At 38.9% G+C, this 72,089-nt stretch overlaps 2 protein-coding genes and 1 long non-coding RNA gene across 3 annotated transcripts; 2 read left to right on the forward strand and 1 right to left on the reverse strand.

Annotated features, from left to right (window-relative positions):
* Positions 1-464: 464 nt before the first annotated feature.
* On the forward strand, positions 465-920 carry LOC138896162 (uncharacterized). Its single transcript, XM_070180947.1, has one exon. It carries the CDS (start codon positions 465-467, stop codon positions 918-920), a length of 456 nt encoding a protein of 151 aa, XP_070037048.1.
* A 23,914-nt stretch (positions 921-24,834) lies between these two features.
* On the reverse strand, positions 24,835-26,783 carry LOC104106204 (uncharacterized). The gene is made up of 4 exons (XM_033658676.2): positions 25,730-26,783; positions 25,346-25,648; positions 25,162-25,246; positions 24,835-25,071 (listed from the first exon to the last, which is right to left on the reverse strand). Exons 1-2 carry the CDS (start codon positions 26,326-26,328, stop codon positions 25,546-25,548), a joined length of 702 nt encoding a protein of 233 aa, XP_033514567.1. The 5' UTR covers positions 26,329-26,783; the 3' UTR covers positions 24,835-25,071; positions 25,162-25,246; positions 25,346-25,545.
* A 4,214-nt stretch (positions 26,784-30,997) lies between these two features.
* LOC108946853 (uncharacterized) lies at positions 30,998-33,572 on the forward strand. Its single transcript, XR_001971234.3, has 4 exons — positions 30,998-31,265; positions 32,841-32,904; positions 33,003-33,119; positions 33,190-33,572. It is a non-coding gene; the product is annotated as an uncharacterized lncRNA (long non-coding RNA).
* Positions 33,573-72,089: the final 38,517 nt, after the last annotated feature.

A 72,089-nucleotide genomic window follows, 5' to 3' on the forward strand; every position in this document is an offset into this window, starting at 1 on the left:
CGCTAATTTGCATGTGGCTATCGATGCAAACTTACCCACTGACCCCGAAAATAGCAATCGCGGTGGAGCCCAATCGGCAACTCAAAATACGCAAAATGTTAAAGGAGACGAGATCAGTCTACGAGTGATCTTCGAAATGTTGCAGGCTCAACAGGTGGCGATAGCTCAGTTACAGAGCCAAAGCCGTCCATCGAGCAGGGTTGAGCCCGACCTCCCCGTGAAGTCACCCACAAGGATGAACCGGTCATAGAAAGGTTGAAAGAACACGAATCGGGGGCTAACCTCGAGATCATAAAAATGCTCGAGGAGCTAACAAAACGGATAGAATCAGGGGAGAAGAAGATCGAGGCTAATGACAAAAAGGTGGAAACCTACAATTCCAGGGTAGACCAAATCCCAGGAGCACCTCCGGTATTGAAGGGCCTGGATTCCGGAAGTTCGTGCAAAAACCTTTTCCACCAAGCATGGCTCCGAAGCCAATCCCCAAGAATTTCCGTATGCCTGAAATACCCAAGTATAACGGAACGACCGACCCAAACGAGCATGCAACGTCTTATACATGTGCTATCAAAGGGAACGACATGGAGGACGATAAGATCGAGTCTGTTCTGGTGAAAGTATTTGGAGAGACCTTGTTGAAAGGAGCTATGATATGGTATCACAGTTTACCTCCTAAATCTATTGACTCATTTGCTATGCTTGCAGATTCTTTTGTAAAAGCACACGTAGGTTCCATCAAGGTCGATACTAGGAAATCGAACCTTTACAAAATCAAACAGAAGGATAACGATATGCTCAGAGAGTTCGTGTCCCGGTTTCAAATGGAACGAATGGATCTGCCGCCGGTCGTTGATGATTGGGTTGTTCAAGCTTTCACTCAGGGACTTAATAATCGAAGCTCGGTGGCTATCACAAGTTGAAATCCCACGCATACGCGTACCCATAGCACGTAGCTATCACAAATAATTCAGGCAACTAGTGTCTCAACCAAGTTTAACTAAGATACTTACCTCAAACAAACCAAGACAAATGCGAAGCAAGCCAAACGACACTCTAGATATTCTATCCCGCGCATACCAACCTCGGAACGACTCGAAAATAGCCAAAAGCAACTCAAGAACATCAAACAATACCAAAGAAAACAAATCCAATCGATAAAGGTCGAATCTTTAATCAAAAGCCCCAAGTCAACCAAAAAGTTAAACTCGAGCCCGCACCTCGGAACCTCACAAAACTTATAAAATCTGACAACCCATTCAATTACGAGTCCAACTATACTTGTTTCACTAAAATCCAACTCCGAGTCGATGTTCAAAACTCAAAAATTCACTTTATGAAATTTTAGACAAAAACCACAAATTGCCAAAAATAAAGATAGATTCATAAAATATAATCAAGACCGAGTAGAGAACACTTACCCCAATCCATGTGGTAAAAATTGCCTAAAACATCGATTCAATCCGAGCTCCATAGCTCCAAATATGTAAAAATGACTGAAACCCCCGAAAATGGAGTACTTATAATCACTGGACGAAACAATGAATCATGATCGCGAAAATGCCATTGCAATCGCAAAGAAGAAAAAGCAATGCCCCTGAAATACTCTACGCGATCGCGGAAAAAGCCTCGCGATCGCGAAACACAAAATGCTCGGCCTCGAAGAATCTCTACGCGAACGTGGCCCCAGACACGCGAACGCGATGAAGAAGTCATGAAGACCTGCCCAGCCTAGCTCTACACTGCGCGAACATGTACACACTTGCGCGAACGCGATGCTCAAGCTCCAGTAACCTACGCGAACGCGGATAAATATTTGCGAACGCAAAGAAGAAGATACCCAGCTCCAATTTTCCTTTACCCGCTCGCACCTCCATCTTCGCGATCGCTAAGAACAGTTGGGGCACCAGACACCAGCTGGACGCCCGAACCCCTCGAAACCCCGCCTGAACATGCCAACAAGAACCATAACATAACACGGACCTACTCAAGACCTCAAATCACCCGTAACAATGTCAAAACCACGAATCGTGCCTCAAACCAAACTTAATGAATTTTTGAACTTTCAACTTCCAAGCCTCGTGCCGAACCATATCAAATCAACTCGGAATGAACTCAAATTTTGCGCACAAGTCCCAAATGACATAAAGAAACTGTTTCAATTCTTGGAACCACAATCTGAACCCGATATCATCAAAGTCAACTCCCGGTCAAACGTATGAACATTCCAAACCTCCAAATTTTTAACTTTTGCCAATTAGTGCAAAAACCTTCTAGAAATATCCAAATGTAAATCCGTGCATACGCTCAAGTCCAAAATCACCATCCGGACCTAACAGAATCATCAAAACTCAGATCTGAGGTCAAATACTCAAAAGTCAAACTTGATCAGCTCTTCCAACTTAAAGCTTCAAACATGAAATTCATTCTTCCAAACCAATTCTGAATCACCTGAGAACAAAAATCGACGATTCACACAGGTCATAATACATCATACGGAGCTACTCATTCCCTCAAACCACCGAGTGAAATGCAAATGATCAAAACGACCGGTCGGCTTGTTGCACATACATGAAGTGTCTCGAGTTACCGTTTTAATTTGTTTGTTGGTCAGTTATTATATAATAATTAATCATATATAATTATTGATGAAATAGTGGGTGATATAAGCACATAAGTCACTCATGTGTACAAGTAAGCATCGATCTAAAATGATACTATCACTTATATGTAGTACAAGTAAGCTTGCATAAAAAATGGAGTTTATATACTTTTCTTGCTTGACTATATATATGGACAGCATTAAATTTCGATTAATCTCGGAAAGCCAAGACCAATATTTATTCAAAATCCCATATAAGGCTTGCGAGATTCCAATGGATTTCGGAAGGTTTAATAGCTTGTTTGGCCAAGTTTCTCAGCATGTAAAAGTGCTTTTTTTTTTTCTTCAAAAAAGTACTTTTTTTCTCAATTTGAGGTGTTTGACCAAGCTCTTTTTTTTTAAAAAAAAAAGTGCTTTTGGCTAGAAGCAGAAGCAGTTTTGAAGAAGTAGAAAAAGTAGCTTCTCCCCAGAAGCAGAAGCAGTTTTGACTTTTCTTCCTATCAAAAATACCCTTTGCAAAATATTATATATACCAAAATAACCTTACTTAGTTTAAACTATTAAATAATATAAAATGACTTTTGGGATGAACTTTCATATTTATTGGATGATTTTTGATATATTTAAATTATCTTGAAAGAATAAAGTACTTTTCAATTTTATTTTTATATTTTACTTAAATAAAATAAAAAACTTAATTATTATTTTTAATAATAAAAATTTATAATTATTTATCTACTTATATAATATTAATTATTAAGCAAATCTTTTTTATGTCCTTATTTGTAATTTGACACATAAAAGTACTTTTTAAAAAGCTTGGCCAAACACAAATTATTGTTTAAAAGTGCTTTTCAAATTGATTAGTCAAATACAAACTGTTTTTCTCTAAAAGTACTTTTTTAAAAATTATTTTTTAAAAAAATACTTCTCAAAATAAGCTAATTTTTTCAGTTTGGCCAAACATGCTAAAGGACTCCCATAGAGGCATAGACAAAGTCCAGGAAACTTCTAGTTAAGTGGATGATTTTCACGCTTTTTCAAGTTACGAAGGATGAATTTGCAGCTTTATATTCTTGTACTACAAGATGCACTGCAATATGTGAAATCAGAAGAACTATGGTCAGGGGAAGATAAGCTTCGGTCAATATATATATATATATATATATATATATATATATATATATATATATATATATACGCCACCCATAATAACAAATTATATAAATGTGTCAATGGCAAAATGCAAGAAATTTCATCTTGGTTGTGAAGGATTGAACCCCACTAGCAACAACTTTTGAACCTTTTGGGCTATATCACATTAAGCTTTCTATCATTTTATGTAGGCAAAATACATAAGTTACCCCTGAACTATGAATCAAATTCCTGTTACATATTTTTTGCGGACGATAATCATCTTACACACTCAACCTTTCTAAAGTGTAACTAAGACACACCATTTTTTTGTTGATAAGTTTTTTAAAATATGTGTAATGTCACGCACCAATAAGGTCATGACACGTGTCCTAACTCAAGGGAAAAAAAAAGCAAAATACTAAATTTACACTCAATTGATAATATTTAAAAGAAAAAAATTGAAAACAACCCCCCTTCCCCACGTTCTCATCTTCTTCGAACCCCCACACCCGTCGACTTCCTCCTCTAAACTCCAATAGCCATGGCAAATACCCACCAGAAAATAATATTCACATGAATCAACCACTTTCATATCCATACAATTGAAGCACCCAAACTTATAAACTTTTGAAATTTCTATTTATCAAAATTGAAATCAAAATCTGCAACTTTAGAATATATTTCAAGTTGAAAATGCAAAAATATAAACACCCTTTTTGTTCGGCCTGGCATTTCGCTGGCGGAAAAGGAAAAAAGGGAAAAGTAAAGGATGATGGTGCTTTAAATGTTTGCCATGGCAGGAGGAATTGCCTCTGTATTTACCGCTTTCAATTTCCAGGCTTGTAACGCTGCGTACACTTCCATTTCGGTTAATGACAAAATTGAGTTAGCTCTGCAACTTTTCTGGTTTAACCATGGTGGAAGGTGGAGAGCTTTAGATGGGTCTGGTAGTGGGCGGGTGGGTGGGCTACTTTAGAAAAATGAAAAAAGAAAGAAACTCAAAAGAAAAAAAATCAATTTTAACCGTTGGATAAAATTTATAGATATGGACCGTTCAAATAAAGCACCAAATATACAGGTTTTTATTGTTCAAACGCCACATTTTGTTTGTAAATCACGCACTGGCCACGTAGACTAAGAGGTGAGTCTTAGTTACACTTTAGAAAGGTTGAGTGTGTAAGATGATTATCGTCCGCAAAAAGTATGTTGTAGGCATATAAATTTTATTAGAATTAAATTTATTAAATAATTTGAACTATATTTAAATGCAAGATATATTAGACTAAATAAATATTATGGGCTAATATAATTGAATTAATTTTATATGTCCAACACATATGGATTAAATAAATAAGTCTTAATCCATTGGGCTAGCCCATTTAATTGGACTAAAGTGATGAGCCCACTTCATTAAGCCCAAGATGTCATCATCCTAGAGGCCCAATTTGGTACCACGTGTCAAATGATATGGCGCACCAAGTCAAACGGAAGAGCCAATAGGATCATGCCACGTGTTAAAATGACAAGGCATGCCAAATCACATTAAAAGGCCAATGAAATCGTGCCACATATGCAAGTGACATATTCTGGCCAATCAAATGCGGTCTTATCACTCTTCAATCTGATTGGTCGGAAAAAGTTTGTTCTTATCATAATACTTCCCTCCCACAACTATAAATAGGGGTCTTCATAACCCAGAAAAGATACCAGAAGTTATAACAAGAAGCAAGAAAGAGCTCGTGGATCAAACGCTGCAAATTCCCCCACAAGTTTCAAGCTTCAAGCAATCAAGTTCAAGTTCAACAAATCAAGTTCAAGTTCAACAAATCAAGTTCAAGCTCAAGAACGAAGAACAAATCAAGATTCGAGGAGTACGAGTTCAAATCAAAGTTCGTGCTAGTTGAATTCAAGATCATCGTTCGTGACAATAAATATAGGTTCAAGATCAAGCTCAAAGGCCCTTGAATTTATTTACTATTGGAAAGAAGAATCAGAGGAATCATAAAGATTGTAACACTCAAATATTTGAAATCAAATACTACGATTGTTGCGATATTTTTCGGTCTCGATTATTTTCTCAACGCAATTTATTGTCTCCAAATTCTGGCACGCCCGGTAAGACAATCTCTACCTCTCATCTCAACTTTTCAATCACCAAAGTTTAAGAATATCGAAATGGCTTCGGAGAAAATTAACTCCAGATCAACTTCCACTAAGGCTACTAATTCCAAGTTCTACGCTGATGTGGAAAGCATCCTCGATGTTACCTTTGGAAGCTTTGGCCCGATTACAAGGAGGAAAGCAAGCTCTTTAGGACAACAAGCACTCCAAGTGCCATCTATATCAACCCCTATATTTGGATCTTCATCCTTAAAAGGAGCAAGATCTTTTACAAGCACGACCCAAAAAGGGAACGACGTCGCCAAAGGGATCGAAAAGGTTCTTGCCCAACTTAGTTCATCTAAGTCCAAGAAACCTTTCATGCAAGCCGATGATGATGACTTGAGCGTTGGATCTACTCTAGTCAACATTAACGCGACATCTAAGCTTTATCCCAATAATGATCCATATCATTATTCATCCTCTACGGCGATCATGCAAGCAATAGTTATTGAAGCTTCTACCATAGACGAAGAACTTGAAAATTTGACTAAAGTTGTTAAAGCCTTGTCAAAGCGCGTGCAAGATCAAGATGCTAAACTTTCCAAGTTAACATATAAGTTGGATAGTATAGTAGAATGAGAATCCACACAAGAACCTTTAAATCTTCAAAGGTCACAAAAGAAAGGAGACCCATCCGAAAAGTAAGCAACAACAACTAAGGAGATCCAAGTCTCCGTTGAAGGTCTAATTCCCATTGAAAAATTGAAGAACTACATCGTGAAGGCTATCAAAGATAATACTGAGTCGACATCCAAAATATCTCACATATGCAAAGCCGTATACGCAAAGAATTGATAACTTGAAGATGCATGTTGGTTATCAATCTCCTAAGTGGCAACAATTCGACCGCCAGGGAAATTCGAAACAACAAGTAGCGCCCTTTGTTGAAACTTGCAACAATGGTGGAACGTACGGTTATTATCTTGTCAAACAGTTTGTTCGATCTCTTAAAGTTACTGCATTCGATTGGTACACAGATCTCGAATCTTGTTCCATCGATAGTTGGGAGCAGTTAGAGCATGAGTTTCTCAATCGTTTCTATAGCACAAGATGCATCGTAAGTATGATCGTACTTACAAACGCTTGTCAACGAAAGGATGAGCCAGTTATTGACTTCATCAACCGTTGGAGGAGCTTAAGCCTCAACTACAAAGATTGCCTTAGCGAAACTTCTGGCATCAAAATATGCATTCAAGGCATGCATTGGTGTCTTCGCCATATCTTACAAGGCATAAAGCCGAAAATATTTGAAGAACTAGAAACTCGTGTGCATGCTATGGAACTAAGTATGGCCCCATGTGGAGACCAAGAGCTACTTGTCTTTGGGCCTTACGATGAAGATGAAGAAGAAGAAGAAGAAGGCGAGGATGGGGGCAAGTTTTCATTCGAAAATGAAATCGAAGAGTCTATGCATGTCACTGTACTCCTTAACGCATGAGCCTAAACTGCAACTTATAATTCTCCTTAACACATGAGCCTAAACTGAAAGTTATAATGCTCCTCAACGCACGAGCGTAAACTACAAGTTGTAATGCTCATCAACGCACGAGCCTAAACTGCAAATTATAATACTTCTTGGCACATGAGCATATATTGTATATCACGAAACTCCCCAATTTTGAACTAAATCTATTAGGCGTAAAGCTCTTCAAATTTGAGCAAAGTATTCAAGTCGCAAAGCTCCTCAAATATGAGCAAAAACTCAAGTCGAAAGCTCTTCAAAGTCGAGCAAGAACTTCAAATCGCAAAGTTTTTCAAATTCGAGCAAAACTTCAAGACGTAAAGCTCTTCAAATTTGAGAAAAATCTTCAAGTTGTAAAGCTCTTCAAATTCGAGAAAAGTCTTCAAGTCGAAATCTCTTCAAAGTCGAGCAAAGACTTCAAGTCACAAATCTTTTCAAATTCGAGCCAAACTTCAAGTTGCAAAGCTCTTTCAAATTTGAGCTAAATCTTCAAGTCACGAAGCTCTTAAAATTTGAGCTAAATCTTCAAATTACTATGCTCCTTAACGCAAGAGCATAAACTGTATGGTACTCATAGCCTGCAAGAGTATAAACTGTGTACGTCCCCAAAAAAAGAGTCTGCTAGATTGAAAACCTTGAAAGATGCGGCCTAGGCAAAAGTTTAGGACATATAAAAAAATCACCTATTCTGAACTACAGTATGACTTGATCCTCTTCACCGAGGTATGTAGGTAGCTTAGAGTTTCATTCTAAGTTCAGTCACATAAGTTCAAAAGATACATATTACCCCAATTATTATCCGAGTGAAGTATGAAGGAATGTAAAATCAAGATGAAACACCATTCTTCTGTTGAACTTTGGATATCATTTGATTTAAGGGGGGAAACCCTCAATGGTAAATTGGTATCTTCAATCGGATGACTTTAGGAGGATGCCAAGTATTTACATTGAAGTTCGGGGATTCGCTATGTCTTCATGTTCGACAAACTTTCAAGTTTGTTGGTCTTCAAGTCCACCGTCCTTCAAGTTGAAGTCTGCAAGTCTTCCAGTATTTAAGTTGAAGTATTCAAGCCCTCCAAGTCTTCAAGTCCATCGGTCTTCAAGTTGAGTTGTTTAAGACCTCCAATTCTTTAAGTTGAAGTCTTCAAGTCTGCTAATTTTTCAAGTTGAAGTTTAAAGTCCATCGCTCTTCAAGTTGACATGTCAAAGTCCGCCAAATGTTCAAGTCTGTCAAATCATCAAGTTTGTCGATCTTCAAGTTGAGGTCTACAAATCTACCAAGTCTTTAAATTGACGCTTTCTAATTCTCCAATCTTAAGGTGTGCGTTTAAATCCCTTTGCACCTTAATTTGGCTTCTTTACGGTTTGTCCTTAAAAGGAACTATAATTTTTCAATCTTAAGGTAGATGTTTAAATCCCTTTGCGCCTTAAGTTGGCCTCTTCACGGGTTTGTCCTTAAAAGGAACTATAATTTTCCAATCTTAAGGTGGATGTTTAGTCCCTTTGCACCTTAAGTTGGCCTTTTCGTGGGTTTGCCCTTAAAAGGATTTGTAATTTTCCAAGCTTAAGATGGACATTTAAGTTCTTTTGTACCTTAAGCCAGTCTTGTTGCGAGTTGATCCTTCTATATGCTGTTGAGAATTTGTCCTTCTATATGGTGATGTGGATTTGTCTGTCTATATGGTGATATAGATTTGTCATATATGTATTGTGATGTATATAGAAGGACCAACTCGTAACGACTTGAAGATGTAGTCCCAAGTCAGAGCCTTAAGGTTAGGAAACTCCATGACTTCTTCACCAAGTTCCAAAAGAAGTTACTCCTCGCCACTGCCGCAAGGATGGAATATGGTTGGTCCAAGCCTCTTTTTCACCAAGCCGCAAGAAGGAGACACGCATGTACTGCTTTCTCAAGCTGAAAAAAGGAGATGAATCACATGCTTCTTCAAGACAGGTGGATATACCAACTAGTCCCTCACCTAGGTCACAAACTGTAAAAGGAAGGCACCTCTCACCAGAGGATGAATTTTCAAAGCAAGAACTTCGGCGCGCGAAATTTGCTTGCCGCCAACAATCTCAAGGAAAGGGTATGGCGTATCATGACTGAAGTGCATCTTTGCTTACGGGGTTCAAGGTTCTCCACACGTTGTCAATCTGCCAAAAAAAAAAAAAAAAAGATTAGTAAATATTAAGTCAACGACAATTGACAAAATGAGGAGAAGATCCTAGTCCTTTGTGCTTTGGGTAAATTTCTATAAGCGATTAAGAATTTTTCCTTCTATATGTTATCATGGGTTTAATCTTCTTTATGTTGATATGGATTTATCCGTTTATATGGTGATATGGATTTGTTCATATATATGGTGATATGGATTTATTCGTCTATATGGTGATATGGTTCTTCACTTTAGGACCGCTAGGCCCGGGACCGTTTGGGACCGGGACCGGACCGGTCCTTGGCGGGCCCAAACGGTCAAAATTCATTAAAAAAACTTGCCCGTTGGGCTTTGAAAAATCTGATCGTTGGCCTTTAAAAAATAGCCGTTGGCTATTTATAAAATAGCCATTTAACCTCCCAATTTTGTTTTAACCCCAAACTTTTTATAATTCTATTTTTTCCCTATTTTCAACTATAAATACCCCCTCATTCTTTTATTTTTCTCAGATAATCATCAATCTCTCTCTAATTTTCTTCTATAATTGCTACTATTGCTTACTTTATTGTTACAATTTGTGAAAAAATTGTGAAGTTGGTGAATTGAAGTCTTCAAGTCTTCAATGATAATCAATTTTTAACGAGTTGTTCGTCAATTTGTTAAGCTCGTTCCAGCTCATAATTTTTAATATTATAGTTTTGTTTGTTTTATTTATTTTCTATTATTTGATTAATTAAGATGGCTTTCTTAAAAAAATATTTTGGTAAAAATAAGGGAAAATCCAAGAGTGGCAAATCTAGTGGCCAATCTGTTCCTCCTCCACTGCCTCCGGCTCCCTGACCCAAGCCCCATATCCGTCCTACACCTACTATTCTTGATAGCGATAATAGTTTATTACAATTTACTGAGAGTCAATTTTGCCATAATGTTGGAGCTGGTGAATAATTAGACCATGAATTAATGAATGCTCTTTATTCTAATCTAACTATTGATGAAAATAATGAGGAGGAAATATATTTTGATGAAACTCAACTGCATGACGATACACCCACTAGTCCTGCTCCTGAAGTTAACCCAACTAGATAGAATTACATGTATGAAAGTTTGGTTGTCGCATATGAATATAGAAACCCCATAAACTCAACGTTTAATGCATATGTAAGTGATGATGATGAGAACCTTACGAATGGGGATTGGGCTAATGTTAAAATACTTGTTAATTTTTTAGAAAATTTTTTTATTGCTACAAATGAATTTTCTAGGCAATATTATCCTACTATTTCTAACTGTTTAGTTTATATTGCAGAACTTGCAAATTTGTTTGCTAATTTTTCAGAGGGTGAGAAAATTTATCAACTTGCTATTAATTCTATGAGAAAAAAGTTTAAAAAATATTTTTTCCCAATTCCCCCTATTTATGGGATTGCTGCTTTGTTAAATCCTTGTATAAAATTAGGAGGTCCTCAATTTTGGTACGAAACTATTTATAATGGTTTAGAACTTGAAGATGATGAGTTGTCTCAACTTACGGAACCAATAGCCTCAACTAGAATAAATGCTCAAACTATTTATAATACTTATCAAGTTGCATTAAATCATGCTAGACCAAATGTTCCAACTCCTTCTTTTTCTGATTCTCAATCATCTAAAAGAACTGCGGGAGTAAGAGCACTTAGTGCTTGGGCGGGGTTTAGGGGTTCTCAAGGTTCTAGTAGTAGTATTTTTTCACAACTAAATGAGCTTGATGTTTATTTGTCGCAGGGAATTGAGAAAGTGAATCCCGACGGCTCCTTTAATTTTTTGCAATGGTGGAAGGACAAAGAAAAATACTTTCCGGTTCTTTCAAGGATGGCCCGAGATATTTTAACTATTCAAGCTTCAACAGTGACATCAGAGAGCGCTTTCAGTCAAGCAAGAAATTTTGGACTTGCTGAATCAAAACCAGAGGTAGACAAAGCTTACGAAGAAATGCTAGCTGAACTTGCGGAGGATGCTGCTTTGCCCGAAAGCGGTGATGACCAAGCTTCTTTTCCGCCACCACCAACGAAAATTCCTCCGGACCTTGATGGATTTATGAAGTTTATAAGAGATACCATGTAACTTGTACGAACAAAAATTAGTATGTATTATGTAACTTTTATTTTGGTACATCTTGATTAGTTTATTTTTCTTCTCAATGGCGGTATTAACACCTTATTGTGCTCATTCCATAGGGGGAGGAAGACTAAGAAAGATATTGCCATATTTTTTTTAATGCTATAATAAAATTATAACGCATTGCTTTGAATATTTCTTTACAATAGTTTTGTCTTTAAATTTGAATTAAAAAATTTAGGTCACAATTATATAATAAAATTTACAAGGAATTGCCTTAGATATTTTTATTAACATCTTTTTTTCTCTAATTTCTATTTTTTTTAAAAATTAAAAAGTATCTGTTGGGCCCACTTAGGCCCACTTAGCCCAGGGACCGGGACCGTTTTGCCCGGGACCATTAGTTCGTGGGCCCAGTCCCGGGCTGATTTCTACAAAAAGACCACCAGGACCGGGACCGTTTGGCCCGTTTAAATTGGGATCGGCCCGGGACCGGGATCGTTTGGCCGGCCCACTTAGCCCACTTAGGTCCGAGACCGACCCACTTGCCACCCTTACACTAATTCAATTAAAAGAAAAATAGGAAAGGCGGTAGAGTTTGTCTCTACTTACATACAAATTGGGAAAGGGACGATGGCATTCCTTTTCTAGTGGACTAAGGAAAGAATGTCCAAGCAAAGGGAAACAAAGATGACATTTTGTTCAAATTTTTGGATCCATGTCGCTTTATCCTAAATACCTCAATGAAAGAAAACTTCAAATTCCAATCTGTTGAAGATGCAAAAAATTTTAATGTACATTTTTCTCAAAGTTCATTAACTGAATAGTGATCAAATTTGAGCGCTTAGTTGCACTACAACGTTTCATGGAGCGTCTTTGAGGGACATTACGTAAAGAATTTCCTACTTCAAGACTAGTCTTTGAAATTCACACAACAAGTCTTGAAGTAGGGGCATTTGTAGACATATAAATTTTATTAGATTTAAATTTATTAAATAATTTAAACTATATTTAAATGCAAGATATATTAGGCCAAATAAATATTATGGGCTAATATAATTGAATTAATTTTATAAATCCAATACATATGGATTAAATAAATAAGTCTTAATCCATTAGGCTAGCCCATTTAATTGAACTAAAGTGATGAGCCTACTTCATTAAGCCCAAGATGTCATCTTTTTAGAGGCCCAGTTTGGTGCCACGTGTCAAATGACGTGACGCGCCAAGTCAAATGGAAGAGCCAATATGATCATGCCACGTGCCAAAATGACAAGGCATGCCAAATCACATTAAAAGACCAATGAAATCGCGCCACATGTGCAAGTGACATGTTCTGGCCAATCAAATGCGGCCTTATCACTATTCAATCTAATTGGTCGAAAAGAGTTTGTTCTTATCATAACTCTTCCCTCCCACAACTATAAATAGGGGTCTTCATAACCCAGAAAAAATACCAGAAGTTATAACAAGAAGCAAGAAAGAGCTCGTGGATCAAACGCTGCAAATTCCTCCACAAGTTTCAAGCTTCAAGCAATCAAGTTCAAGTTCAACAAATCAAGTTCAAGTTCAAGAACGAAGAACAAATCAAGTTCAAGCTCAAGAATGAAGAACAAATCAAGATTCAAGGAGTATAAGTTCAAATCAAAGTTCGTGCTAGTTGAATTCAAGATCATCGTTCGTGATAACAAATATAGGCTCAAGATCAAGCTCAAAGGCCCTTGAATTTATTTACTATTGGAAAGATGAATCAGAGGATTCATAGAGATTGTAACACTCAAATATTTGAAATCAAATACTACGATTATTGCGATATTTTTCGGTCTCGATTATTTTCTCGACGCAATTTATTATCTATATGTGTAACATGGGATTTGGTCCATAGTTGAGGGGTTAACTTATGTATTTTGTATTTTATGTATTCCATTTTCTTTTTTCTTCTTCTGTAATTAGTGTTAACTATCTTATTTATTTGTTAATTTTTTACTTTCTTTTTGTTACATAGTTGATTTTTTCACACAAAGTTAAAATAACACTTTCTTTTTGCAAATCTTTGTTCTATCATAACTATAGCATTATAGTTTTCCTTTCAATTGATTTATATTATATACCAAAACAATAAGTAATCAGAACCAAAGTTCAAAGTTTCTTGAATGGACAAAATATTTACTCTATCTCAATGTATAAATAGCGTCACATGGACGTACAAAGTTAGGTGGTCCCCGAAAACTCCAAATTTTGGATCCGGTAGTTTTTTCTTACATTACAATTTCTAATGTAGCATCAGCTTAAGAGAATCTTTAGATTATTGAATCAAAAGTAAAGTTAGCTAAGTGCTTACGTATTCCTTTCTTTCCATATCAGTGATATGGTTGGCAATAAATAAGATTGTACCTTATGAATTCCAATAATAAGTGATATGGTTGGCAATAAATAAGAATGTACCTTATGATCGCACGAATTAGTAGTTTGACTATAACTTTGGGGTCGTATTGTAGCTAATATCATATTTGGTAGTCTTTAATTATTTTATACAAAAATCAGCATAATTAATGTTATGTTTGGTTGTGTTTTTCATTAGGGTATAAGTAAAACATGGATAAGTTATACAACAATTCTATATATTATTTATGCAAGGTAGAATATAGAATAATTAATATATGTATTAGTAATACATGGATTAAACAATCAAATAATCAAAAAATCCTCATATTTATTTTAAATTATGCATTGTATAATTAAAATAAAGTAAATATTTAACAAAAAATAATCTCTACATTACAATTCATAAATTACTAATTCATGCATTACTAATCCTTACATAATTAATTTCTTCATAATTAAACCATACATAAGTAAATCATATATAGCTAAACCCTGCATAACTAATCCCTACGTAACTAAACCATACATAACAAATCTCTGCATAATTAATTTGTACATTATTAGTACCTACATAACTCTAACCAGCAACCAAACTACCCCTTTTTGTCTAGTTAATGCATTCCGAGGTCTTCATGTACTTTTGAAAAATTGTGGTCAACCTATATAAAGTTTTGTAACGACCCGACCGGTCATTTTGAGAATTAGCATCCCGTTCGGTAGCTTAAGGTCTCGAGTAGTTTCGTGTTATGTATTATTACTTGCGTGTGTGGTCGAGTTCGATTTTTCGGATGATTCGGGATTGATTTGGAAGAACAATTCTTGTTTTAGAAGTTTAAGCGAAAAGAGTTGACCGAAGTTTGACTTTTGTTAAGACGACTCCGGAATAGTATTTTGATGATCTCAATAGTTTCGTATGGTGATTTTGGACTTAGGCGTGTGTCCGAATTTGGATTCAAAAGTTCGTAGGTTAATTTGATACATTTTGGCGAAAATTGGGAAGTTGAAGGTTTTGAAGGATGAGAGATTTGACCAGGAGTTAACTTTTTCGATATCGGGTCCGGATTTTGATTTCAGGAGTTGGTATAGCTCCGTTGTATCATTTAGAACTTGCATGCAAAATTTGACATCATTTCGGGTGATTTGATATGATTCGGTGTGGGTTGTAGAAGTTGAAAGTTCATAAGTTCATTAAGTTCGATTTGATATGTTATTCGTGGTTTTGATATTGTTTGATGTAATTTGAGGCCTCGAGCAGGTCCGCGTTATATTTTTGGAATTATTGATACGTTCGGACGGGGTCCCGAGGGGTTCGGGTGAGTTTCTGATAGGTTTGGGTTATGTTGCGCTCGTTTTTGATGTTTCGACTTCGTTTCTTCAAGCATAAATATATCATATTAAGAAAATGAGCTCTAATTTATATTTTTATTGAAGAATTAGATATGTATCGTAATTACAGAACCATAGAAAAAATAATCGTCGAATTTGGACATCGTATGAGGGAGTTATGCTTATTTTAGTGTCGGACAAGAGAGCTGGTGCTGGTGCTTCGCATATGCGGATCCGCATCTGCGACCCCGCAGGTGCGAGAAATGGTCTGCAAAAGCGAAAATGACAGCTGGAAACGCGCAGATGCATATTTTTTATCGCAAAAGCAAAACTCCCTGTGTATAAAAAATCAGACCACTTTCTTTTGGTATTTTGAGCATATCTTGAGTTCTAGAGCTCCGATTGAGATGATTTTTGTTGCGCTCCTCTCGTATTTTCATGGGGGTCAGTATATAACTATAAATTTTGTATTTTAATATAATTACAGACGTTCATTTTTGAATTAATTCATATTTTGATTGGAGAATTGGGGGGTTTTATCAAAATATTTTCTAAAGAAAATAATTGAATTTTGAACATCTATTCGGAGTCGGAATTGGATGAAATTGGATGGTTGGACTCGTAATTGAATAGGTTGTCGAAATGTATGGGTTTTATCGGGTTTCGAGGTGCGGGCCCGGGGTTGACTTTTTAGTTTTCATTAAAGATCAAAGATTTATTATCCGAAGTTATTTCCTATGGTAATATTTATAATATTAAGTTTTTTTTGGCTAGATTTGAGCCGTCCGGAGGTTTTTTCATATGAGAAAGTCATTTTAGAGTATTAGTTTAGCTTCTTTGAGGTAAATATCTTGTCCAACTTTGTGGGGAGAAACTACCCCTTAGGATTTGAGTTGTTTGTGCTAACTGTGTGATGTGAAAGCCGTGTATGCGAGGTGACGCGTACGTACTCGGGCTTATTTGTAAAAATTAACCAATTTAGACTCTTAAGCTTCTTTTCATGTATTTATTTGGAATTGTTAGCACATGTTATAACTTTTATTCTCTATGTCTACTATCACATGCTTTATTTGAAGTTGTCGTTACATGTCGCATCCTTTACTTGTTGAGTTAACTCTTATATGCTTTATTTGAAATTGTTATCACTTTTATCATTATGTGATCTCTTTTATTGTTGAGTTACGCTTAGTTGAAATTGTTGTACATGATATCCTTTTGTTGCCGGATTATTATCATACATTTAGATGTAGTATTAGTTCGTGGCATCTCTCTTTTATTGTTAGTGTGATGACCCAAAATGTCATCTTTAAATTTAATAAGTAATTCTGTGTTTTAAGACCTCGAAAATCACTATTTATCATTCTTCGACTTGCGTGCGCAGTCCGTAAAATTTTTCGGAAAGTTTTCGTGTGAAAACAATGGATTAAAATGTGGAATAGAGTTTTAAAACTCAACAGAGATGACTTTGGTCAACATTTTTAGCAAACGGACCCGGATCAGTATTTTGACAGTTTTGTTAGCTCCGTATTGTAATTTGGGACTTGGGCATATGCTTGGAATTTAATTTGGAGGTCCCTAGCTCAAGATATGACCATTTAACGGAAACTAGTAATTTAAAGGCTAAAGATTTCCAAGTTTGACCACGGGGTTGACCTTTTGATATCGGAGCCAGAATCCGATTCTGGAAATTTGAATAGCTCCGTTATGTCATTTATGACTTGTGTGCCAAATTTAAAGTCATTCCAGATTCATTTAATATGTTTTGGCACAAATTTTACAAATTGAAAAGTTTAAAACTCAAAGTCCGAATCGAGGTGTGAATTGAAATTTTGATATTATTTGATGTGATTTGAGACCCCGAGTAAGTCCGTATTATGTTACGGGACTTGTTGGGATATTTGGATAAGGTCCCGAGGGGCTCGAGTGAGTTTTGGACGAAATTTGAATTGTTTAGAGTATGTTGAAAGCAGCAGGTTCTTGGTAGACCCTGGTGTAATCGCACCTGTGCAATGGTGATCGCAGGTGCGCAACCGCATCTGCGAGAAGCTGGTTGCTTCTGTGACCTGGGCACTGGCCAGTTGCATCTCTTCTGCGGAGAAATGGGGCGCAAATGCGCGACCGCTTCTGCGAAGTCTGAATCGCTTTTGCGGTCGTTTGGTCGCTTCTGCGATGTCGCAGGTGCGATAGAAATGTCCGCAGATGCGGAACCTCGCATGGCATCCCTACTTCGCAAATGCGCGACTGCAGGTGCGAAAATATAGCCCGCTGATGCGAAAATGCTGGGCAGAAAACATAAAATTGGGTCTTAGCCATTTTTACTCATTTTTGAGTTTCAAGTCTCGGATTTGGGCGATTTTGTAACGACCCAGCCGGTCGTTTCGAGAGTTATAGCCTCGTTTTCTCTATTTCTACTTCTTTTTGTGTTATTCAACTATATTATGTTATATCAGGTTAGTTGGTTCGGGTCCGGAAGGAACTCGGAGTGAAATGAGATACTTAGTCTCATAATTAAAAAATTAAGTTAGAAAAGTGGACCGAATATGGACCTATGTGTAAATGACCTCGGATTCGAATTCTGATAATCCCAATAGCTCTGTATGGTGATTTTGGGCTTAAGAGCATGCCCGGAATATTATTTGGAGGTCCGTAGAAAAATTAGGCTTGAAATGCCGAAAGTTTAATTTGTGAGAAGTTTGACCGGGGGGTTGACTTTTTGATATCGGGGGTCGGAATCTGATTCTGAAAATTGGAATACCTCTGTTATGTCATTTATGACTTGTGTGCAAAATTTGAGGTAATCGGACATGATTTGATAGGTTCTGGAGTCGTTTGTAAAAATTAAAAATTTCAAAGTTCATTAGGCTTGAATTGGGGTGTAATTCATGATTTTAGCGTTGTTTTAGGTGATTTGAGGGTTCGACTAAGTCCGTATGATATTTTAGGACTTATTGGTATATTTGGTTGAGGTCCCGAGGGACTCGGGTGAGTTTCGAATGGTTAACGGGTAGGATTATGGACTTGGAACTCTGCTAGAATTTTTCTGATGCACCATTTGGTTTCCTTCATCGCGTTCGCGAGTGGAGCCTCACGTTCGCGAAAAGGAACTGAGAGGCTGGCAATATTTGCTCTTTTCATTCATGAAGAGAAGAACGCGTTTGCGAAGGGTGGACTGGGTGTGCATCACGAACGCGAGAGGTGCTACGCGTTCGCGAAGAAGAGAGGAAGCACCCGAGGACCCCAGGCAATTAGTCTACACATTCGCGTAGGGGGTGTCGGTCGCGTTCACGTAGTGGGGGGGACGAAGCATCGCGTTCGCGATGGGTTGAATTTTGTGCTTTGCGAATGCGAGGGTGATGTCGCATTCGCGAAGGAGGAATTTGGACGGGAGCTATTTTGTGCTTCGCGAACGCGAGGCACTGACCGCGTTCGCGAAGAATAAAAGCCTGGCCAGTAAGTTTAAGTTCTGAAAATGGGACGTCACATTTTCAGTTTTTGACGATTTGGAGCTCGAATTGAGGCGAGTTTTGGGTGATTTTCAGAGGAAACAATGGGATAAGTGTTCTTAACTCAATATTGGTTAAATTACCCGAATCCATGGTTGTTTTTATCATTTAATTGGTGAATTGAGTTGAAAAAATTTGAAAACCCTCTTGGTTTAAATTAAAGATTTGAGGGTCGAGTTGCGGTCGGGTCGGATATTGGTAAAACTGGTATGGTTAGACTCGTGGTTGAATGGGTTACACTTTTGAATTTTGTAACTTTTGTCGAGTTCCGAGACGTGGGCCCCACGGGCAATTTTTGAGCTAATTTTTGGATTTTTATGGAAAATCATTATTTTCTTATGGAATTAATTCCAATGAATTTTATTGACTGAAACGAATTATTTATGACCAGATTCGAGGTGTTTGGACACCAATTCACGAGGAAAGGACATTGTAGAATAAGAATTTCACGGCTTGAAGTAAGTAACGATTGTAAATCTAGTCCTCAGGGTATGTGTAACGACCCGGCCGGTCGTTTCGGGAGTTATAGACCCGTTTTCCCCATTTTTGTTTCCTTTATGCTCTTAAATTATATTATGATATACCGGGTTAGTTGGTTCGGGTCCGGAGCAGTTTCGGAGTGGAATGAGACACTTAGTCTCTTATTTAGAACCTTAAGTTGGAAAAGTCAACCGGATGTTGACCTATGTGTAAACGATCTCAGATTTGAATTCTGATTGTTCCGTTAGATCCGTTAGGTGATTTTGGACTTAGGAGTGCGTCAGGAATGTGATTTGGAGGTCCGTAGTAGAATTAGACTTGAATTGGCGAAATTGGAAATTTGGCGATTTTGATCGGCAGTGAAAAATTTGATATCAGGGTCGGAATGGAATTCCGGAAGTTGGAGTAGGTTTGTAGTGTCATTCGTGATGTGTTTGCAAAATTTGAGGTCATTCGGACGTGGTTTGGTTGGTTTCGGCATCGGTTGCCGAATTTAGAAATTTAAAAGTTCTTGGGCTTGAATCCGAGTGCAATTTGGTGTTTGGATGTTGTTTTGAGTGATTCGAAGGTTCGACTAAGTTTTTATGTTGATATATGACTTGTTGGCATTTTTGGTTGTGGTCCCGAGGGCCTCGGGGTGATTCCGTGTGGTTAACGGATTTGTCGAAGTTGGAATTTGCAGCTGGAGCTGCTGCAACTACTATTTTCGCACCTGCGGAAGAAATCCTCGCAGGTGCGAGGCCGCTGGAGCGAGTGGGTAGTGCGTAGGTGCGGGCGACATTGGGCCAAGGCTGGGAACGCAGGTGCGAAGAATTGGCCGCATCTGTGAGCCCGCAGGTGCAAGGCCTTGAGCGCAGATGCGGAGATGAGGAGTTTGGGTTGGTTTCGCAGATGAGCACTTGGGACCGCAGATGCGAGTCCGCAGGTGCGAGAAAGGTGTCCGCAGGTGCAGAAGCTGGGTGATTAAGTGAGTTGCATAGGTGTGGCTCCTTGGACCGTAGGTGCGGTCGCGCGGGTGCGAGAAAATGGCCGCATGTGCGAAAAACCTAGGCAGAAACCATAAATAGAACCCTTCGTGAATTTGGTTCATTTCCACCATTTCTATTCGATTTTTGGAGCTTTTGGGAGAGATTTGAAGAGGGAATCAAGGGGATTTCGTTGAGGTAAGTTACTTGAGCCCTAATACTTGTATATATAGTGATTTTTCATTGTTTAATCATGGTAATTAGTGAAAATGAGGGGTTATGGCTTGGAATTTTTGGACAGTAATTTAAGGATTTGAAGGACCAAACGATGTCGGATTTTGATGAATTTGGTATGGTTAGACTCGTGAGTGAATGAGCTTTCTAGTTTTGTAAATTTTGTTGAATTTCGAGACGTAGGCCCCGGGGCGGGGTTTGAGTCAATATCGGGTTTTGGTCTAATTTTGAAGGTTTTCTTGTGGAATTCATTCCATTAGCATATATTGATGGTATTGTACTGATTGTGAATAGATTTGGAGCATTTGGAGGCCGAGTCCAGAGGCAAGAGCATTGCGGAGTAGAGATTTGACCGGTTTGAGGTAAGTAACGATTATAAATCTAGTCCTGAGGATATGAAACCCGGATTTCGTGTCATTCTACTATTTTGAAGTGACGCACATGCTAGGTGACAGGCGTGTGGGCTTGCACTTTTGAGGATTTGTGACTTGGTCCGTCCCGTAGCAACTGTAAAGTTGCATACTTTGTTGAAACCATATGATACTTATATGTTTTAGAAAGAATTTCTGTAAATTGGGTTGAATGCCATGTTTGGGCCTTGTGCCAATGCTGTTTGGACCCTTAGGGGCTGTTTCTTACCATCCTCTCATTAATTTCGATTGAGAATCTATACTCAGTCATGTTTACACTTGTTTACTGCATAACTCAGTTTTATGACTCTATTTTGATGTATATAAATGTTTTGGGCCGAATGCCCTGTTTTACTGAAATGCCCGAGTGGCTTGAGAGGTTTATGACTGAGTGAGGCCGAGGGCCTAATGTGTGAGGATGAGTGTGGATCGGGGCTGCCCGCCTGCAGCATATTTATGACTGAGTGAGGCCGAGGGCCTTGTGAGGATGAGTATGGATCGGGGCTGCCCGCCTACAGCATACTTTATTATTATGGCACGTGAGTTGTCCGTACAGATTATAGCGCTTGGGCTGAAGGATCCCCTCCGGAGTCTGTACACACTCCCAGTGAGCGCAGGTAGCTACTGAGTGTGAGTGCCAAGTGCTGAGTGACTGGGAGGCATAAGTGATTGTGAGGTATGCCCAAGTGGCAAGAGTGATTGTGAGGTATGCCCGAGTGGCAAGAGTGACTGTGAGGTTTCCCCGAGGGGCTGTATATGAGTGATGTTTTGCCCGAGGGGTTGTTTATGATTTCATCATTTTTGCTCACCTTTGCATTGAGACTTTGTTTGAAAAACTGTTGGAAAAATATCTTTAAATAATTTTTACTGGAACCGGGTTTAAACGAGATGATTTGATTCAAACACTGATTTTTAAAGCATGTTGTACTTTACTGAGATTTCATGATATGAACGTTATATGCTTTATTGCACGTCACTACTGCTCAGTCTTTATTTATTGTTGTTACTTACTGAGTTGGCATACTCATGTTACTCCCTGCACCTTGTGTGCAGATTCAGGTGTAGTTGGACACGGTAGCGGTTATTGAGTGTTCGGGTTGTAGATTTTCTTGGAGATAGCAAGGTAGCTGTTTGGCGATCGCAGCCCCTGCTCTTCTCCATCTTATCTTCCTCTAGTAGTATTTAGCTATTTTCCAGGCTAAGTTAGCCTTGATATTGTTAGACAGATTGTAGTAGATGCTCATGACTAGCGACACCCCGATGTCGGGCTTTTCTTTTCCACACTTTTATTTTCTTTGATTTGAACTCCTTAAATGAAGGTTTTATGTTAAATAGTATTGAAATTATCTTTGAAATGAAAATATCGGTTTTGTTTGGAAAATGAGTCGGCTTGCCTAGTTCCACGATAGGCGCCATCACGATAGGTTAGGTTTTTGGGTCGTGATAGATTGGTATCAGAGCCTAGGTTACATAGGTATCGCGAGTCATGAGAGGGTTTAGTAGAGTCTTGGGGATCGGTACGGAGACGTCTGTACTTATCTTCGAGCGGCTGCAGAACGCAGAATCTTTTCATTTAAAGAAGTACCAAATTAATCTTTTGGTCCTAAGGGCATGGTGTTGTAAGTGAAATACAGAAACTCAAATATGTACTAAGTGTGAATACTCGATGTGCCTTGAATACAAATGAGCCATTTGTGTTGGCATCTCAATCTGAACAAGTGTTCTATGTCAACGACATGGTTGATAAAGATTGGCTTGTTGTTTTAAAGACAAGTCCACGCAACCTTTTTAATATGCCCGAAGAGGATGATAATTGCACAAATGTTGAAGATGAAGCATTACAAAATGGAGAAGCTTATCAACAAAAGGAAGTTGAATTTAATATGGAGCGTAATGGTGATCAAGAAAATGATATTTTAGTGTCTTTACACAGGAATGATGTTGAACCTCACATCATTAATTATGATCATGTAATAGAACAAGCTGGGACAAGTGGGCATAATGAAGAAGATGGTTTCATTAATGATAATGATATAGATATGACCGAAGATGAAGAAAGCGAAGAAGAGATATTTGATGATAATGAAGGAGAGGATAATGATATGGACTGATCAAAGAAATAGCTTCCTATCTGTAGTTATTTTGTGCTTTTTTAAGCAAGGCTTCTTATGCCTTTCTAGCCTCTGTTATTTTACCATTAATATGAATTTTCTATCTTGCATTGCAACTATCCTGATACTTTATCTTCTATTCCTATTAAAGGTTTGTCCTTTGGTTCAAGGTCATTGAAGGATTGCGTCCTGCTTGGTTTGTTGTAACTTGATTTCTGATTTGTTTTTAGTTTAGAATTGAGAGGATATGATATAAATACTGTAGAGAAGACTAAAGTTTCTATAGTGCATTGAGAGAATTCTAACCAAGAATTCTAAACTTTAGCCAAACATATGCACATACATAAATTTATTACCTATTTGGTTATGCCTAAGTCATGATTTCTGGTTGACAGAATACTTTGAACGAATCCGAACGGGTCAAACTGATGATAGTTCTACAGTCAAGTTCAACAATAAAGTTGAACTCAAGCAACAAATAATTTCTAAACTGATTGAGAAGAAATAACTTACTGATATTCTTTGGTAAAACCTCAGGAAATCAAAGAAACAATACACCTTCGTTGGGTTTTTCAGCGCAGCAGGGTAAATATCACCATTTGGGTGAAAATGGTCACTTGGATTCGTCGATTTTGTATTCTGGCTTAAGGTTTTTTTGAAGAGAGAATTTTCATTTGGGTTTTGAGATTACAAATCGATCTCTTGAGCAGATATCTACCCTTTTGAGTTAGGGCTACTTTTGAGTTCTCTTCCCTTTTTGAGCATGAGAGATTTTTGAGAATTGAGAGCAGATTCTTTTAACTTTAAAAAGTAGAATAAATAACTTTATATATTTCTCAACTGTTTGTATTTTAATTTATCCTTAAAACTTTAAAATGAAAAGAATAGTGGCGATCAAATTGCCACAAAAGTCAACGAGCTAAATATTTGGAGCCAAATTTTTGGAGCGAAATTTTCTCTTTTAGCGGGAAAGTAAATATTTGTCCTGTAGCTAAAAATATTTGTTGCGACTAGATAAAGTTGCCACTATAGTGTCTTTTCCGTGGCGACCTATTATAGTCGCCACAAATAACTTTACCTTTCTATTGCGATTTTCTAGAGTCGCCACTAAATCCCTAACCTTTGTGGCGATTAGTAGAGTCGCCACTGATACCTGCCACTAAAAACCCTTTTTCTTATAGTGCGCGAAACACTTTCCGTCATATCTTCCCTCATACTTTGCTACCCAACCGCTGCGTCAAATCGAAATATATCTCTGTCGTACCTGAACCAATAAAATATTACCGACTCTAAGTCTCTTCGAAGATCATCTTTCTCAAGCCATCAACATCAAAAATACTCATTCGCAACAACAATTACTACACAATCACTTACTCTTTTTGTGTCCAAACTCATTGACAAGACATGAGAATTTAATTTGCCCCAAAATTTAACAACGTGAAAGATCCTTTAAAATATTCACACTCGAGACCGTACGTCACATCAAAATGAAAATCAAGCGCCCAATGGCCTTCCTTTACATTTCAAGGAAACACTTCTCGTCACATTCAAGTCGTCTTAACACATCCCGCAGTTACATCATACTTATTACAAAGCCATTCCACCGCTCATCGATCCACGAATTCCACTCGTAGGGACATTATCGGACATATGAGTCTAAATATATATGTTACAACTGAAGCTACCGAGCCAAAACTACGGTTTAAACCTGACCTCAAGTCCTCTAGACTAGCCCATCACCAAAACACATAATACACATCTCGAACCTCGTTCATAGAATTACAAGCCGGCGATGCACAACTGATTTCCCATATATGACAACTCATAAATGTCCTCTAATACACCATAGTACTCCTTAAAGTCTGAATCATCTCCTCTCACAAGAACTCTATTGTTCTGCGTTTTTCTTCTTGATTCAAGATCTTTTGTTTGGAATCTAAATTCATTCACCATCAATGTGGAATATCGATGCACCACTGGTCCAGGACCGATTGCTAAGCTTATGAGCTCATTATTAGCATTTTCTTGTGCAGCTAATTGCAAGATCTACAAAGTAAGACAAATAACTCCCTCTTAACCAATAATATAATAGGATAATCACAAAGTATTCAAAATGAGATTTGATTCAACACTTACATGTGCACGAAACCAAATTGTAAAGTCATTGTTATCCCTTTCATCTCTTCTTTAACTTTGTCTTTCAATCTCTTTTGTATGTTGCCTGCATTTAGATAGAATTATTTAAGAGAATGAATGAATTATTCAAATCTGAAATCAAATCCGAAATTATCTCAGAATTGATTAAAAAATAGAAACTTACTCCATGAATGAACAAACCTCTTCACAATTTTGAAGAACATACATACATGCTTGTTTAAACGCATCATGAGATAACGTGATGGTTTTTGAACCACCTTTTGTTTGCCTACTATTTTTAAAGATGGACATTTCAGCATTTGACACGGATTTATCGCCATTCCTAGCCGGTCTATTAAACTTGGTTGAGATATTCTTTAAGTATCATGAGCAAAATGTGAGGCTTTCTTCTGCCAAATAACCTTCTGCAATTGAACCTTCTGGATAATTTTGGTTTCGAACATAAGACTTAAGTGTTCCCATATACCTGTATGCAAATGATTAGTTAATATAATTAATGTGTCATTCTAAAACTTTAGTATTAAAATTTATATGAAAAATACATTACCTCTCGAAAGGGTACATCCATCGAGTTTGAACTGGTCTACCAAGCTTTGCCTCTCTTGCCAAGTGAATTGGCAAATGAACCATAACATCAAAGAACGCCGGAAGAAAAACAATTTGAAGTTTGCATAATATGATAGGAATTTCAGCCTCTAAGATATCAAGATCTTCAATTGTCAAGCACTTAGAGCATAGATTCTTGAAAATATTTCCTAATGCTATAATTGGTTCACACACTTCTTTAGGCAACAAGCCACGTATAGCTACTGGAAAAATATCTTGCAACAATACGTGGTGATCATGACTTTTCAATCCATGTATTCTTTTGTCTTGTATGTTGACGCATCTTGAAATGTTTGATGAAAAGGCATCAGGAACCTTCAAATTAGCAAAGAAAGTGTATGCCTTCAACTTCTCATTGGGGGATAATGCATAGCATGCTGCCGGTAATAAAACATTGTTCCCATCCTCAACTGGGTGCAACCCTTGCCTGATTCCAAAATCCACCAAGTCATATCTACTTTTCACCGTGTCCTTCGTCTTTCCAGTCATATTCATCACAGTAGATACAATATTATCAGACACATTTCTTTCTATGTGCATTACATCTATAAGTTATGTCATAACATAAGAGTCTTCCAATAAGGCAATTTGAAAAAAATACTTTTCTTCCTCCAATTGTAAGCGTCATTGGGAACATTACGCTTTCGCTTTTGCCCTTTACCATAAGTCACATTTCTCAAACTTTGTAATTGCTCAAGTGCTTTGTCACCTGTTATGGGATTAGGTGCAACACCCATCTCTATTTTTTCATCAAATAACCTCCTATTTTTACGCCATGGATGGTCCATTGGAAGAAAGCGACGATGACCCATATAACACAACTTATTACGTAAAGAAACCGATTGTGTATCTTTATGGCAACAAGGACATGCAAGTTTACCTTTGGTTGACCATCCTGAAAGGTTCCCATATGCAGAAAAATTATTAATAGTCCACATGATAGCCACACGCATCATAAAATTAGTTTTTAGAGTATGCATCATAAGTCTCCACCCCCTGCCATAAGTTTTTTAACTCTTCAATCATTGGTTGCAAGTATACATCTATATCATTGCCTAGAGACTTAGGACCTGAGATAAGAAGTGTCATCATGAAATATGGATCCTTCATGCAATCCCATGGTAGAAAATTATATGGAACTAATATGACTGGCCAAATGCTATGACTAGTACTCATGTTCCCATAAGGCTGGAAGCCGTCACTTACTAAACCTAATCGAACATTTCTTGATTCAGCTGAAAAGGTTGGATGGAGCTCATCAAAAGATTTCCAAGCCATGCCATCAGATGGATGTCGCAATACACCATCATCAATATTTTGCTCCTTGTGCCACCTCATCTTTTTTGTTGTCTCTCTTGCCATGTACAATCTCTGTAGTCTTGGTTTGATTGGAAAATGTCGCAATACTTTATTAGCTACTTTCTTGCCTCCAGTATCTTTTGACTTCCATCTAGACTTACTGTACTTAGGACATGATTCGGCATTGGCATACTCTCTTCAATATAAAATACAATCATTATCACATGCATCTATTTTGGTATAACCCAAGCCTAAGTCTTGAAGTACCTTCTTCGCTTCATAAAAAGAATATGGTACAAATGACCCCTCTGGAAGAACTTCTTTAAAGAATCTCAACAATGCATCCATCGATTTGTTGCTCCAATGACTAAGGCTCTTCAAGTGAAGTAGTCTAACTACAAAAGACACTTTGATACTTTTTTACAACCAGAATAAAGTTCTTTCTCAGAATCTTCCAACAATTTGTAGAACTTTTTCGCATGCACATTTGGCTCTTTATTTACCTCTTGATAATTATTCATATTCTCCATATTTGTAACTCCACAAGCATCATGAATCATTTCTGGAATATCATCTGTTTCAACAGTATCATCATCTGCTTCAACATTGCATACATCATTAGAATTTTCAACTCTTACTAATACTTCTCCATGCAAGTCTCACACTTTATAACTGTCCCAAAAACCTTTTCCCACCAAGTCTCTTCTTACTTGGATTCTTGTCTTGAACGCAGTATTTCTACACCCTTTACAAGGACACCGAATTACAGAGCTCATATTTGGTTGACTGTATGCCCAACCAAGAAAGTCATCTATTCCTTTAATATACCTTTTGTCACATCTATCCCTAATATTCAACCAACTTTTATCCATATCTTTTCTACAAAAAGAAAAGCAATCAATTAACCAATTAAAGGGAATCAATAATCAAAGCAAACCAATTATAAGCAAGTATTGAACTCAATGATTCTACACGAGTATAAATCAATAATGGAAACACAAGCTATATAAATAATGTTTGAACTGAATAATTCTACACACGTACACACACTAGGATATAGGACATCAATATTTTTTATAATAATGAGAATACATTAGATATGCTAAAAAATAATTAAATACCATAAAATGGTCTTATAGAAGACAAGTCCCAAAAAGAATCAATTCAGTTGTCATGTAAGGTTAGACTAAGTTTATTTTCCCCTTTTCAAAAGGTTAAGAACCTCTTGTCTAGCTTTAAATGTCATGAATGAACTCCATTAAGACTCATAGTTCAGAAGACGATTTAATATAGAGTTCGTTAAATTAACACATGTAATCATTTTGTATTATCGGTAAAACTAAAATAGATTAGTTAATGAAATTTCAATGAAGACAAACACTCATACTGAGAAAGAACATATATTATAAAATATAGGGAATGAAACTAATACTCATGCAACTCCAACTTGGCCCAAGAGTCGAGCTCTGGCCAAAATTTCTTAAGTTAAGACCCCTGCAAATCATAAATCATACAAAGACATACCAAAAGAAATAGGCATCTCGGAGAGATTCACCACAAAAATTAGACTAACTTTTTTTATTTCCTAATCACAGAGAGCAAGCATATATCTTTTGTCCAAAATTGATCTATTAACCATCTGAAATCCACCCGAGGCCCCCGGGACCTCAACCAAACCCACCAACAAATCCTAAAATATCATACAAACTCGCTTGAAGTGTCAAATCACATCAAACAATAATAAAATCATGAATCGCGCATTGATTCAATCCTAATGAACTTATGAACTTCTAACTTCTACATTCGATGGCGAAATCTATCAAATCAAGTCCGGTTAACCTAAAATTTTGCACACAAGTCACAAATGACACAACGGACCTACTCCAATTTCCGAAACTCCAATCTGAGCCAGGTAACCACAAGGTCAACCCTCGGTCAAACTTTTAAATTTTCAAAGATTCTAATTTTCCAATTTTCGCCGTTTCAAGCCTAATTCAACTACGAACCTCCAAATCACTATCCTGACTCGCTCCTAAGTCCAAAATATCTAACTGAGCTAACGGAACCATCAAATTTCCATTCCGGAGTTATTTACACAAAATTCACATCCGGTCAACCTCTTCAACTTAAGCGTTCAACCATTGAGACTAAGTGTCTCATCACATTCTAAAACATCCCCGGAACCGAACCAAATACTCCAGCAAGTCACATAACAATTATTAAGCATAAAATGAGTAATAAATTGGGGAACAGGGCTACAACTCTCAAAATGACCGACCGGGTCGTTACAACTCTATAACACATTAAGAGTCATCTGTAAAATAGATATGCACCAACTTTAACTTCCTACATCTTGGATGATAGTTAAAGTTGGGATTATGCTGCAATTGCTTGAGGGTCCTGTTAAAATATTCCATAGACAATACAAAAAGGTAAGAAGACATAGGGCCCCCTACCTTAGCCCATTTTTGCCACAAACTTAGGAGTAAGTCCTCCATTAATCACTAGGGAGTAGCTTACTGTAGTGACACATTCCATATTCAGATCCACATATTTTCCAAGCAAGCCAAATTCTAACAGTACACTCTTGAGGAACCCCCACTCTACTGAATCATATGCATTCCTTATGTCAACTTTAATAAGGCATATAGGTGACAGTCCTTTCTGACTATAGCCTTTAACCAGTTCATGAGCCAATGTAACATTGTCTAGAATACTTCTCTTTTCTATAAAAGTTGATTGGGATGGCCCAACCAAAAACTCCACTACTAGTTTTAATTTGGCAGTAAGAATCTTTTCTATGAGCTTGTAAATGGTAGTGCAACAAGCTATAGGCCTATATTCCTTCACATGAGTTGGATTGGGAACCTTGGGTACTAATGTTATGGTAGTGCAGTTGATCTCTCTCAAGAGTTTTCCATTGTCAAGGAATTATAATATAGCCTGAGTGACTTCCTCCCCTATTATTTTCCAATACTCTTTAAAAACTCTGCAGTGAACCCATCTATTCCAGGAGACTTATCATTAGGTAGATCCCTTAATGTCTGGAGTACTTCTATTCTAGTGACATGTTGAATAAGATCTTATTGTTGTTCCCTTTGTAGACATGGTCCATCCTTAGCAAAGTAAGTGTTAGGATAAGGCAGCTCTTGAGCACTGGTTACCAACAGACCTTGACAAAAATCTGTGAATTCTTTCTGCACTTGTGTATGTTCTGTTAGTTCACTCCTTGGTCATTCCATATAGATACAATACTATTCCTCGCTTGTCCAACTTTGAGTTGAGCATAGAAGAACTTAGAATTGGAGTTTCCGTGATTGATCCAGACAACTTTGGATTTCTGTCTAAGTACTCTTTCATGAATATTAGACCACCTCTTTAGTTCCAGTAGAATCTTTTTCTCTTCCAGAATCAAGTGGGGGTTGTAGGGATCATTCTCTAGCTCACCCTGTGCATCATTTAGCTTTGCTTGTAACTCCTCAAGTCTGTGGTCCAAGGATGACATCTCTTTATTCATTTGTTTAGTTACAAACTCAATATGCTTCAGCTTCTTACATACTCTATACATAGCATGCCCAATTATGTTAACCTCCCAAGCAGTTTGAGTAGCCTCTTTGAATGTTTATTGTTGTAATAAGAGATTTAGTAACCTAAAAGGCTTGGGTAGCCTCTATTTAGACACTATAGTAGAGATATGGATAGGTGAATGATCTGAGCAGTTCGAATTAAGGTAACTAGCTTCCAGATTACCATAATTGTTGAACCATTAAGCATTGCCAAAAGCCCAATCAATTAGGCTATAGATTCTATCCTCAAGGTCTCTCCTATTACTCCATGAAAATTGGCAGCCCTTCCTTCTAATTTGGCCAAGTCCAACTTCATCTATGCATTCCTGAAAATCTTTTATTTATATTTTTATGTGATGCTGCAGGAAATGACAGGAATTGGACGAGGTAAAGGTACGCGAGGTGGAAAGGGTCGTGGATGCGGCAATGTAGGAGTACTACATAATAATTCTAGTGCGACGTCATCCTTTAGACCTAATCCACAAACACAACTATCTCCAGATATGGGACAATCGAGTAACCCTCATCTAGTACAATCTATGGATTCATTATCATCAAGGGCTTTTGTAGAAAGTGTGCATCCCACTCCAGAGACTGAAAATAGTAGTGCAGGTTAGTTCTTTATTGAATTGGAATCATGTATTTCAGTTGGCATTTTTGAGTTATTTTTGGTTATTTGTATTGAACATACAAAGTTTATTCTGTTTGTTTAGTCTATATGTTATAGGATCAAATAATAAACCTACACTTTTGAAGGAGTACAAGTTGTTTCGTCATTATGAATTTAGATGTTTTATCCATATATGGGAATGTCGTTTTATTACACCAAAGACCTCTCTGCATATAGTTTTTGCTTTCTAAAATTGCACTCAGGAAGTATAATCACTAAAAAGTAGCCTAACATGGCAATACTCTATCACTATTTTACCAGCATCCCAACACTATCACTATTTTGCTCTTTGATCTCACTCTAAACAAGAACTTGATCACGACTTACAGTACTCTATCCCAAGTATTATTTTCTGTTAATAAACAATCTTGTTGCTTATTACTAGTACTTAGTAGATTTAAAGCCACTTCTGCGTACTAGGAAACAAATAGTAAGGTTGTCAATTCAGAGTTGGAATGAATCAATATCTTTCAAACAATTATCATTAAGGAGGGCTAGTTGGTAAAGACAATGCCAATTTTGTTAAACTGGTGTAGCTTTAAGTGTAGCATCCATGAAACAGAACTCACAATCTTTAACTAGAAGGCGATGGCCTGCTAATTAATCAGGAACAAATCAATGGTTAAATGATCCCAGTTTTCACTCCTTCAATTTCACTCTCTTATATCTTCTGTTCAGCTCACTATATGTGATCCATTTATCATAGAAGAACACATGCGTAATTTATCGGGTTTAGAAAAGTTATTTTTCCCATCAAATTCTGAACCTAAAACCATTCTGTATGATCTAACCATGAACAATTAAAGTCATGTAGAATATATCTACTTATTAAGTGAGTATGACATAAATTTTCTTATTCTTGTGAAGGTAATCTTTGTGAAAACAGAGATAACAAGAAAGGTAGAGGGAGATACAAATCCCTACATGTGGATATGAAAATTAAGTATGGCAGTAAAATTTCCATCATCATTCCGGATGACATTGTGAGAGCTGTAGGTCCAGGGTCTAGGGATATTGTAAACTACTATGGCTTGATTATGTGGAGCACTATCTCATTCAGAGATGGTGATTGGAAAGCGATAATTGCAAAACATGGAGAAGCAATGTGGTTGAAGGTTAAGGTAATAATTTACTTTTAATATTACATTGACCTTATATCATACATTTTATTTACTTTCAATAGCTTTACATATTTGTTTTAGGATAAATTTGAAGCTAGTGGTATGCGAGAACATGTGTTGCAAGATCTTGTTGTTGACATTATGTGAAGGCTTTTTAGAACATGGAAGACTTGATTGCATAAAGAATACAATCTCTATACTACTGATAAAGAGAGACTGTCTCATAGGCCGGATGATGTTACGCCTGAGGATTAGGTGTTTCTTGTAGGACTTTTTGGGAGTCCAAAATTCAAGGTAACATTGTAATAAAAATTCTTGATAAATCAATATTTAATTATTGGTTCTTATATATTGATTTAATTGCTAGGCTGCAAGTGAGAGGAACAAACTTGATAGGGGAAAACAGATAACTAAGCACTCTTGTGGCTCAAAGTCATTTGCCGAAGTGGAGGAATCGACGGTAAATGCATTTACCACAATCACTATAAAACTATTCGTCATTAATTTATAACATATTATGTGATTATAAATATTTTCCTCTACTGAAATATATTTTAGAGAGATCCTGTTAGTGGAAACAAAGCAGCACCGGATCGAGTTTAGGAGCTCCAACATACTCGTAAGGATGACAAAGGAGAAATTGTGTGGTCGGATCCACAGTTGCAACAAATTCATGTAATTTCTTAGCATAATTATTTTATTATATATTTCCTATTTTATATTATAAATTCATACATATTTGTAGGGCCAACTCAAGGAAATTGTAACTCAACAACAATCTGAAGAAAATGAGCAGCCAATGAGTGTAGATGAGATTTTAGCCACTGTACTTGGCGAACGAACTGGCTATGTTCGTAGAAAAGGATATGGAAAGAAGCCTACAAAAAAAAGCAGTTTGCAGCAGGTAGACTTAGAGGTGAGTATGTCTTCTCAAATGGAAAGAATGCGTCAAGAGATGCAAGAGGAAATGGATAGAAAATTACAAGAAGAACGTGAGCAAATGGCTGCCGAGTTGAAAAGCAAGCTAGAAGAAGAAATGTCTGCTGAGTTGCAAAGTAAGCTAGAAGAACAAATGGTTGCTGAGCGTGCACGGATAGATTTACAAGTTGACAAAAAGTTTAAAGAAAAGATGGATGCATGGCCGATCAGAATACAACAGGTAGGGATTTCTCTTGAAATCAGTTTAGTGTATATTCATAAATCATAAGCTTATATAGGTATTTCTCTTGAAATCAGTTTTACTCTATATTTATTAAAACTGAATGAGTTGTCCTTGAAAACATAAGCATATATAAGAATTTCTACTCAGTCCATTCCACAAGTAGCTTTTCTTATTAAAATTTAAATATCAAGAGTTAGTAAGAACCAGTTGACTACAGCTAAAAGCACTTGTTAGAATGTATTAGACTCTGCTCTTTTAGATTTGGGTGTATATGACATGGTTCTCTATTTCTACTAATTTAACTTGATCAGTTTCCATATCAGTGGAGATTGGACATAACAATTGTTCTTGTCATTTTCTTACATTTACTAAGACATGGACAATAATACTACTATAAAGCTACTCTAGGGAAAGAAGCATACCTTTACCTAAAAAGTGACAGTATATATGATTTTTCATTTTACATGTATCCATTGTTTTTTAAACTAAACTTAGCACAATGTCTAAATTCAAAAGAAAATATCTGGGGACTCTACTGTCCCCACCCTCTCCTTTCACATTCAAGAAAACAACCCCCTTTTGCTTTGCTGAGTGCTAAATCTGCTGACAAAACCAATCTAGATGATATGGGGACCAACTAATTACTAAAAAATTCTCAAATTTAGCTCTGGTCATTTTGGTCTCTAGTATATGTCCCTCTCTGCTCAATGCATAAGTAGTTTTTTGGTGATCATTTGTAGTGTGCGTTTACTCACCATAGCAAGGGAATGAATAAATCATTGTTAGGTGGTTGACTGCATAGAATTCAATTCTGTTATTTTATTGACTGGTGATTAATTGTGCATTATAGATGGTTTCAGTAGGTTCTTAGTCAAATATTACGTTGTCTTGTTACTTTCAACAATTTGGACAAAGATTATGTAATACGACTTTGTGCATTCAATTCAATTCGTGCACTTCAGATTTATTATTATTAGTTTCGGTTTTGATAACTGAATTTCACAAAGTATCAATTGCATCTCACACAGATTGAAATTTTTTATAATAATTTAGACTAAGCATCTTTACCACAATATATATATATATATATATATATATATATATATATATATATATATATATATATATATATATATATATATATATATATATATATATATATATTGTGACCGCAAGATTGACGTTTCCATGCTTTAAAAAGTTATTGCTTGTGGGGTTTTAAATATTTTCCAGAAATACCTTTCTTTGCTTTACATCTTCTCGCTCTTTTCGGCTAATTTTCTCTTCAAACTAACAGTCTTTTTTATATGCATTTATTAATGATGTTCATCTTTATTTTTTAATAGTAAGGACAAGATACTTTAAGAACGAGGAAGTGAAGTTGCTGAAGGTGTAGTTTGAAGATATTTTTATGGTCGTTTTGTTTATCGTAGAAGACATTGGAGTATGTCTTGAAGACTATTCTTTTTTTGTTTGTGTCGTGAAATGGCAATGTATATACATTGACTACTTTTGACTGTGTAGACTTTTTAACATTAAAAAGACTAATTCTATTTTGAGAATTGTTATCGGGTTGTACAAATATTTGTAGTTTTATATTTTCTTTTATGAAAAACTTGTGTTGTGACGAAAAATAAGAGCTTTTGCGATTATAACCTACTGCCACTAAAATAAAATATAATTAGTAGCGACATTTTGATACCACAAAAAATGGAGATTTGGTGGCAATACCAAGTTGTCACTAAAATATAATTTTTAGTAGCGACAAAAGTAGCCACCAAAGTCAGGCTTTGGTTGCACCCATAGTCGCCTCCAATGATCTATGGCGATATGAGTCGCCACCAAAGGCTAGCATTTAGTGATGACGGATTCTCTAAAGTGAATTCTAGTGGCAATCCAAAATAAATTTTGTGACGACAAATGTCGCCACAAAAGGTGGACCTTTTGTGGCGACCATTATAAGTCGCTACTAATAAGTATCTGCTATTTAGTATAGTCAACGGTCACTTGGTCGCCACGTCATCACCACGAAAGGTATTCTGCGACGACAATTAAACATTTTGTGGCAAATTTTGTCGCCACTAAAAGCCCTTTTTCTTGTAGTGGTGGTTGAAGTACTAGCAGGTCAAGTAGGAGAAGTAGAGGTTGAGAAGTTTCTTAAAGGAGATGATTTAACCGAAGTAAGAGTGGCAGATTAGCATATGAATTCACTAGTAGGGTAGTCGTGCGCCTTGAGAAAGTGTAGAATAGTTTGGAATCGTGTTAGTATGTGAATCGTCCTGCAGACTCTATTTGGAGTGATGGTTAGTGTACAAAGGAAAATTGAATATGGCAGAAAGGAGTGTGTTTGAAATGAATAGAGGCGTGAAGATCTGATTATCGTGTCAGGTGCAATATGACTTGAGTTCGGAAGGTATTGTTGACGTACAGTTGATGTCAATAGGGAAAGTGCAGACTTATACAAATGGTGGACAAGCATGAACTAAGGAGAATTTACGGATTTAGTGGTCGTTGCACTCAGTGCAGTGTCATTGGAAGATGTCGGTAAGGAATTCCATATGTGGGTTATCTCCTGTGTTCAGCTAGCGGTGGCATGATGTTGATGAAGCTTTGCGAGGAATATTACTTGCTACTTGGCAGGAGGTCGCGTGTGTGATTTTGGCTGGAGATTCAGAATGTTCATGAAAGGCTTAATAAAAGACTTCGAGAAGTCTGGCAGGTTAACGGTGCGAGACCTTGGTAATTGAGAAGGAGAAATCCTTACGGGTTCTAATTTTATATAATTGCAGCTTAAGGTTAAGTGGGGGAGTCTGCTATCGACGAGTTGATTGTACGGTTATGGGTCATATTAGTTTCGGTTCGGGGTATACCGGTGAATTAGTTATGACTTGCAGAGGTCGAGGTCGAGGATGACTCGGGTAAAGAAATTTCTGGACACAAGTTGTATTATACTCTATGGTTATAGGAGGACCATAAAATAATTGAATGGTTATTCACAGAGAATGTAGTGTACATGGAGCAGGAATTTACTCGGTTGCGTAGAAGTGTGGGTTACTCTTTATTCCCTTGGGTGTTGGTGTGCTAATGGGGCACAGGTCATTTCGGTCAGTTTGGTCGGTTAATTCGAGAATGGTTACAATGGATTCAAGATTTATAAATATGGCTAAAAAACTGGGAGTTGCATTGAACGGTGTTGAGACTCGTGGCATCTTATATCATTGTGAATTATGCATTTCAGTATCAAGAAGGTGAAGAAAACAGTTTTAGGTTCACATAAAGTCTCTTCGGAGTAAGTATTTTTGGTTGTGGAAACTTTGGAATACATAAAAAGGGAATTAGACGGCTTATAAGCCTTAGGGCGGCGTGATTCTATGCTAGAGTTTGTGGGGTAAGTTTTAGTTAAGAATAGTAGTGTTCTAACAAGGAAAAAATAGCAATTTGAAGGCAATTTAGAAAGAACTTGGAGAAATAGGATAACTTGGTAGTAGGTTGGGTTAGCACAGTAATGGGTATGATCGGTTCTTTGGGTACTTATGATGTGGCTAGTATCTATAGGTGTTTCGTGGCAATGCTCTCGAATTTGGCAACCTGTGTGGCTTGGTGGAGTTAGAGGAATTCAGTTCAGATAGCTTGGTTATGTGCGAATGGATTTCAAAGTGTTCAGGATAGGTTCTACCATGGTTTGAACCGGATATTTTCTACCGATACAAGGAACATGTTGTGTGTTATGATTTCCTCCTTGAAAGAAGCAAGAAAGAGGTTTCTGACTAATAAGGTATGTAATTTGCTAGTGACTCAGAGTTGATAATGGAATTCTTATGCTTGTCACACGATGGCATAATAGATGTGGTGTGTTGTGCGGGAATAGGATTTACATGTACAAGGTCACAGTTCAGTTTTGAAGGGAAGGACATAAATTCTTAGGCAGCATGAACGGTTTTTGATGACTAGGTAAATGATATTACTATCTGGTATAGCTTGATGGGAGTGTACATTTCAGAAGGGGCTGTGTGTTTTGATTTATGGGTACTTCGCTGGTATTGTGGCACTCCCCTGGTTGATCGACTGTTGATATTCAAATTTTTGCGAGGTGGAACTGAAGAATTTTAAGTATTTCTCGTGGGATGATTGTGTATGAGAGAGGTGTTAGGCATTCGGACGGTAAAAGTGGAATCAAATATGGTGATTCATGTGTTCTATGGAATTGGAGATTGGAAGTTCTCAGGAGCAGATTGTTTCATGGTTGTGGACTGTGAAGTTGTGGCCGGAGCTAGCCAGATGATAGAAGGTATTATGATTCCGTCATTGTGGACTTTCAGAGGTTGTTTATCTATTGGTGGCTGACCATAGTTGATTTGGGGGCCCATTGGTAGGCCCAATTAGGATGTGTATTCTACACCAAGCCGGATTTATTGGCTCCATACTGTTATTGTTGAAGGATGTACCATTCGGTTGATGTGAAGCTTATTCGTGTTCTGAAATGATATGTGAGTTACTCTTCTATGCTACGAGGAGTTGTGATTCGTGGTTATATGCACATATGGTGCGGTTCTATTGTGGCCTTATAGCGGAATTTGAGCGAGAATAGTATTGGATATTGCTTGGTTGATGGCGTATTGGTCATGTTCTTTCGGGTTTTGTGTGGCATGGTGTCGTTTGCTTCTCCGTGGTTATGGTAATGCACTTTGGGTACTTGATGTCGAATTGCTCATGGTTATTGATTTTAGCAGGGTGGCTTGAGGTGTTTCATATGGACCAGTATTTGGATAGGGTCGCGTATTGCAGCAGATTTATGTGGGAATATGATCCTTTGTGTAAGATTCGTGTGTTATGGTTCTATAGTGTGTGATGGGCCCGGACCGAAAGACCCCTTTTTGCAGCTAACTCTAGCTTAAGGGCCTTAGCGATTTCGACATCAAAGTCAATCATACCTGCTTTGGACTCTTCCAAGGTTTTTTTCCCCATGCTATACATAGCATATGTTTTTTCGACAATGAGGGAAGCCTCTTGACGCTAAAGTTCTTAGTTAAGCTGGCCGACCTCAACAAAAAGGTTTTTTCACGCGGATCTAACGGACCGGAGGCTGACATCGAGGTTGCAGACAGTAGAGCTGAAAATTCTATTATGCTCAATGGTCCTCTTATGCTTCTCCAATTGGGCATACTTCGCCCCGACAACAGCAAGCTCTTCAGCTTTGGAGTTTAAGGCCGCCTCCAAATTATTCAATCTTTCAATGGAGGCAACCTCATGATCGGATGCAGCATGAACGACATTATGGACTTTAACACATTTTTCCCTAGCCTTTTCAAATTGAGCCATCAACAGGGAAACCTCTTGGCTAAGGGTCACTACTTCTTGCTCACTTTCCTGCAACCGAGCCTACAACTCAACGGCCTCAACAGCTCGAGCTTCCAGTTCTGAGAGGCGAGCAACACTTTGGTCCCTCTGCGCCAAAAGTTGATCCCCCTCTGAGGTAAGTTCCTCCTTATCACGAATCAGCCTTTGAAGGCCCTCAGAAGCAAGGAAGTTGGCCAGCAAAACAAGAATGCAAATTCAAAACCTTGCCATAACACACATAGAAGAAACAACAGGGAAAACAAAGACTATAATGCCGTTGCGTTGTGCATGGCATTGTTCAACAAACGCTCTCGAGAGAGAGTTTGTATTTTTTTCCCAATCTTCTCTGAAGTCAAGGGCTTCAGATAGTTAGCAAGTTCCACCGGTCGGGATAACAGATTTTATCTGGTAGAAACTGAGAGGGTGGCACTCCTCCTCCTTTGAGGATCTTCTGAGGGGGCATCATAATTTTACCCCAGGTTCCCATGAACTGGGGATTTTGATAAATTTGGTATGGTTGGACTTGTGGTTGAATGAGCTTTCAGGTTTTGTGACCTTTATCGAATTTCAAGACGTGGGACCAGGGGCCGGGGCCGGCATTTTTTACTTTTGATTAATGACTTAGCATTTTCTTATGGAGTTGATTCCTTTAGTTCGTATAGATTATATCGACTTATTTATGGCTAGATTCGAGGCATTCGGAGGTCGTTTTGCGAGGCAAGAGTGTGTTGGAGTAGAGATTTGCTCGGATTGAGATAAGTAACAGTTTTAAATTTTGTTATGAGGGTTTGAAACCCCGTATTATGTGTCATGTGTTTGATTTTGAGATGACGCACATGCTAGATGACGGGTGTGTGGGCGTGAACCGTAGGAATTGTGACTTGCTCAAATTCCATGGAACTGTGTAGTTGAATACTCTATTGTTATTTGTACTTTCTCCATGTATTAGAGAAATTAAACCGCAAATCATGTTAGAAATCATGTTTAGACTATGTGATGGCACTGTACGGACCCACAGAGGTCGTGTACATGTCGAATTATCTGCTAAATTACTGTTTTGCACTCAGTCATAGTTTTACTTGTATATTACATCTCTGTCTCTATTGTTCATTATTGATGCATTATATCATTGCTTTTGGGCTACTTATCATGATTTCTGAGAGCCCGAGAGACTGGAGAGGTTGATGACTGAGTGAGGCCGAGGGCTTGATTGTGAGGATATTTTTGGGATCGGGCTGCACGCCGCAGCATGTTTCACGGATATACGCCATGATTGGCTTGTTATAGTGCTTGGGTTGAAGGAGCCCCTATGGAGTCTGTATACACTCCCAGTGAGCGCAAGTACCTACCAAGTGCCGAGTGCCGAATACCGAGTGCTGAGTGATTGAGAGGAATGAGTGACTGTGAGGAAAGAATGATTGTGAGGTTGGAGTGAATGGGAGGACTGAGTGACTGTTGCTCTGAGAGGATGCATTGACTTCGTTATTTTTGCACTTCAGCTGTCATATATCACTGTCTTGAAATTTCTGAGAGATATTATCTTCTATTTGAGTTGAACTTGACATGAATTTACTGTTTTGGTCTTAATTGTCGAACTTGAAAGCATGCCTACCTTCCTATGTTGAAATTAATATAATTGGACTATAACTGTGAAGCTCGTCACTTCTTTCAGTTCTTTATTTAGTATTGTTACTTTTGGAGTTGGTTGTACTCACGCTAAACCCTACACTTCGTGTGCAGATCCAGGTGTTTCCGGACACGGCGTGTGTTGATTCCATCGCATAGTTAATCTTTTGGAGATTTCAAGGTAGCTGCTCGGCGTTTCACAGACCTTGTCTCTCCTTCCCTATCTTTCCGCTTATTGTATTTAGTTTCAGACTATCATAGACAGTATTTTCCAGACTTGTGATGTATAGATGCTCATGTACTCTGTGACACCCTGATAGTTGGGAACTTCCGCGTTGTGTTTTGGGTTTCTATGAGAACTTTTATTGTTTAAGCTGCTTTAATTCGTTTTCTGTTAAAAGTGTTGGGAGTATTTTGAAATGCTGGCTTGCCTAGTACTACGTTAGGCGCCATCACGACATGTTAGGATTTTGGGTAGTGACAAGTTGGTATCAGAGCCTAGGTTACATAGGTCTCACGAGGCATGAGCAGGTTTAGTAGAGTCTTGCGAATCGATACGGAGATGTCTGTACTTATCTTCGAGAGATTGCCGAACCCTTAAGAAACTTAATATTCTTGTATTCTTGTCATGCAGATTTGTTGACTTTGGTAACTAAACTTTTATATTCTATTATCTCATAAATGATGAGGACACGTGCTACCGGAAAAGATGGACAGCCACCAGTACCACCGGTTAGGGCCACGAGAGGTCGAGGTCGCGGTAGGGGCCGCGGTAGGGGCAGAGGTATAGCTCGTGTAGCAGCTAGAGCAGCACCTGCAAATCCACCAGTTGCTCCAACTCAGGAGCAGGTTCTAGATGTGGCTGAGCCAGCGGGGACAGCTCAAGCACCAGCTATGCCCATTGTGATTCCATGCCTTCAAAAAGTTTTGGCCCAGATATTAATTGTTTGCACTGGCCTTGCTCAGGTGGTTTCGGCTCAGGCCATACCAGCTGTTTCTCATGCCGGGGGAGGTACTCATACCTCCGCTGCCCGTACTCTAAAGCATGTGATGCATGGACTTCAAACCCTGGCGGTACTACCAACCCAGCCGGTTGCAGCTGCTCAGGCCCCGGTGGTCCCCGTTATGACTGATGATGAGCAGATGAGACTTGAGAGGTTTGGGAAACTTCAGCCTCCATCATTTAGCGGTGCTGAGTCAGAGGATGCCCAGGGTTTCTTGGATAGGTGCCAGCAGATTCTTCACACTACGGATATTCTAGAGACCAGTGGGGTCTCGTTCACTTCTTTTCAGTTCACTGGGGCTACCTTCAGATGGTGGGAGGATTATAAGAGGCGCAGGCCGGTCAGTGTAGCACCACTTACATGGAAGGAGTTCTCCGTTCTCTTCTTGGAGATGTTCGTGCCGCAATCTCGCAGGGAGGAGCTGCGCAGACAGTTTGAGCAGTTACATCAGGTGGTCATGTCTGTGACACAGTGTGAGATGAGGTTTTTTGGGTTAGCTCGTCATGCGGTTGGTTGGTTTCCACTGATAGGGAAAGGATTTGGAGGTTCATTAATGGCCCCACATATCAGTTGCGGTTGCTTATGACTCGGGAGAGGGTGTCTGGTGCTACTTTTGACGAGGTGGTTGACATTGCTCAGTAGATAGAGATGGTCCATAGCTAGGAGTGTGTAGAGATGGAGGCCAAGAGGCCTCGTGGATCAGGTGGTTGCAGCGGTGTTTCTTCTAGAGGTCAGTTCTACCACGGCAGGGGCCGTCCTTATAGGCACACTCAGACAGCTCGTCCGGTTCACCGTGGTGCATCTAGCCATGGTTCATACAAATCTCATCAGGGTCAGTCATCTCTCAGTGCCCTTCCATCTCAGAGTTTATTCCGTGCTCCATCGGCTCAGGATTCATCTATGTCGGGTCCTTATAGTAGTTATCCCGGTGCTCGGGGATCCCTTCAGTCCCCCACAACCAGTACCGGGGAGTTGCTTTGAGTGTGGGGAGTTTGGGCATATGTGGAGGCAGTGTCCTCGTCGCTCGGAAGGTCTAGTGCATCAGAGGAGTCAGGCTGCGACTTCAGCACCAGTTACTTTACCACCCGCCCAGCCAGCTCGGGGTGGGGCCTAGTCAACTAGGGGTCTCCCAAGAGGGGAAGGCCAATAAGCTAGAGGCTAGGCCTGATTCTATGCTATTCCTTCCAGGCCAGATATTGTTTCTTCCGATACAAAGATCACAGGTATTGTCTCAGTACGCCACAGGTATGCCTCTGTATTATTTGACCCTGGTTCCACGTATTCGTATGTATCATCGTATTTTACTCATTATCTGGATATGCCCCGTGAGTCCTTAGTTTTATCTGTTCATGTATCTAGGCCAGTGGGCGATACTATTGTTATGTATCGTGTATATCGGTAGTGTATAGTGACTATTGGGGGATTGGAGAGTAGAGTTGATCTCTTATTGCTTACTATGGTGGACTTTGACGTGATCTTGGGTATGGATTGGTTGTCTCTATGTCATGCTATTCTGGATTGTCGCACTAAGACCGTGACATTGGCGATGCCGGGGTTGCCAAGGATTGAGTGGAGAGGTTCTCTAGACTATGTTCCCAGTAGAGTGATTTCATATTTGAAGGCCTAACAGATGGTTGGGAAGGCTTGTTTATCTGATACTCCTGCTATTGATTCTGTTCCGGTGGTGAGAGATTTTTTGGATGTATTTCCTGCAGACTTGCCGGGCATGCCGCCCGACATGGATTTTGACTTTGGTATTGACTTGGTGCCGGGAACTTAGCCCATTTCTATTCCGCTGTATCGTATAGCACTGACTGAGTTGAAGGAATTGAAGGAGAAGCTTCAGGAACTTCTTGATAAGGGGTTTATTAGGCCTAGTGTGTCGCCTTAGGGTGCACTGGTTCTGTTTGTGAAGAATAAGGATGGTACTATGCGGATGTGCATTGATTACAGCAGTTGACCAAATTTACAATCAAGAACAAGTATCCTTTGCCGCGCATTGATGATATATTTGACTAGCTTCAGGGAGCGAGGGTGTTCTCTAAGATTGACTTGAGGTTTGGGTATCACCAGTTGAAGATTCGGGACTCGGATATTCTAAAGACAGTAGTCAGGACCCATTATGGTCATTATGAGTTCCTCGTAATATATTTTGGGCTGACCAACGCCCAAGCAACATTCATGCATCTGATGAACAGTGTATTTCAGCCTAATCTTGACTCGTTTGTCATAATGTTCATTGATGATATCCTGGTGTACTCTTGTAGCCAGGAGTAGCATGCCTAGCATTTTAGGATTGTATTGTAGCGGTTGAGGGAGGAGAAGCTTTATGCCAAGTTCTCCAAGTGTGAGTTTTGGCTTAGTTCAGTAGAATTCTTAGGGCACGTGGTTTCCAGTGAGGGGATTTAGGTGGATCCAAAGAAGATAGAGGCAGTTTAGAGTTGGCCCAGACCGTCCTCAGCCACAGAGATTCGGAGCTTTCTAAGCTTGTCCGGTTATTATCGTCGCTTCGTGGAGGGTTTCTCATCTATTGCATCGCCCTTGACCAAATGGACCCCAAAAGGTGCTATTTTCATGTGGACGGATGGGTGTGAGGAGAGCTTTCAGAATCTCAAGACTACCTTGACCACAACTATAGTTCTAGTTCTACACCTTCAGCTTCTGGTTCTTATACAGTGTATTGTAATGCTTCTCGGATTGGTATTGGATGTGTGTTGATATAGGAGGGTAAAGTGATTGCTTATGCTTCGCGCCAGTTGAAGATTCATGAGAAGAACTACCATGTCCATGATTTGGAGTTAGCTGCCATCGTTCATGCATTGAAGATTTTAGAGGCATTATCTCTACGGTGTGTCTTGTGAGGTGTTTATAGATCATTGGAGTCTCCGACATTTGTTCAAATAAAAGGATCTAAATTTGAGGCAACGGAGATGGTTGGATTTGCTAAAGGACTATGATATCACTATTCTGTATCAACCCGGGAAGGCTAACATGGTAGCCGATGCCTTGAGTAGAAAAACGGTGAGTATGGGTAGCCTTGCATTCATTCCTATTGGTGAGAGACCTCTTGTAGTTGATGTTCAGGATTTGGCCAACCAGTTCCTGAGATTATATGTCTTGGAGCCCAGTCGGGTTCTAGCTTATGTGGTATCTTGGTCTTCCTTATATGATCGCATCAGAGAGTGCTAGTATGATGATCCCCATTTTCTTGTCCTTAAGGACATGGTTCAGCACGGTGATACCAGAGATGTTACTATTGGGGATGATGGGGTATTAAGGATGCAAGGTCGGATTTGTGTGCCTAATGTGGATGGGCTATGTGAGTTTATTCTTGAGGAGGCCCACATTTTGCGGTATTCCATTCATCCGGGTGCCGTGAAGAAGTATCAGGACTTGAGGAAACATTATTGGTAGAGGAGAATGAAGAAGGATATAGTAGGGTTTGTAGCTCGGTGCCTCAACTGTCAGTAGGTGAAGTATGAGCATCAGAGACCGAGCGGATTGCTTCATAGGTTAGAGATTCCAGAGTGGAAATGGGAGCGGATCACCATGGATTTTGTAGTTAGGCTCCCACGGACTTCGAGGAAGTTCGATGCTATTTGGGTAATTGTGGGTCGGCTGACCAAGTACGCACACTTCATTCCAGTTGGGACTACTTATTCTTCAGAGCGGTTGGCCGAGATTTACATCCGAGAGATCGCTCGCCTTCACGGTATGCTAGTGTCCATCATTTCAGATCAAGGCACGCAGTTTACATCGTCGTTTTGGAGAGCCATGCAGCGAGAGTTGGGCACCCAAGTTGAGTTGAGCATATCATTTCACCCTTAGACGGACGGATAGTCCGAGCGCACTATTCAGATATTGGAGGACATGCTACGCGCTTGTGTCATCGATTTTGGGGGTTCTTGGGATCTGTTTCTGCTGCTAGCGGAGTTTGCCTACAATAACAGCTACCAGTCGAGCATTCAGATGACTCCGTATAATTCTTTGTATGGGAGACAGTTTAGATCTCTGGTGGGTTGGTTTGAGTCGGGTGAGGCTAGGCTATTGGGTACTGACTTGGTTCATGATGCTTTGGATAAGGTTAAATTGATTCAGTAGCGGCTTTGCACGACGCAGTCTAGACAGAAGAGTTATGCCGACAGGAAGGTCCGTAATGTTGCTTACATGGTTGGGGAGAAGGTTCTGCTCAAGGTTTCACCCATGAAGGGTGTTATGAGGTTTGGGAAGAAGGGAAAGTTGAGCCCTCTGTATATTAGGCCATTTGAGGTACTTCAGAGGATTGGGGAGGTGGCTTACAAGCTTGCCTTTCCACCCAGATTGTCGAGTGTGCATCCAGTGTTTCATGTTGCTATGCTCCGGAAGTATTTCGGCGATCCGTTTTATATTTTGGATTTCAGCACAGTTCAATTGGATGGTGAGTTGACTTATGATGTGGAGCCGGTGGCCATTTTGGATCGGCAGGTTCGAAAGTTAAGGTCTAAGGACATAGCTTCAGTGAAGGTACAGTGGAGAGGTCAGCCAGTCGAGGAGGCTACTTGGGAGACCGAGTGGGAAATGCGGAGTAGATATCCACACCTATTTGAGACTCCAGGTACGTTTCTAGACCCGTTCGAGGATGAACGTTTGTTTAAAAGGGGGAGGATGTAATGACCCGGCCGGTCATTTTGAGATTTATAGCCACGTTTCCCCTATTTACTGCTCATTTTGTACTTTATAGCTATTATGTGACTTGCTGGGGTAGTCGGTTCGGGTCCAAAGATATTTCAGAATGAAATGAGACACTTATGTTAGGTCCGTTGGGTTATTTTGGACTTAGGAACGTGTCCGTATTGTGATTTGGAGATCCGTAGTGGAATTAGGCTTGAAATGGCGAAAGTTGAATTTTTGAAAAGTTTGACCGGGAGTGGACTTTTTGATATCGGAGTCGGATTCCGATTCTAGAAGTTGGAGTCAGTCCGTAATGTCAAATGTGACTTGTGTTCAAAATTTGGGGTCAATCAGACGTGATTTGATAGGTTTCGGTTTCGTTTATAGAAGTTGAAATTCCTTAGTTTCAATAGGCTTGAATTGGGGTGTGATTCATGTTTTTGAAGTTGTTTGATGTGATTTGAGGGATCGACTAAGTTCGTATGAGGTTTTAGGAATGGTTGGTATATTTGGTTGAGGTCCAGGGGGCCTCGGGTTGATTCCGAATGGTTAATGGATCAAAAGTCGAAGTTGAGAGATTGCTGAAGGCTGGACTCTACTGGTGTAACCGCACCTGTGGAGCTTTGATCGCCGGTGCGAGCTCGCAGGTGCGGACTGGAACGCACAGGTGCGAGTTTGGAGGGGATTGAGTAGGTGGCCACAGATACAAGGTAATTGCCGCACCTACGTGACCTCAGATGTGGTAGGGGGACCGCAAAAGCGGAATTGGGCAGGTGAGCTTGGTCAACAGAAGCGGCTTGGATGCTCGCAGAAGCGGAGTGAAGGAACGCAAGAGCGGAAGGAGCCACATATGCATGTGAGATGTCGCTTCTGTGATACTGCAGAAGCGGTTAAGTTTCCGCAGAAGCGGAAGTGTTGGACAAAACACTTAAATGCAAGGGTTCGCTACTTTGCTTCATTTTAAATATTTTGAGCTCATATTTAGGCGATTCTTGAGAGGGTTTTCGAGGGGATTCTTGAGGTAAGTCCCTGTGCTCATTTTTTATCAATAATCTTGCTTCCCCATTGATTTTCCCACCTAGTTGGTGTGTATTTAAGGTGTAAATTGGGAGTTTGAGGCTAGGAATTTGGAGTGTTTGATTTGGGGATTTGCGTGACGATTTGGTGTCGGATTTTGATAAATTTGGTATGGTTGGACTCGTGGTTGAATGGGATTTTGGGTTTCGTGACCTTTATCGAATTTCGAGACGTGGTCCCGGGGCCGGCTTTTAAGTCGATTTTTTAATTTTTATTAATGACTTAGCATTTTCTTATGGAGTTGATTCCTTTAGCCCGTATAGATTATATCGAATTGTTTATGGCTAGATTCGAGGCGTTCGGAGGCCATTTCGCGAGGCAAGGGTGTGTTGGAGTAAAGATTTGCTCGGATTAAGGTAAGTAACAGTTCTAAATTTGGTTCTAAGGGTACGAAACCCCGTATTATGTGTCATGTATTTGATTTTGGGGTGACGCACATGCTAGGTGACGGGCGTGTGGGCGTGTGGGCGTGCACCGTAAGTATTGTGACTTGGTCAAATTCCATGGAACTGTGTAGTTGAATACTCTGTTGTTATATGTACTTTCTCCATGTATTAGAGAAATTGAACCACAAATCATGTTAGAAATCATGTTTAGACTATGTGATAGCGTTGTAGGGACTCATAGAGGTCGTGTACATATCGAATTATCTGCTAAATTACTGTTTTGCACTCAGTCATAGTTTTACTTGTATATTACATCTCAGTCTCTATTGTTCATTATTGATGCATTATATCATTGCTTTTTGGGCTACTTATCATGATTTCTGAGAGCCCGAGAGACTGGAGAGGTTGATAGGGCTGCACGTCGCAACATGTTTCACTGATATATGCCATGATTGGCTTGTTATAGCGCTTGGACTGAAAGAGCCCCTCCGGAGTCTGTACATACCCCCCAGTGAGGACTGGTACCTACTGAGTGCGAGTGCTGAGTGATTGAGAGGAATGAGTGACTGTGAGGAAAGAGTGATTGTGAGGTTGGAGTGAATGGGAGGACTGAGTGACTGTTGCTCTGAGAGGATGCATTGACTTCATTATTATACAATTCAGCTGTCATATATCACTGTCTTAAAATTTCTGAGAGATATTATCTTATGTTTTAGTTGAACTTGAAATGAATTTACTGTTTTGGTCTTAATTGTCAAACTTGAAAGCATGCCTAACTTCCTATGTTGAAATTAATGTAATTGGACTATAACTGTGAAGGTCATCACTTCTTTCAATCCCTTATTTAGTATTGTTACTTACTGAGTTGGTTGTACTCACGCTACACCCTGCACTTCGTGTGCAGATCCAGGTGTTTCCGGACATGGTGGGTGTTGATTCCATCACACAGTTGATCTTTTGGAGATTTCAAGGTAGTTGCCCGGCGTTTCGTAGACATTGTCTCTCCTTCCCTATCTTTCCGCTTATTGTATTTAGTTTCAGACTATCATAGACAGTATTTTTCAGATTTGTGATATATAGATGCTCATGTACTCTGTGACACCCCGATAGTTAGGAACTTTCGCGTTGTGTTTTGGGTTTCTATCCCTATTTATGAGAACCTTTATTGTTTAAGCTGCTTTAATTCATTTTCTGTTATAAGCCAGCTCTATTACACCGCGTCCAGGGGTCTAAAGCCAGCTATGTTCGCTCTTCTTTACTTCTGAGCCTATCTTCTTGAGGCCCAATCCCAGAGTCCAATCCTCTTTCTCTCAACTTTTTATCATTATTACTGCCTCGTTAATTTAGTTTACCGCCTCTACTAGTTTAATGTTTAGTTGTATTTGTTATGTCTTTATTGTTGTTTTATTTCTCATTTATATAACACTTATATATTAGAACACATGCTTTCCTTTTTCCTTTATGATTTAGTAACATATGAACTTTGGCAAGCCTTAAACAATATAGGATTTTAAAAAAGGGAAAATTAGCTAATAGTAGGTTTTTAGTTCGCAAGTTGTAATCTGCTCACTAATTGCTACGTTTTTCACTTACCCTTCCCTTATTTAAAATATTTTGAAACACAGAACTTAGTGAAAAATAAATCTATTTCTAAAAGGAAAACCAAATTTTAACTCTCGTTTTCTCAAAGGAAAAATCAGAACGTTAGAAAATCGTCGCTTTAAGGAATTTCCAGCAAATGACCTTTTCTTTGAAAATCCTTCGAAACTAAGGAAAATCTTAGATATGATTTTTCTCAAACATCCTTTTTTCATTATGTAAATAACCATCTCCCAAATCAAAGTATTTTCATAACTCAATCTCTTTATTTTAAGATTTAGACCACTTATGTGCCAATTTCAAATTCTTTTAACATCTCTTATGAACCCTTTCATAAATTCATATCCTTTTAAGACTCCGCATTCTTTATCATCCTTAGGTGTACAGTAAGAAGTCTTCTTTATTATTAATCAATGCTTTTTTACAAATAATTGATCACAAATTTAGTCTAAATCCTATGGAGCTACCTCAGGTAGATTTTAAGGGGTGCCTAACACCTTCCACTTAGAAGAACAAGAACCCTTATCCATAATCTCACCGGTTAGAAGACCCGTAAAGATCATGACTTAGTAATTAAATATGTACCCTAGTAAACCCTAAAATATTAGGTGGTGACTCTCTTTTATCAACAACAGAGAAACCACAAGTTGAATCCTGTCTTCACTAGTGCAAAATAGGGTGCAACAAGGTTTTCGGTTGGCGGATAGATTTGCTACCGATAGGAGAACTGATCGCAGCTGAAACAACAGGTCATTGCAAAACAAGGAAACGTTAGGTTCTCAAGATTCTTCCTACCCCAAGCTTTCCGAATACAACTTCAACATCAATGTAGTGGAGCTACAACTACGGTCACAATCGTGATAATGCAGAACCTTCAAAAGGAGGAGAAGATCCCCCGCGCCTGACGATCAACATAATTTGCGAGGTGAACGAGTTTAATGGGGTTACATTATCGGCGATAAAAAAGATGAAGGTGTCAGTGACCCACAGCATGAGACTACGGGAAGTCGCTGAAGACGACATTACTTTCACGGAGGAAGACGCAGATGGATTGCTTCAACCGCACAATGATGCGTTGGTAATTTCTTTAAATGTCTTAGATTTTAAAATTAAATGTGTTATGGTGGACCCAGGAAGTTTGGCCAACATCATACAATGGAGGGTGTTGGAGCAAGCCAAGCTCACTGGAAGCATCATTCCGGCCATAAACCTCGTCGTCGGGTTCAACCTAGCAAGTGTGACAACCCGAGGAGAGATCCCACTGCCCACAAATGCCGAAGGGGTGATGAAGAGGACCCATTTCGAGGTGGTGGACGGTGATATGGGTTACAACGTCATCCTGGGGAGACCATGGTTGCATGAGATGAAGGTTGTGCCATCTACATATCATCAGTTGTTGAAGTTCCTAACTCTCGAGGGGATTAAACAAATAAGAGGCGACCAACCGGCAGCAAGATAAATAAATGCAATCTCAGTTTCCAGTAGCAATAGGAAGGAGCATGCGGCATAGCAATTACAAGAACCGACGCCTTCTCCTGAGCTGAGCGAAGTCAATCAGGGGGAAGAGTCTTCGAAATCCTATCAGGTGCTAAGGTATTTCCAAGTACCACAAGAGATGGACGCAACAAAGTCCACAATAGAAGAACATGAACAAGTCGCATTGTTTGAAAAGTTCCTGGAGAGGAAGTTCCACTTGGGAACAGGACTGCACCCCGAACGCAGGTATGGATGTATTAAATTTCTTAAATTTAATGCCGATTGTTTTGTGTTATCCCATTCGGATATGACAGGTATCCCACCAGAAGTGGCCATACACAAGCTAAGACTGGATCCTAGCATTCCTCCGGTAAGACAGAAAAAATGTCCTATTGCCGAGGTCAGAAATAAATTTGTCAAAGAAGAGGTAACTCGCTTGCTTGATATCGGTTCAATCCGAGAGGTAAAGTATCCTGACTGTCTAGCTAACATACTAGCAGTTCCAAAGAAGAATAATAAATTTCACATGTGCGTAGACTATAAGGACGTAAATAAGGCGTGCCCAAAAGACTCGTTCCCATTATCAAACATTAATCAAATGATTGATGTAAAGGTCGGGAATGAGTTAATGAGTTTCCTCAATGCTTACTCTGGGTATAACCAAATCAAGATAAACCCGGAGGATCAGGAGAAAACTCCGTTCATAACAAACCTTGGCACATACTGTTACAATGTGATGCCTTTCAGGCTAAAGAATGCCGGAGCCACTTATCAATGGCTCGTGAACAAAATGTTTGAAAAGCAAACAGGGAAAACCATGGAAGTTTACATATATGATATGCTTGTTAAGTCTTTGAACGCAGATGATCATCTCAAATACTTACAAGAAACTTTTGACATCTTAAGGAGGAATAACATGAAGCTTAACCCCGAGAAGTGAGCATTCAGGGTCAGTTTCGGTAAGTTTCTGGGATTCCTGGTGTCACAAAGGGGGATCGAGGTTAACCCCGATAAAATTAAAGCCATCGAAGACATCCTGGACCAGCTATCAAGCGTAAAAGAGTTTCAAAGGCTAATAGAGAGGTTGGCCACATTGAGTAGATTTATTTCCTGGTCTTCAGAGAAATGCCATCATTTCTTCGCTGCTCAAAAAGAAGAACAACTTCGAATGGACCCCGGAATATCAGCAGGCTTTGAGGGATTTGAAAAAATATTTGTTAAGTCCTCTGTTGCTATCAAAACCGGAGGAAGGTGAACAACTGTTGATCTACTTAGCAGAAACTCGCTACCCACATCTGGAAAACAAATTGGCCTTAGCCCTCGTAGTCGCCGCTTGAAAGCTAAGGCCTTATTTCCAATGTCACCGGATAGCTGTGGTGACCACTTTTTCCTTGCGGAATATTCTTCATAAGCCCGAACTTTTAGGTACGCTAGCCAAATGGGTCATCAAAATGAGCGAATTTGACATAGAATATAAACCTAGGACGGCAATTAAGTCATAGGTTTTGGCCAATTTTGTGGCCGAATTCAGTCCAGGACTTTTACCTCTGGCTACCAAAGAAGCAGTAATGGTGTCGAAATCGATATCCGGAGTCTGAACCTTGTTCACGGACGGAGCTTCCAATGTGAAAGGGTCCAGGCTTGGCATAGTATAAACCACGCCTTCGGGAGAAACCCTAAGTCAGGCTATAAGAATTGTTCCTCTGACTAATAATGAAACGGAGTATGAAACTTTGATTGCAGTGCTCGAATTGGCCCGGGGAATGGACTCCGAGGTCATAGAAATCAAATGCGACTTCCAGTTGGTGGCAAATCAGGTCTACGGGATCTTCGAAGCCAAAGAGGAACGCATGCAATAATACGTAATGAAGGTTCAAACTCTTCTCGCTCGGTTTTGGGAGTGGTCAATCACGCATATCCCGAGGGAAGAGAATGCAGAATTAGATGCACTAACTAACCTTAGCTCGTCTACGAAAATGAAAGGATCGGACTCCAGTACGGTCGTACAGCTTATGCACTCGCTACTGGACGCATATTAGCTATTATGAGGTAAACGCGACTAATTTGGTCTGTGACTGGGGAAACGAGATTATTGACTAGCTCGAACACGGGAAATTGCCTGAAGACCCTAAGGCATTTTGAGCACTGCGCACTAAAGTAGCTCGATACAGCTTCAAGGGGGGTCAATTTTACAGAAGATATTTCCAAGGCCCGTTGGCCCGATGTTTGGGAGCCTCCAAAGCTAATTATGTTATGCAAGAAGTTCACGAAGGGGTCTGCGGAAATCACTCAGGCGCAGATTCCTTTGTACTAAAGTTAATAAGGGTATGATACTATTGGCCCCGGATGGAACAAGACGCCAAAGCTTATGTTCAAAAATGTGATAAATGTGAATGCTACGCACTGTTGGTACATCAACCGGAAGAGCCATAGCACTCAATTATGTCACCATGGCCGTTTATGAAGTGGGGAATGGATATCGTCGGACCACTGCCCCCGGCCCCGGCCCCGGTAAGGTAAGATTTCTTTTAATTTTAACTGACTATTTTTCTAAGTGGGTTGAAGCAGGTTCTTATCAAAAGATCGAAAAACGTGAAGTGGTAGATTTCTTGTGGGAGAACATTATTTGTAGATTTTGGATATCAAAAGAGATAGCCTGCGACAACGGACCACAATTTATGGTGCAAAGGTCACAAAGTTCCTTGAAGACTTGAAAATCAAGAGGATCACATTATTACCCTATCATCTGAGCGCAAACGGCCAAACAGAATCAACGAACAAGGTGATTATACAAAATCTCAAAAAGGGATTGGAAGCAGCTAAAAGAAAATGGACTGAAGAGCTGCCAAGTATACTATGGGCATACCGAACAACGGCCAAATCGAGCACGGGGGAGACTCCTTTTTCTCTTGTGTACGGGGCAGAAGCCCTGATCCCGGTGAAAGTAGGAGAACCTACCCATAGGTATTTCCGGGGAAAAGAAGAAGCAAACAATGAAGCAATATTAGTCAATTTGGAGCTGCTCGACGAACGTAGGGACTTGGCTCATATAAGGATGGCAGTCCAAAAACAGAGAATAGAGAGATATTACAATAGAAGAGCCAACCTCCGTTATTTCAAAGTAGGAGACTTGGTTTTAAGGAAAGTAACTCAGAACACCCGGGAACTCAATACGGGGAAACTATGTCCAATATGGGAAGGCCCCTACCGGGTATCAGCTGTCACCAGGAAAGGGTCATACGAGTTAGAGAATCAAGATAGAGAAAAGTTGCCAAGCAACTGGAATGTGGCACACCTCAAGAGATACTATTGCTGATGAACATCACATGTACTGAAAGTATGTGTTGTACTCTTTTTTCCTTCGTCCAGTTTTATCCCAATTGGGTTTTTCGGGCAAGATTTTTAACGAGGTAGCAACGGAAAGTATACTACGAAGGAAGCTTCAGCAATAAGACCTTTAAAAGATAAGGCACACAAGCAAAGAACCACTATGGAGTGGTTAGATAGTCTTTTGCTCGATAGCAAAGTTCCTACCGGGAAGTTAAGTTTGCTGTCGTACAAAGATTACCTAACCATTCCCAAGTGCAAGCCAGTAGGGGATTGTTAGATAATCTTTGGCTCAATAGTATAAATTCCTAAGGGGAAGCGAAGTTTGTTATCGAACTGAAGATTATCTAGCAATTCAGTAGTGGAATCCTAGAAGGTGTAAACATCTAGTGTTCAAATTTGCATTCTTCGCATTCGAACACTAGGGGAGAATGATATGAGGATACGACAACAATGACTGCCACTTCGACAGGAATACGAAACCCGGGAACATAGTTGTATCATCAGGACCGAGGACTGTGCGGCCACCCCTATAGAAACAAATTGTACAAGTTAGCCACAAGAAATTTCAATTTCTTTATAGCACAACGAATGCTTATGTACTTTTGAAAATGGAAGGAATAAAGTAAAGTCTTTTTGTTTCTATCTTGCTTCTTGTCTGAACGATGAATTGATTTTATTATTTGAAAGTTAAACATGTACTTCAAATGTTAGTGTCGTAATGAACATGAGACGTCCTCTTCAAGAGAACCGCAAACATAAGAGGGACCTCTCTTATGAAAACCCTCACGATAAAGGGTTGATTTACGAAGAACTTGAGTCCAAAATCCAAACGCTTTCGGGGGAAAATATACCCAAAGCCTTGCACAATTAGATGCAAACAGTAAAACCTATGCAAATACTTAAATGAAAAAGACGCAAAGAGCAAACTTATGTAAATATTTAAACAAAAGTACGCCGAAAGGAAAAATTATATAATAATTTAATGAAAAAGTGTTCTTATTTACAATAAATATGCCAAACAGAACAAGTACAAAAGTTTGAAAAGGAAAGAAAGAACTAAGCTGTTGTATCTCCGGAACCCGCAGGAAGAGAATCATCTACGCCCCCAAGAGAAGTGGGTGGATCCGCCGCTGGTTCGATATTTTGGCCTTCGTCATTTTGGCCTTCACCATCATCGCATTTTGGTTCCTCTTCAGTTCCCGAGAGCTCAGAACAGGTATCGCATCTTGCACTTCTTAGCCTTTAAGTGAGCGATGTCGTTTTGTCTCCTTGGCATCACAAATTTCAGAATATATGCACTTTATTCCTCATACATTGACTCCCCCATTTTCTCGAATGGATCATTTCTCATGTCACCAATCAAACACAATGTTGAAAAATGGTTAGAATGAGGTCCAATGTGCTCATACTCTAGAATTGCTTCACTTTTGACATCCTCACTTTTGCGCACTTCGTCACCCTTGGCATCATTAATAATTTGGTCGAATAGTTGGGATTCCTTTTTTTGCTCCATCAGTTGGCCAGTATCCACAATAATTAGTTGTAGGGCATCAGACACCTCATCCTTTTTATTCAATTGAGCCTGCAGTTCATGGATATCTGAGCCAAATTGGTCTATCTCTGATCTGAGCTCAGTTCTTCCTTCTATTAGTTGTTCTGTCATATTTAAAATACCATCATGAAAGAAACTCATAAGATTTTATCAGTTGAGCTTGTTCCTCTAGCCAAGATTCGCTCACTATATCTGCTTCTTCAAAATTATCTTCTTGTGGGAACTCGCTCTTTTCGTCAAGTTGAGGTTCTTCTTGGAAATTGGCCATTAATTCGTCCATTCTGGCCTGGAGTCTTTTGATCGCTAAGGCGTCAAGAACTTGTAGCTCGGTTACTTGGTTTATCATGTCCATAATAGCCTTTTGATTTTCATCTTGTTGCTCGGCTACTTGCCTCATTATGTCCATAATATGAGCATCACGTTCCATATTCTCCACTTCATTGTTCCTATCAAACTCATAAACATTATTAAAAATATTATAATAAGAGCTCTGAGACGGATAATAAGAATTAGGACAGCCATCCCAATGGCGACCTTGACAACCACACATATTATAATTATTCCACACATAAGATTAAGATGCACAATTTTGCCACAAGTGTGGTCCTCCACAATATGGACAAGGATCATGTCACGACCCAACTCTATGTCAGGCCGTGATGGCGTCCAGCACCGTTGCTACACAAGCCAACAATGAACAACTTAGTGATTTCCCATTTTTGTTTATTAAGCAATTCCAACATTTAGCTTTACATACATTTAAAGCATTTGATAAATAAAGAATTTTTAAGGCAAACAAATGGAAACATCTAAAAGTAGTTATAACTATTGAACTACAATCCAAAAATCAAAGTCTACTAATACATGCCAAGATCTAGTGTCACAAGTGTGTGGGCAACTAGTGCAATATACAAAAGATGACTATCCTACTGTCTGAAATAGAATAGACAAATAAAAACAAAAGAGAATCTCCGATATGCTGCTGAACGCCTCAGAAGGGGGCAGCTCACCGTGAAGTCTCGGTCCAAGATAAGGTATGCGCGCCGGGCGGGTAACTAGATGCACCAGCCTCAGATCTTGTACAATTAAGTACAGAAGCGTAGTATGAGTACATAACCAATATGCACCCAGTAAGTATCCCGCCTAACCTCAAAGAAGTAGTGACGAGGGGTCGACTTGACACTTACTAGGGCCAACAATAATGTAATTAAAGTGTTATGCTAAGTATGGATATCATGAATAATACTGACAGTTCAATAACGGGAAGAGATAAGTTCTTCTTTCATAATTAAAATATCAATTTCAATCATATCATTTAAGAACTTACATTTCAAGGCATTTAAGCAGTATAAATCACGGAGAGTTCCACATAATTAACATGCGCAATTATGTCGAGGTCGTATGGCTCGGTCCAATATAATATTAAATTGTGCACTACCGGAGGGTCGAACGACGCAAACCATAGATGCATCTATTTACTACCGAGGCGCTCGGCCCGATCCACAAATAACAATTATTTTTAAGGAAACACGAATTCCCATTTACAATCAAGTATTCTAATAAATTCTGTAAATAGGAGAACTTAGCCCTTTTTCGAATTCTTTTGTCAAATTTTATCATGATTCGAGTAATTGAATTAGCTAGTAAGGGCACAAACATTTTGAATAAGGCATGATACGATTGCTAAACTACCCGAACAATAGCATAATAGTAGCTACGTACAGACTCTCGTTACCTCGTACGTACGTAGCCCCTACAAATAGGTACACACATATATTTAATTCACCTATGGGGTTAATTCCCTCTTACAAGGTTAGAAAGGAGACTTACCTCGTCTCAAAGCCTACTTCCCAATTCAAGAACGCGCTCAAACCTCCAAATTTGATGCCAAACGACTTGAAGCTAGTCAAACATTACATAAACTAATCAATCTATGCTCAAAAGTTCATAATTCCACCATTTAAGTGATCACCCAACCTAAAATGCAAGAGTCCTAAAATTCACTCGTGGGCCCACGTGTCTGGATTCCGGAAATTTTCAAAGAAAGTTGTTACCCCTAACCTTAGGAACATAAATATATGATTTTCATTAAGTTCCATGGTCAATTTCATGGTAAAATCTCATTTTTATCAAACCCTAGGTTTTTCATCTAAACCTATGATTTCTACCAATTTTAATGCTGGAATCTACCCATAATCTATGTATTAAACTCATAATAGGTAGAAATTACTTACCTCCAAAAGCTAGGTGGGAATCCCTCTCAAGAACCTTCAATAATCGCCCAAAGAGTGAGAGAATATGAGTGAAAAATGGCTCAAGTCCCATCTTAAGTGATCCCCACTGCCCCTGCGATTTTCGCACCTGCGGATTCGCTTCTACGGAATTGGCTGGGCCGGCTGGGGCCGTATCTACGGAAGGGCTCCCGCTTCTGCGGTCCCGCTTCTGTGTGGAAGGAGCCGCATCTGCGGAACCTGGCTGGCCATCCTTGGATCACATTTGCGGGGGTTTGGCTCGCGCCTGCGGCTGGCCACGGAACTATTCCGAGTCTCATAATTCTGTTTGGACCTCGATATCACCAAAACCCACTCCAAACCAAATTTTAAAGAACTTCTAAAACCTTCAAGAACCAACTTTCACTATTAGGCACCAAAATGCTCCCGGGTCATCCAAAATCCAATCCGAACCTACGCCCAAGTCCAAAATCACCATACGAACCTATTGGAACCGTCAAATCTTGATTCCGAGGTCATTTACTAAAAATGTTGACCGAAGTCAATTTTGGCCTTTTAAGCCAACCTTAAGGAACCAAGGGTTCCGATTCCAACCTAGTCTCTTCAAAATCCCGAACTAACCATCCCCACAAGTCATGAAACAGTAAAAGCATGTACGAGAAGTCTTATTTAGGGGAACGAGGTTCTAGAAAGAAAAATGACCGGTCGGGTCATTACATTCTCCACCTTTTAAACAAACGTTCATCCTCGAACGAGTTTAGATTCATACCTGAAGTGCTGAATAAGTGTAGATATCTGCTCCGCATGTCCTCTTCGGACTCCCAGGTTGCCTCCTAGACTGGTTGGCACCTCCACTGAACCTTTACTGCAGAAATCCTCTTGGATCTCAACTAACGATCATGTCTAGCAACAATGGCAACTGGCTCCTCCTCAGAACCCAAGCTCTCATCAAGCTGAATAGTGTTGAAGTCTATCACATGTGACAGGTCGGCATGATATCTACAGAGCATAGACACGTGAAAAACTGTATGAACAGGTTGTGCGGTCGCATAACTGGCCGCAAAATTGACATCAAAAATAGCCCAAGTAGCTGCTTCACTCTGCGGCCATTCTGCGGCCCGCGGAGTGATTATGCGGCCGCATAATGGGCCGCAGAAATGCCTATTTCTGCCAAATAGTCACGGAACCCCTGTTTTTAGGAAATATTTTTATGGGGCCTTACAAAAAGTCAATAAAGTTAACCCTCAGGCCCACGTGCCCGGATTCTGAAAATTTTTGAAGATAATCATTACTCATAACACCACGAACTCAAATATATAATTTATTCCTAATTTCATTTCCAAAACCGCGATCAAAATCCAAAATTACCAATTTCTAGGTTTCTTCAAAAAATCCCACAATTACTACATTTTTTCATGTTTAAATCCACATGTAAATCATGCATTTGACTCACAACAGTAGGAATCACTTACCTCATGAAGGATGACAAAAATGGCAATCCAAAATCGCCCCTAAGGCCGCTCCAATGAGAGAAAAGAGGTGAAATGAGCCAAAACCTGATTTGGCTAACATATACATTCTGCCCAAGCATTCTTCGCATCTACGAAAACAATGGCCGCTTCTGCGGCAACAAATCCGCTTCTCTAAAAAACACTAGAGGCCGCCCCTTTGCACCTGTGGACAAGGTCCTGCTCCTGTGACATCACAGGTGCGACAATCTCCCTCGCTTCTGCGCTCCACTCCGCTTATGCACTCCAAGAAGCCGCATATGCGCCATCGCAGATGCGGAAATAGTATCGCACTTGCGGCCACTGCGTAGCTCGCCCAGAACTGCTTCTGCGACCCTCTTGGTTGCTTCTGTGGCTCCACACCTGTGGCCAAAACCTCGCACGTACGGTTACACCAGATGTGCTGCCACCAGAAAATGCATAAGGGCAAATGCTCACTTCGATTTCAATCTGAATCAAACCCGAGGCCCCCGGGACCCATCGAAACATACCAACGCATCCCAAAATATGACATGGACCTAGTCGAAGCCCCAATCACAACAAACAACATCAAATTTACGGATCGACGACCAAAACTTTTCTTTAAACTTTTAGACCTTAAAACTTTGCCGAACGTGTCTGAATTACACTTAAACATCCCGGAATGGCGCCAAACTTTACGTGCAAGCCACAAATCACGATACGAACCTATCCCAAGGCTCGGAACTCCAAACGGACATCGATAACATCAAAATCCACTTCAAACCAAACTTATAAAATTCTAGAACTTCCAAAATGCCAACTTCCCATAATAGGCGCCGAAATGCTCCCAGACCACCCCGATACTCAACTTGAACACACGCCCAGGTCCATAATCATCATACAAACCTATTGGAACTTTCAGATCCCGATTCCGAGGTCGTTTACTCAAAAGTCAAACCTTGGTCTTAAAGCTTCTGAAATTAGAATTTTCCTTCCGAATAAACTCCGAACTTCCCGAAATTCAATTCTGACCATGCGTACAAGTCATAAAACATGAAGTGAAGCTACTAAAGGCCTCAAACTTCCAAACGACGTGCTAGATCTCAAAACGACCAGTCGGGTCATTACATTCTCCCCCACTTAAACATACGTTCCTTCTCGAATGTGCCAAGAACTGCTCCGGAGTTGTCCAAAATCACTGTTTAACACCTCGTGCACCTATCCATGCCACCACAACCCAGTTGGGCACATTAGCTCGAGCCAGACTAAAGATCCTTCCTATAACCTTTGCTAACAAGCTTTAGAACCAAATTCCAACATACAAAATTTTCCACTAGACTTATTCTAACATACGAACACCGCATCAATCACCAGACATTGTACCCAGCATGACCATGCTCCTTCGTTGAAATCACATCATGTAGCACATAAGTCGCTTGATCACAATAACATCCTCTGACCACAATAGACGTAATTCCACGAACCTTGTGCCTGCAATACACCTCATAACACATATAAGCCTGATCCAACTCTCGTAATATAGCCATGACGGAAGAGATGTGTAGAAACTAATAACCATCTGTCGAATCAACAAATCATGGAGTCTCTCCTCCTGACAAGAACCATTACCTCATTCTGAACTGAATAATGATATTTTCTCTTTAATACACCCTACATACTCCGATCACATTGATCCCAGGTCTAATAACCTCGTCTCACCTAGTACAAGATGCCTAGACAATTAGCCACCTCAAACACTAACCAAGATCTCATATGACGACATCAATGTGCCGACAAGCCACAACTTGAATATGATATATAAGGAAAAACAAACTCTGGAAAAGAACTACCCAGCCCGCATAACAAATAAAATGGTTGAACAAATGCTATGAACCCTTCTCAGAGAATGGGAAACAAAATACACAAGAATAGATATAGGGAACCGTACTCATCATCTCACTATTGCAGCGTGCAACTCGATCCACACATGATACCATTGCGGCATGCAACTGTAACACCCCGAAAAACTTTGAAGTGTTTTAAGACCATTAAGAAGATTGGCGGGTACTAATTATATTAATTCGGGTATGAACAAGACTGATAATTTGAATGATATCAATTGATCATGATAATATATGTATGAGGTACATTAAGAATGGTTTATGTTCTAATAAGAGCCCTAAGGCTAAGTCAAGTTGAAAATTATATGATGGAATAAAGTTTCAAGTGAGTTCGCACAAAACCTAAATTCAAATGAGAATAACTCTCAAACTATGAAGATTTATATGGTGTATAACCTATCAAATTAAATCATTTTGAATCTAGTTTCCAACGCATCAAACTGTTTGTCATTTGAATATGTATGCAGAAAGTTATGGCCATTTTACTAGACCTGTGTCATATGCGCGCCCAGATGCACGGCCGCGCATATTTGAGAGTTTCTGCCTCGGGTGCGCGGCCAGATGCGGTTGATTTTTGTTCATCGCGGGCATGACACAGGGGTCGCGAACGCGGAGAAGGGCTTGAAAAACCTACGCGAATGCGAACGCGTAGAAGAAAAGGGGGAGCTGGGCCTGGAGCAGGTTGGCCTTCGCGAACGCGGCTCTTGGACCGCGAACACAAAGGGGCAGGGGTCTGAGGTTTCGCGAACGCGGCGTAGGTGATGCGAACACGAAGAGGAATTTTGAGGCAGTGGCATATGGCCTTCCCGAACGCGAGGCGTTTCACGCAAACACAAAGAAGGGTCGCCTGGGCAGTGCATAAGTTTGCCAAAACAGGTTTTGGCTCATTTTATCTCAATCTTCCATGGGAACCGAGCTAGGGGCGATTTTGGAGGATCTTCTTCGTTACCCATCACAAGGTAAGTGATTCTCACCTATTATAAGTTAAATGCTTGGTTTATATATGGATTTAAACATAAAAATTAGTAGAAATTTAGGATTTTGTAAGAAAACCTAGAAATTGATATTTTTGGATTTTGACCACGAAATTGGACATGGAATTGGAAATAAATCATATATTTGGGTTCGCAGTGTTATGGTAATGATTATCTTCGAAAATTTTCGGAATCCAGGCACGTGGGCCCGAGGTTGAGTTAATCAATTTTCCTAGTGGAGTTGGAAATTGTTATAAATTGATTTATTATGAGTATTAGAGTATATGTTCATGTAATTTCACATTTATTTACTAGTTTTGGAGCGACGAGCGCCAATTTGAGTTGTTAGAAAATCTTTGGATCCGGTTATGGAACTTCGGAGCGAGGTAAGTCTCTTTTCTAACCTTGTAAGATGGAATTAACCCTATAGGTGAATTGATTTAATATGTGCTTCTATTTGTGGGGGCTGCGTATGCACGAGGTGATGAGAGTCCGTACGTAGCTACTAATTATGCTTATGTACGGGTAGTCTAGGACCCAAATTATGTTATACTTGTGATGTTTGAACCCTACTTGTTAATTTAATCGCTTAAATCATATTGAAACTTGATAAAGGAATTGTAAAAGGTTAAATTTCATTTACTTGAGTTTTGACGGGTCACTTGACCGTTAATGAGAATTGGTGTTTCTTTGAATATTAGCCTCTTAATAATCTTGAATCGGTTGCTTATAAAGTATTTTCTCTTCTCGTGGAGCGGGACGAACACCTCATTAGCAGATAAATGCATCTATGGTTCGTGCCATTTGACCCTCGGCAGTGCACAGTTTATATATTTGTATTTTGGATCGGGACATACGACCTCGGCATAATTCGTGCGTAATAATTCTTGGAGTCCAATTATAATTGATATTGTTTCATTGGCTTGAGAGATTAATTTGTTAAATGATGGAAATTAATTTGGGATTTACTATCAGTGATAGAATTGATTATATATTTCTTGTTATTGAGTTTTAAGCTGTATTTACATAATCCATGCTTAATTATAATTTCAGTATTTTATTGTTAGCCTATAGTAAGTGTTGATGTCGACCCCATCATCACTACTTCTTCTAGGTTAGACTAGATACTTACTGGGTAACACATGTTTTATGTACTTATGCTACACTTGCTACACATTTTGTGCAGGTACATATATGTTTAGTAGTCTTGTGGGCGCAGAGGCACGACTATTGCAGAGACGTAGGTGAGCTACATCCCATGTTACGAGTCCGCAGCACACAGAGTCTCCATCAGAGTTATTTACATTCTCCTGTCTAATTTGTATTCCAGACAGATGTTATTTTTTATCATATTTCCTTGTTGATACTCATGTACTTGTGACACCGAGTTTTGGGGGTTCCTACTGGATGTTTAGTATTGTAGTTCACGTAATTATCATTGTTTCATCCTGTAAATTCTATTTCATACTATTTAATTAATGGAAATTATGAGTTCAAAAGGAATAAAAATGAGTAAGTGGATCAATCATCGTTGGCTTGCCTGACGGCGACGTCAGGCACCGTCATAACCTATTGTGGAGTTTGGGTGGTGACATCTATGATTCAGGCCGGTCGACCCTCGGCAGTGTACACACTATTCTGGATCGGATCGTATGACCTCGGCATAAATCGTGCATGATATTGCTAGGAGTCCAATTATACTTGATGTTTCCTTCTTTACTTGAGATTTGATGATTACTTGGAGGCTCTTATGTGTTAAAATTGGCATGTGTTAATTGGAGGTTGTAAAGTGATATTCTGTTAAAGAATCAATATTTGTTGTTTCTTATTCCATTATTACTATTGTATTTCATGATTATTTATAATTCTTGCACTTTTTATATATTGACCACTAATAAGTGTCGAAGTCGATCCCTCGTCTCTACTTCTTCAAGGTTAGACTAGATACTTACTGGGTATACGTTGTTTTACATACTCACGCTATACTTCTGCACACATTGTGCAAGTACTGAGGCAGGTACAACTGGTGTCCGTCCAGGCGCGCACCCCTTTATCCGAAGGTTTAGTGGTGAGCTGCTTTCCATGCTCTGTTCTGAAGCACCCGGAGCCTCCTTTTGTTGTATTTATTATTTATGTCTATTTTACTTCAGACAATAGTTGTAAGCGATTTTGTATATTCTACTAGATTACTCGTGTACTTGTCACACAGGGTTTAGGGAATTTCTAGTAGATATTTATGGTTTTTTCCAATTAATATCACTATTTCACTCTTATATTTTATTTTATGCTTTATGTTACCATGACTACTTATTCTTGGTTTCTTTATTAAATTAAATTTACGATTTTAAAAGTAATAAAATGAATAATTTAATGGATAGTTCACCATTTCCTTGTCTAAAAATGACGTTCGGCGCCATCACGATCTTTAGTGAAAATTGGGTTGTGACAAATTGAAGGTTAAATTATTAAAGTTTAAATTAATATCATTAAAATCATGATGTGAATATTTAAACCGAAGGTTAAATTATATGTACTTTAGGGTTTGAATCTTTAAATTGATGGTTGAATCTACATTTGGGGGTACAGTTTAAATTAATTTATAACTATTAGAGTTAATGTTTGAATAATGAATCCTTAAATTGAAGGTTGAATTATATTGACTTTAGGATTTGAATCTAGGGTTTGAATCTTTAAATTGATGGTTAAATCTAAATCTAGGGCTATAGTTTAGATTAATATAGTTAGAATCTATAATTGCTATAATTTATGTTTGAATAATGAATCTTTAAATTGAAGGTTTAATTATATTGACTTTAGGGTTAAGATCTTTAAATTGAAGATTAACTCAAAATTTAGGGCTATAGTTTAAAATGATATTGTTAGAATCTATAATTATTAAAGTTTGTGTTTTAATTATGAATCTTTAAACTAAAGGTTGAATTATATTGGATTTAGGGTTTGAATATTTAAATATATCTGTGAAAATTCTCAATCTCTTTCTGTGTTCTTTGTGTATACGAAACATCGTAGTTGGATGTATAATAGAAATTTCCTAATGGTAGGAGATTGATGGAGGATTTTGTTCAAGGGGTTGATATGTTTATTAGGCATGCAATATCACTTTCTCCATTTCAAATTGAAGGAATGATTATGTGCCCTTATGTGAAGTACAAATGTATAACATTTTATGAACTTGTTATGGTTAAGACTCATCTTTATAATAAAGGATTAATAGTTAAATATTTTGTGTGGACTAATCATGATGAGATCGATGGTAGTAATGGTATATCTGAAAATATGATTGTTGGCAAAAGTAGTAGGCCAATGAATAATAGTGTTCAACATTCTAGATTTCATGATATGCTTGTAGATGCTTTTGGAATGCACTTTGGCTTTTAACCAATTGAAATTGTTGAACAAGCTCCTAATGATGAAGCAAAGAATTTCTATGAACAGTTAGAGGCTGCTAGTCATCCACTAAGTGTGTCATGACCGAAATCCAAACCAAAGGGATCGTGATGGAACCTAATCCACTTACTAGGCAAGCCAACACTTAACAATCTAAAAAAATAAAAATATAACAGCATAGTATCATAACTAAAGAGTAAAGCTCCAAATTTACATAGCCAGTCTAAAACGAGTACAATCGCCTAAACAATACAAAGTCGGAAATTACATACAATACTTTCTAATACAAATAAACAGTAGCAGAGATAATGAAGGTGGCTCCAAAGTTTGTGAACATGTATGCAACACTACCACAAGTATTCAACTAGTAACGATTAAGCACCTCCCAGGACTCCGCTGGTATCAATGCCTGAATCTGCACAAGAAGTGCAGAAGTATAATATGAGTACATCCGACCTAATGTACTCAGTAAGTGTCTCGCCTAACCTCGGCGAGGTAGTGGCGGGGCTATTACAAGACACTTACTTATAAACTTATGCAAGTAATAAGTAGAAAATAAATAGCAATAAATAGACGAATAAAATTATAAGATCAAACAGCATATCGGTGCACTAAGCTCCCGCTATGCACGGGGTTCGGAGAAGGGCTGGACTATAAGAGTCTAACAACCCGACTGGTCGTTTTGAGCATTCACATTTATTTTGGTGGTTTGAGGTCATGAGTAGCTTCATATAGTGTATTATAACTTATGTATGTCGTCGGTTTTGGTTTTCAAGTGGTTCAGGATTTATTTAGAAGAATGATATTCATCTAGGAAGCTTAAAGTTGGAAGAATTGACCAAGTTTGACTTTTGTGTATGGTGATTTTGAATTTGGACGTATGCCCAAATTTGCATTTGGATATTTCTAGAAGGTTTTGGCTCTAATTGGTAAAAGTTAGCAATTTGAAGATTTGGAAAGTCCATAAGTTTGACCGGGAGTTGACATCGATGTTATCAGGTCTGGATTATTATTTTGGGAGTTGGAATAAGTTCCTAATGTCATTTAGAACTAGTGTGCAAAATTTGAGGTGATTCCGAGTTATTTAGACATGTTCTGCGTAAGTTTGGAATTTGGAAGTTGGAAATAGTTCATTAAGTTTGATTTGAGGTGCGGTTCATGGTTTTGATGTTGTTATATGTGATTTGAGGCCTCGAGTAGATCCGTGTTATATTTTGGGACTTGTTGGTATATTCGTATGGGATCCCGAGGGGCCCGGGTGAGTTTCAGGGTGGTTCCAGACCATTTTGTCTCTTATTGGTATTGTTGGTTTTTCTGCTAGTTTTGAAGCTTCAGGTCTTTTTTGCGATCGCGAAGTTTAGGCCGTGATCACATAGTGTTCTGGGAGCTGCTGGTAGTTTATTCATCGCGTTTGTGAGAGGATGAGCGCGTTCACGGAGGGTTGAGATGTTTGTTTTTCGCGTTCGTGCCAATGGTACCGCGATTGCGTAGTGATTCTTAGAGCTGGGAGAGTTTGAGCTTCACGTTCGTGATGTAGGCATCTCGTTCGCGACACTCGGGTGATTTGGTGCTACATGTCAGCGTCAGGATGTCGCATTTATGAAGAGGTACAAATGTGGAATATGTTGTTCATCGCATTCGTGTTGATGGAGCTGCGAACGTAAAGGCTTATTCAGGAGCAATGTTATTTTCTTCTTCGCGATCTTTAGGTATATGATGCGACCGTGATTCATATTGCCGGGCAGTGCAATATACATGATTCCATCTTGTATATTCTACTTCGGATTTTGAGTTATTTTATCACATTTTGAGTTATAGAGCTCGGATTTGGGCGATCTTGGAGGGAATTTTCACTATTTGGATTGGGGTAAGTATTTTTGACTCGGATTTGATTATTTTACATGATTCCATCTTCGATTTTGGCATTTTGATTATGAATCTAAAAGTGAAATTGCGGGTTTTTGTCTAAACATTCTAAAGTGAATATTTGGGTTTTGAACATCGATTTGCAGTCAGAGTTGAATGAAATTAGTATGGTTGGACTCATATTCAAATGGCTTATTGGAATTTGTGAGTTTTGTCAGATTTAGGGGTGCGGTCAGGGGTTAAAGTTTTTGTTGACTTTAAGTAGTTGATTAAATATTCAATCTTTATCATTTGTGATCAATTCCTATGGCATTATTTGATGTTTTTGAGTTATTTTTGCTAGTTTCAATCCGTTCGGAGGCCAATTCGTATGGGATAACACTTCTAGTGTATCGATTTGGCTTGTTTGAGGTAAGTATTTTGCCTAGATTTGTTGAGGAAATTTTATTTACTAAATGATATTGTTTTCTACATGCGGGGATGATGCATATACGAAGTGACGAGCGTATATGCATGTGTCAAGGTTTTCATGTTTGGAAGGGGAAATTATATGCTCCTTCATGCCTTGTTGAACTTGGTTATCCCTTGTCCTATGTTTCATTTAATTCTACGACTAATAAAAATTCAATGATCCGTGTTAGAAATCATGTTAGAACATATGACATCTTAAAAGGATTTAATATGTTATTTTGTGAACGTTTACCTTCCTAATTAAACTGAAGCTTCATGAAAAATCATCTATACCTGTTATTGTCATGCTACTTGAGATTCTTTATTTGTAGTAAGATATGATGATTGGGGCCTTAGGGATATGTTTGGCACGATAGATATTTTCGTGCGGTTGATATGTTGTTGGCACGATATGTATCGTTGTGCGGTGTGGAATAAGATTGGCCGGTTGGTTGTTATAGTGTGAGAAGAATGAGACTTGGCTTTTCGTTATGATTACTCATTCGTTAAACACTTATATGCCTTCTACTTTGGTTTCGATTAATGCTTGATGTTTGTAAGTTATATTAACTTTTGTGTTCCTTATATAATTACCTATGTGTTTCATGTTTGGCCTGATACTGTTATATTTATGTTCCTACTTTGTATGCTATTATTACTCCTATGATTTTACTTGATTTACTCTGCTACATGTTCTCTTTGAATTCATGCCTTTACTTACGTTCACTTCCTATATGCCTTTTCTTGTTTCATGCCTCTTTTTGTTACATAATTTCACTTATAACACACCTCTACTTGATACCTATTTTTACCTTGCGTACATCCTTCCGCGGTTCATGTTATATACTTCATTGCTTAGACGAATTGGGTGACTTTTAAATTAGTTTTATATTTGTGCTTTGTGGAATCCTTGTCTTTATATGTGGGAGACTAGTCTGGGGCACTGTGTTGCCCGTCTCATTTTGTTTAGTTTGTATTTCCTTAGTTGAATTTTGCGTGTTATTTTTCTTGGTGTCAGGTTGTAAATTTTCCGCGCTTGGTTGTTGTTAAATAGTTTCAAATGAATCTATATTGATATTGGAATCGAGTTGTACGCCACAAAGAAGAAGATATTATGTGTGGGATCGGGTTGCACGCCACAGTGGGGGGTGTGTGTGTGTGTGTGTGTGTGTGTGTGTGTATATATATATATATATATATATATATTGATATTGATATTGGGATCGAGTTGCACGCCGCAACGACATTGATATTTATGTATGGGATCGGGTTGCACGTTACAATAGAGAAGATATTATGTGTGGAATCGGGTTGTACGCTGCAATAAAGTAGATATTTTATGATTATTCTTGTCTATTAATTTCTATTATCATATTGTGTTGTGCTACTGCGAAGTGACTATATTTTGGGCCCCTCTGTCATTTGTATTTTTGTTTCATTTATTACATAATTATTCATGTCTCTTTTTCGTATTGCTTTTTTTGATTAATATCTGCTTATGTAAAATATTGAGTGAGTATCTTTTGACTTAAAACCTCTCCACTACTTCACTGAGTTTAGTCAACATACTTACTATATATATGGGGTAGGTTGTACTCATAATACACTTCTATACCTTGCGTGCAGATCTTGGAGCTGCGTAGCAGTGGAAGACGAAGCCTAGCATTGAAAGCGTACCCGTATTCCAGATTCAAGATACCTCTTGTTCATGGTAGTTTGGGATTTAAATTCTATTTATGTAAACTTCAAACAAATATTGTATTTATTATTCATATCAGCTTTGTGAAACTAAATCATAGTGTTTCATGTCTTGTACTACCAATCCTTGGGGTAGTTATATTGAATTTGGTTGTAGTTTCTATTATACATAGTGTTGATTTTTTAATTTAGTTGAAACTTATATTATTTGACTTACCTAGCGGGTTGGGTTAGGTGCCATCATGATTTAGTAGTATTGTTTGGGTCGTGACAAGTTGGTATCAGAGCACCAGGTTCATAAGTTCTACGAGTCATGAGCAAGTGTCTAGTAGAGTCTTGCGAATCAGTATGATGACGTCCATACCTATTATCGAGAGGCTACATAGCATTTAGGAAATTTCACTTCCTTCTTTCCTTATCGTGTGGCCTTGTTTCAACTTGAAAACTGCAACTTTGATTCTTCCTATTCGACCGTATATGATGCTGAGCACCAAGTATCATTATGCACCAACGACTTCTGATGATGCGGATGGGATGCAAAGGGATGTGTGTCATGCCCCGACCTCGAGGAACGCGACCGGCGCTCAATCGAGTGAACCCGGCCGAGCAAGCCTGTCAGATGTTCTTCTACCCAAACTCATTCATGAAATAAGAGAAGATATACTCCATTAATCAAACACTAAAAAGATCTCATTAACAACTTTTATTTCATTCCTATTAGCAGCTTCATTCAATATTTCCAAAATAGTATGAATTTACAGATATAATGAAAAACATGATTTTCAAATACCAACATTTCTAATTCAACTTCCCATATCAAATACCACCCACAACCTGTTTACGAAGCCTATAAGTACAACAGAAGAAAAATATGGAAAAGCCGGCAATAAGGCCCGGCTATACCTCAATCACAAAGTACATGAGAAACCAAAGATACATGACCCCGAAATGAAGTGGGGCTTCCCACGTCAGCTGAAGTGAGTGTACCACTATCATTGATCAATGCCGCCTGCTATAGAACCACTTGCATCCATTAAAGATGCAGTGGCCCGTCAAAAGGGACGTTAGTACCGTCGAATAATACTAGTATGTATAGCTAAAAGTCCTCTTCCAAAATAGAATACTCATATAAGAAAAGGCAATACATAGAAACAGCAAGTCACAATCAACAATATCCAAATGTCCAGTTAAAACATAATAATTTTCAAACTACGAACTTCATATACAATTTTAGTTGGAAGATCATTAGCACCGATATACCACCGTCTGTTAGCACGGAGTCCGATCAATTGCGATCGGCTAGGCCATATCCCCACGAATAATGTGGTTTGACATGTGATGCGAAAGAAAATTGTTACCAAGAGTAGTACCACCATGTGCGCAACATGGCGTCCGATTTTCACCAGATCAGCTAGGCCGCGTTCCCACATATGCCGTGTGGGTTGACTTTTTCAATTCACAGTTATTACCAATTTCATCCCAATTAAGGAAAATAATCACAATTTTACCAATATTTCAATTTCATCCCAAATAAGGGGAATAACCACAACCCATAACCACAATCCATCCCTACACCGACACGTGTAGTTTCAGGTGTGGGCCTTATGACCCACCCTTCCTCAGTTTCTAATGATGCTCCCAAAAATTATTTTTTGATTTGATTTTCACACAAAGGTAACATAAACACAATTGTACTCACTTCAACATCTTTAACTTTGTATAACTTCTCAGTAGTATTTCCAGCCACTCACAACAACAATATTCCCTTGGCTCATTTAGCCATTCACAAGATTCTTTATTCCTGGCATGGTGGCCATATTTCATATTCCACACTTTCACCTATTTCAATTTCAAAGATAACCATCAATTATCAACATATAGAATATTTCAGCAATCATATACCTCAAATTCATTAGTAATGGAAACTTTAAAGACAAAAGGTTTCATCCCAAAGAGTGGAGCATACCAACCAGCAATAGAAACATACATCAAAACCATAAGCAATTAATACACCATTTATTCTTGCAATACTCTTTCCCAGAAATGACCATATATAATTTCAACACCTGAGTACGAGAGAACTCGAATCGCACTGGATATATTTATAATGCAAAGCAATAGTTAAAGTAACCACTTATGGGCATGAATTGAGTACAAAAGCTTTTAGGCAATTTTATTTTCGAAATCATTTTTAAACAATTGAGTCGAGGCTCATTTCATATTCTTTATCGCATCCTCTCAAATCATTTGCACTACTAGCCACAATCATAACTTAAATTCTTGGCACGTTGGCCACACTCTATATCCCCTTGGCTCATTTGGCCATTCACAAGATTTTTTATTCCTGGCACGGTGGCCGTATTTCATATTCCACACTTTCACCTATTTCAATTTCAAATATCACCATCAATTATCAACATATAGAATATTTCAGCAATCATATACCTCA

The sequence above is a fragment of the Nicotiana tomentosiformis genome, chromosome 7, assembly GCF_000390325.3.
Source record: "Nicotiana tomentosiformis chromosome 7, ASM39032v3, whole genome shotgun sequence".
Classification (NCBI taxonomy): Eukaryota; Viridiplantae; Streptophyta; class Magnoliopsida; order Solanales; family Solanaceae; genus Nicotiana; species Nicotiana tomentosiformis.

Excerpts from the sequence above, each read along its gene's own strand:
- LOC138896162 (XM_070180947.1), top strand. The coding sequence starts at position 465 with ATGGCTCCGAAGCCAATCCCCAAGAATTTCCGTATGCCTGAAATACCC.
- LOC104106204 (XM_033658676.2), bottom strand. The coding sequence starts at position 26,328 with ATGCACATAGAAAGAAATGTGTCTGATAATATTGTATCTACTGTGATG. Across the intron at positions 25,649-25,729 it reads TGGATGTACCCTTTCGAGAG|GTATATGGGAACACTTAAGT; the intron begins GTAATGTATTTT and ends ATTTGCATACAG.